Genomic DNA, 72,089 nt, shown 5'->3' with positions numbered 1-72,089 from the left:
ATCGATATTGGGAGAGCCACACCTGGACGTTTTCATCCACTGGCTCAATTCCCATCTACCCCAGAAGGCTTCATACCAGAATCTCATCTCTCACTACCACCTCTTACTGGTCCCTCCCCACTCCACAGCCAAAGGTGCTTCTCCCACAAGAGTCCTCCTCTCAACCTGCTTCCCCACCTCCAGCAGTGCCCTTGATGGTAGGCCCAATGCACAGCCAGAGTCAGTGTCTTAGCTGCAGGTGGGAACAGTTGGTCCTTAGTGCATATGAGACTGGTGGGTGAAGTTGCAGATTCTGGAGTGTCTCAGGGAGAGTAAAGAGCCTCTGAGCAGGCAGCAGAAGCACAGATGGCACTTCTGTCAAAGAAGTCAAAAATGAGAGTTTGAAGAGAGAGACATAGGGAAGAGTAGAGAATTGAGTCACGGGTAAGAAAAGGTGATGAGACAGCAGCTTTACTGGGTGTGGCAGCCAAGGTTAGCAAAGTCTGTTTTAAATGGAAGATCAGAGGAATTCCCACTACCACAAATTTATGGAGTCCAGTTTCCCATGTGTGGGGAAATCACATCGGTCAGCACAACCTGAGTGTAATGTATGAGCCTCACCCTGGGAAAGCCACATTTGTGATCATGGTATCTCCCCTGCTGGCTAAGTATGACTACATTTTCTATGGGTACAGTGCAACCTCCAACATTTGCACTGTACATTCAATGTTACTACCCTCCTCTCGATCCACCCACCACCATTCTTGCAAACCGTTCTCCGTAAAAACATTCAGGCGCCAACTGGAACCCACAGCCTGGCCAACCACAGTGCCTTGAAGCACAGACCCTGACCAGCTGCCACTGCATTGTCTCATCTACATACTTATCAGGCTGCCTCCATGGGCTCAAGCAACTCCACCTCCTTCACTGTTGCTTCCCTCTTGGACACAAGACAGATATGAACATTTCTTGGGAGTATTGAATGCAAAAGAGAAAACATGTGACGTGTCTGGAAGAGTCCATGGGGATTAAATATCATAGCAGTGGTGGAATTATGGGGCTTTACTGTAGTGCTGTCATATTGATATTCTGGTGTTTGTATGCTTACCTTCTGCTTATGGAACTGATACCTGCTTTCATTGGCGGGAGCCAGGAGACTAGAAAAGTCAGATGACATTAGAAAAAGAAAACGAATGTGTTTAAAAAGGACATTTAAAAAGTATATTTAGTACTTGACTGAGGAGTACATGGACCGGACAAAAGGATAGGGGGCAGGGCGAGCTCCTGGCTGCTGTGGGATTCATTGGCTCTTCATGCATTCTTTAGAAAAACCTGAGTCTGGGTCTCAGTCTGGGAGAGGGCCCTCTCAGGAGGCCCCACCTGCCCCTCGAAGACCAAATGACCTTGTTTTCTTCTCCTGGGAGGCCCGTCCAAGGATCTCCCTGGATCAGACCATCAATTAGAATGGGGGTCAGAGCCATGTCATCTTTGCAGGAGCCTGGTGGAGTTTCCCTGGAGAAACTCAAATAGTTTTGAGGTCTCCTTCTCTCCTCCTCATACCTTCTCCTGCTTCTCCCTCTTCTTCCTTCTTTTCTTTTATTTATTGACTTCTGAGGGTCACTGGGTTCCTGACATATAAACTTCCTGGGTTGTTAGGGGATGAAGAGATGTAAAGAAGAGAGGTTCATGGGGAGAGAGGCTGCAAATGGGAATGAAATCTGAGTATGGCGGTGGAAGGCAAGGGCTCTGAGGCCAGACCCTTTGGCAAGTCAGTAATCCTCTCTGGATCTTAAAGTATTCATCTGTGCGGTAGTGATAATGATAAAAACAAATAATGTTAATAATAATAAAAGCATAAGCCAGTGTCCATGAAGCCTGTTTTGACTCATGATGACCCCATGTGAGTCAAAGTAGAATGGTACTCCATAGCATTTTCAATGGCTGATTTTTTCAAAAGCAGACTGCCAGGCCTTTCTTACACAGTACCACCCAGGGACTCTATGATGATGACAGGAATAGAAATACATCCTTCGGGGTTGTTATGAAGGTCAAAGCTGTTAAGGCACAGAAAGCACTTAGAACTTTTCCTGGGAGAGCACCACAGGTATTTTTGTCATGGGTAAATTCTACCTTCAAATGCCACAACTCGCTCTCCCCACAAACAGTCCCTGAAGTGGATGGAGCAGTGTTCAATGGCTCCTATGAGCTCTTCACCTCGATTGGTGTCAGCTGCAAGGACAGGATGCTAAATAGTGTATTGGTGTATTGCACACTTCATTTGCCGTGAAGTGAGTTCCTTCATCAGACACAACGCTGTGTGGAATACCATCATTGCTGATAACACATTTTGAAAGTCCACAGCTGGCAGTTGTGGCCGTAGCTTTGGACTCAGGGAAGACAAATTTATAACCAGCGTAACTGTCTATTTCAGAAGAAAGAAACACTGCCCCTTCCATCACAGAAGTGGTATAAACAACCCTTCACCAGGTTGCTGACTGATCACTCGGAAATGGTGCTGTATCTGGGACTCAATGTTGGTCTCTGCTTCTGGAGGAGTGGGTACTCAGTAGTGACTGTAGCCAAGCTGGCCTTGGTCAGTGAAAGTCCATGTTGCTGAGCCCATGCATAATTTTCATCCCTGCCATCATGGACACTTTGTTTAAGAGCTCTCTGGGCAATGAAAGGATTGACTGGAGAAAAATGCTGACAGGTATCCATAGAACAAGTCATCCTATCCACTGAATATTAAAATCCCCTTCTGCTGAGGCCATTTTTTGGTAAGCATTCACATGGGACATAAATATCTTAATTTTTTTTTTTTTGCCCATTCAGAGAAGTCTGTCCACATACCTCTTCCCCAGACTCCATTGTCATCAGTTTCCAATCATATACTTTCAAATCCTTGACAACCCAACCAAATCATTGTGTACAATTGCATGAATCTTTATACAACTGCACATCTGGTCATTTCTTATTCCAAGCAATAACGACAACCAGGTGCATTACTCAAAGTTCTGCCCACTGGGAGGATTTCCCTTCATCCTTGTCTCTCACCGATGTCCCAGAAAGGGGATGTAGTGTTACAGCTGTCAACTTTCAGGTGGTGTCTGCGTATCACACAAGACCATCTGTAAATCAGGTCCAAGTTTCCTCTCCCTCAGTCAACTGATCATAGGGAACACACCATGAGACATAGGTGCAGCCTGGGAGCAATCCTATACAGGAATGGACATTGAGATGGGCACTACTCACAGAGGGCACTCAATGAATGTTAAGTGTGGAATAGGGGTTAGCTGAGAACCTTTTGTAAGTTTGTAAGCATTTGTCAATCTGAAAGCATGTGTATTGTTTTCTTTAATAATAAGGGGGAGGGGAACCATAAAATGAGTGAGATATTAAAGCTTGAATCTCCAGTGAAAATACACTAGGTTCTGATATTCTGGAGCCCTGGTTGCATGGTGGTTAAGAGCTCAACTGCTAACTAAAAGGTTGGCAGCTCGAATCCACCATCTGCTCCTTGGAAACCAGGGCAGTTCAGTTCTGTCCTATAGGGTGACTATGAGTCGGAATCAACTCGGTGGCAACAAATTTTGTTTTGTTTTGGTTTTGGTCTTCTGACATTCTATGAGCCAGACTGAGCTCTCAGAGGATCCTGATGTGGCCCCATTATCTCTTCCAACCACATCACCTTGCTGACCTACACACAAACCAAAGACCCCCGTCCCATTTTACTTCCCTACCTTGGAAAGTTCAAGTCTCCAATTGCAATAATGAAAGATTCTAGAGGGAAAATATTAAACAACACAGGAAGCATCAAGAGAAGATGGAAGTAATACACAGAGACACTGTATCGAACATTGACATTCAACCATTTCAGGAAGTAGCATATTATCAGAAACCAATGGTACTGAAGAAAGAGGTCCAAGCTACATTGAAGGCATTGGTGAAAAACAAGGCTCCAGGAATTGATGGAATGCCAGTTGAGATGTTTCAACAAACAGATGCGATACTGGAAGCACTCACTGTTTAAGAAATTTGGAAGACAGCTACCTGGTCAACCAACTGGAAGAGATCCATATTTATGCCCATTCCAAAGAAAAGTGATTCAACTGAACGTGGAAATTATTGAACAACATCATTAATATCACAACCAAGTAAAATTTTGCTGAAGATCATTCAAAATCAATTGCAGCAGTACATCCACAGGGAACTGCCAGAAATTCAAGCTGGATTCAGAAGAGGACGTGGAATGAGGGATATCATTGCTGATGTCAGATGGATCTTGGCTCAAAGCAGGGAATACCAGAAAGATGTTTACCTGTGTTTTATTGACTATGCAAAAGCATTCAACTGTGTGGATGATAACAAGTTATGAATAACATTTCAAAGAATGGGAATTCCCAGAACACTTAATTGTGCTCATGAGGAATCTGTACCTAGACCAAGAGGCAGTTGATCGAACAGAACAAGGGAATACTGGGTGGTTTAAACTCAAGAAAGGTGTACATAAAAACTTTATCCAGTCTGTATGCTGAGCAAATAAACTGAAAAGCTGGACAATATGAAGAGAACACGATGTCAGGATTGGAGGAAGATTCATTAACAACCTGGGATAAGCAGATGATGCAACCTTACTTGCTGAAAGTGAAGAGGGCTTGATACTGTTCTTTTACTGATAAAGAACAAAGACTACAGCCTTCAGTATGGATTACACCTGAACATAAAGAAAAGAAAAATTCTCACAACTGGACCAAGAAGCAACATCATGATAAATGGAAAAAGACTGAAGTTGTCGAGGGTTTCATTTTACCTGGATCCACAATCAACATGCACGGAAACAGCAGTCAAGAAATCAAAAGATGAAGTGCATTGGGTCAATCTGCTGCAAAAGACCTCTTTAAAGTGTTAAAAAGGAAAAATGTCACTTTAAGGACTAAGGTGCGCCTGACCCAAACCACGGTGTTTTCAATCATCTAGTATGCATGCAAAAGCTGGGCAATGAATAAGGAAGACTGAAGATAAATTGACACCTTTGAATTATGGTGTTGGCACAGAATATTGAATATACCCTGGACTGCCAGGAGAATAAAGCAATCTGTCGTAGAAAAAGTACAGCCAGAATGCTCCCTAGAAACAAAGACAGCAAGACTTTGTCTCATCTACTTTGGACATGTCCTCAGGAGCGAGACCCTGGAAAAGGACATCCAGCTTGGTAAAGTTGAGGGTTGGAGAGAAAGAGGAAGACCCTCAATGAGATGGATGAACACAGTGGCTGCAACAATGGGCTCAAGCATAACAATGATTCTGAGGATGGTGCAGCCCTGGGCAGTGTTTCATTCTGTTGCATGTAGGGTTGCTATGATTCAGAACCCACGTGACGGCACCTAACAACAGCAACCGCCTTGAAAAGTGGCCACTGGTTTCCAGGTGGTTGAGGAAGGGCCAAGCCTGGCTTTGCCACCATCAGCAGCCAAATGCTGAGCCCTGCCTGTCAGTGATATCACCCTGATCCCAGAGACCCAGAAGGTGGCACCATTCGTATTTGTGCCTGGGGATACTGAGATGGCAGGTACTCAGGCAGGAATTTTCCTGGATTGAAAATAATCCACTTGAGAATAGAAGACTTTGGGTTGGCAGATGAGGCCACACATACTCTTTGATTACTGCTATCCTTAATCCTCCAGCCTAAAAAGAAGTTTCTAGAGAGACAAAAGAGGGTGGGAGAGAAAGTTATTGATCTCTACCCACAGGGAGAGATAAAAGGGTAAGAGCGGAAATAGAAGCAGGGCCTCAAAGCTTCTGAGAACCATGAAAATAAGAAGTTGGACAACTATAGACAAAGAACAAATTTATGTGAAATTTTCAGGGTTCTAGAATCTTTTAAACTTATTACTTGTATTATTTATTTATTCATTTAATCATTTCTCCATCCATTAACTCATACATACATATATCTATCTTATTTCTACATGGTGGGTACTAACAACTGTAAATAATGCAGTAAAAGTTCAAACTTGTATCAGGACCTTAGGGGCCAGAAGTGTTTCAGCATAAGCACTTGTGGTTCATTAGGGAGGTAATACAATACAGAATCCTTACATCACACATCTCTGCAGTGGTGTCTGGGCAATATTCCATAATTAAACGTAGTTATATTTCTACTATGAAATGAATGTATATTTTCACAAAGTAGGCTAACCAAGGAAATCAAACAGCTTCATGTCAGTTCAGGTGAGGGAGACAAGGCCCTTGGATCTGTTCCACACTCCAGTAGGGGTTTTTCTCTGTCCTTCCCTCCAAACATCCTCAAACTTAATCAGGTTTATTTATTTTTTTTAATGTTTTTCATATGCCTTTTACCACTTAGTTTTCCTGATAATGCCTTTATCAGACTTTCATCATTGATGCCTGCATTCTTGCAATCTCCTTCCAACGGCTTTCTCTGATTCTCCCATCTCCATTCTATCAAATGTCTCACCAATCTCATTACCCAAAAGTCCTCAGTAATTTAGGACACTTAGACGGCACTGGGAAGAAGGAAAGGATTAATGATAATGCATATTGATATGAATAGCAAAACATCTTAAACCACCAAACCTGTTTGGTGAAAGAATTGGCAAACAGAAGAACAGATCTTAGAGTTGAAAGCATTGAAAGCAGCAACTGATGCTTTTCATATTGTGCAGTTTCTCCTAAAATGTCTTGTAAGGGAAGCTCACTCACAATCAGCCTAATCATTAGATAGCTCTGGTGGTCAGGAAAGTGCCTGTATTAAGGCCCATACCTGACGTCCTGTACTCCTCACCATCGTTCCCTATTCAGCTCCATGAGTGTCACAGAACACTCCTGTCACAAAACACTCCTTCTTCTCTCAGAAGTCCTTCAGATATTTCATGTTGGATGTTGTCTTAGAGATTTATATCAAGGAAATGGCTCATGGGGTTGTAGAGGCTGAAAAGTCCCAAATCTGTGAGTTAGGTTGGTGGCCTCTCCTGCCTCACTTACCTGCATGGGCTGGTGAACCCAAGATCGGCAGGTCAGGAGCAGACCTCTGGCTCAGAGGCTGTGGAGGCTGATGAATCCCAAGATTAGTGGGTAAGCTGCTGGCTCAGGTACAAAGAACTGGAACTGAGATGAGGAGCCAGCTGCAGGATCTGGAGTGAGTGAAGACCAACAAACTGCCAGAAAGTCTACATATAATGGATGTAGGTCATACCCCCAAAGAAACTCCCTTTCAACTGACTGGCTATTTTTACCAGATTTCATCATGGAGGTGATTACATCATTACATAATTGCCAAACTACATGATAACTGCCAAACCACTGAGTATTACGGCCCAGGCAAGTTGACACACAACCTTAACCATCACAGATGTCATTCCACTATACGTTGCTGTTTTGTTCTCCAGTCTTAAAATTCTCGGTATCTTCAGCTCTCTCCAGTGTCTGACCCCTCATCATTCCAGCCCCGTCTTCAATATGACCTGCAGTCAGTCAAACCCAAACCCCAAACCCATTGCCACTGAGTCAATTCTGACCCACCGCAACCCTATAGGACAGAGTAGAACTGGCCACATCAGGTTTCCAAGGAGTAGCTGGTGGATTCGACCTTCTGACCTTTTGGTTAGCAGCCAAACACTTAATCACTGCATCACCAGGGCTCCATGGGCAGTCACCACCTCCATTAAAGTCTGGGGCCAAAGATATAACAATTCTTCAGGTGTAGGCTCATCCTATTATATGGATATTTTATTTAAAGTATGAAATAAATGTTTAATTGTTTTAAAAAATTAGGAGACTCCAATTCCCTAACTCGATATGTTTTGATGTACAAAAAAAAGGAGTACAAATTATTTTAAAGAAATTTTAGTGGTTGAAACATTAATATATTGGTCCTTTGACAAGGTCATGTGGTGAAGTGCATTTCTTTCCTTGATTATGCCTGCATAAACACACTGGGGAAAGGAAACTGTGCATTTATGACTGCATTCTTTTATCCATCAACCCTTACCTCCTTTAATACAACCAGATATAAAGTGGGCCTTCCTACACCCAGTGTTTACATCCAATATAGTCCAATCCATTTGCCACACTGCATCCTGAGTGAGTCTTCCACAGCCTGTATCTGGATGTACCTGAAGGCTAATCCACTTACTGTCCTTACATTTCTTTAGGGAAATGTCTTAATACATTTATTATCTGTACCCTGGTGCCCTCCATGCTCATCATCCGAATATCTCTTGACATTTCCCAAATCCATCAGCAGTGAATCACTTCACATGTCACGAGCTCTTTCACTCCCAGGCACATGCTTTCATCTGGTGCCAGACAGCAAAAGTGTATCCAAGAATAGAGCAAAGGTGAAGTAAATACTGGGGCAGTGGCCTGCAACCCATCAAGGCAGAGCTGAGAGAATGCAGGGACAAAGCAGAAGAGGTTGGGTAAGGGGGCAACAGCCTTCCAGGATCTGTTTGCTATACGTGGTTAGTTGTATTTATTAAAGCTCTCAACTCTTTAAACCTCCATTTGGTGGTTTAGGCCTTTATAGTTTTCTGAGAAGGGTTATTTGGGGTAGAGGTATGTGTATAAATGTTAATATAACTATATACATATTTATCTGGTATAAATATGGAATATTAAAACTGCCTGTCGTTGTCTCGAGACCCAGATGCAGATTTAGATTCATTTTCTCTTAAGGAAGTCAACCTATTCTGTAACCATACTCTGGAGTGGAGGAAAGCCAAGTGGGACCCTCAGGAAATACTTTTTGTGCTGGCTGCCATTGTCATGGGCACTTACTCAGTTTCAGTGTCAGCCTGTGGAGAAAATTCAGTAAGTAGAAGAGAAAGGAACTTTAAAGAATTTCCTGATCTAAAATCTTACATAAAGTCAGCACTGTCCTATAATCCCACTCCACCCCAGAAGCTGGTGATAATTTTGGTCATCTCTGACGAGAAACAGAGAAATGAGGTTTGTTTTGCCGTGTGAAAGTCAGGTTGGACAGTAATGGCAATCCTTTCCTATGTCTTGAAAGTCAAAGATGGAGCTATTGCCCTTCTCCATCCTCCTCCCCCTTTTCATTTTTCCATCATAGTGAAGCTGCTGAAGCTTCCCGCGCTCTACTGCAATTTCCACCCCCTCGAAGCCCTCCAAACCGTGGTTTCTAACTGTCGTTTGGCCAGACTGCGCAGCAGGCTCTTACTGTAGTTTGAATTTGGTGCTAGAATCCTGCACGTGTGCAAACCAAGATCTTAGTGGATGCACAGGACCTAAAGAGCTGTGGCCCCAAACTTGATCCCAGAGGTGCACTTCGCCTGAGAGGAAGATGTTCCCCAGCACACAGCTGCATCCGAGCCCATTTGAAAAGCAAAAGTTCCTTTCCTTTACAAATGACTCAGCACCTGGATCTCTAAGTATGGACATGGGAGGGATCGGGATATCAGATTTTGGGCACCAACCCTGCCTCCTGGGGGCATAAAAGCTCCAAGCTCCCCTAGGGGTGGCAGCATGTGGCCTTTCAGCTGCTAGGCCCCACATTGCTCCTTGTTTGCACAAACAGTAAATTTCCACTTTCCATTTCCCTTGCAGCTGGTGGTATGGCATCAGTCTTATTTCTATCAGCTAATAGATCAACCGATTTCTCCCTCCTCACTCTTGAGATTCTTTTTGTAAGGCAGTTGTATTTCAACCACTAAAACTCATTTTTATTTGCCTTTTTATTTTGCTGCTCAGTAGGTCATGGAGTGCAAATTCTAGCCCAGGACAAAGAGGGAAAGGCAGTTTGCATAGCGCCATAGTGTTTGGACAGGTTTTCACCTTTGCCTCACGGCAAGCACCAATAAGCAAAGAGTTCTCATTGGTGAAAGACTTTCATATTATTCTCCCTAGGATTTCCTTTAGAAATGAAGTTGAAAAGAAATCTCGGGAAGAATGTGCCCTTTCCTCCTGAAGCTGCATTCTTAGTGAAGTGCTTACCCTGGTGCCTCGAAGTCCAAAGTTCAAGTGTTCCCACCTTGGGGAAGGAATGGACTTGTCTGCTAGCTGGAAACCAAGCTGCAGTGCTCAGTCTTGTTCTTAGACTCAAATTGGAGAAAGGTGTGTGACTGGACTGCGTCACCCTCACCAAGACTAGAAGACCCAGTTTCAGAAGAGGCAGACTTTGAGGTAACTTTAAAAACAAACAAAAAAACATTGCTTAACAAGGTTAACGTTGTTAACCTTTTGGTTAACAGCTGATTGCTTACTCACTGCACTACCAGGGCTCCTGAGTTAGCTGACCCCTAAAATGAGAGGTGTTTGGGCTGAACTCAAAGTAATGGGTTAATCGGCTCAGTCTCTTGAGAGCACAAGAGAAGAGGGCAAAACTGTGGCCATTCTCAAAAAGAATGCTGTTGTGCAAGCTGCCCCTAGCCTTGAAAGACAAGTGGGACTATTTTCATAAAATGCTTGTGGGCAGGCTGGCTCCAGCATTAACTCAAGTACGACTTGTGTTACTGTTTCTCTGAACTCTTATGTATAAAAAGCCCTCTTTAGCTTCTGTACTTCGGAGCACTTCATGCTTTGGCTTTGTGCTCCCAGTTCGAGTTGCACTATTCCTCAATAAAACTAATTTCTTGTCTACTCCTAACAGACTAAGAATTTCATTCTTTGAAACTCCTTAAGGTAACTTTAGATCAGGAAATTTCATTAGATCCCTCCCCTTTTTCTTCCCTCCATGTTCTATTTCCCTGTTCCCCCATCCATTCAGAGGAGAGGATTCATTGCCTTTCTGTAGCCTCAGGACCCTTTGGGTCCCTCCTGGACAGGACAAAGGGGGCAGTTGCCCTTTTCTAGAGGCTGGGAGGGCAGCCAGCTCCTGGGCAACCGCATGCTCACCCGTGAGCCCCTGCGCATAGCACACCTGCAGTCTGATAGGTTCAGAAACTGGAGGAAAAAAAGTGCCTCCTGAAGCTTCTCTGTAGGCTGAACTGGAAGGGTGTGCTGTTCCTGACCTGGAGAGACTAGCTGTGCTGAGAGGTTTCAGACACATCTCTGGGCCTGGAGGACAATCCAGGAAGAGGCTAATTTTGAGGGCATAACCGAAGGAAAGGGACACAAGACAGCCCAACTCAACGATCCCTAGATTTAGGGTCTAGGACTCTAAGGTCTGAGAGGGTGAGGATGGTGAGTTAAATTGATCTCCTGGCCTTTATCAGGAGAGTTGTTTGCTCAAATTCGGAGACGCAAAAGAGAAGGATTGTGTAAACCAATGTCCATACTTCACTGACAAAAAGACACGAATTACTCACTAACTAGATGTGAAATTGGAGGAGAAGTTTGCTGTCAGGAAGAAGTTTTTGCTCTGAGCATTTGAAGGATGGACTTGCCATCAACTAATATGGAAAAACTATAGGTGTAGAAGATTTTAGGGGAGCATCATAGTTCAGTTCGAAGCCTTACTTGAAAAAGATTTCCATCCAGGTATCTCCGCTTCTGCATATGAGTCTTTTTTTTTTTTCTTTCTTTAGATCAAGGGAGAGGGGTCAGTGCTAGGCCCGGTCTTGCCCTAGGCATCTCCCGTCCTACATCCTCCCATAACCTCGGCCTCTGCTATGGATAGGGCCACCATCTCTCCACGTGCTACCGCTGCCCCTGCCACCTAGCAAAGGCGTATCTCTAGAGAGGCCAGTCCTGAGCTGTAGCCCAGACGAACCACTTGCTCCACGACTTGTGGACATGGCAGGCCTTGCTGATGTCCCACTTGTCTGACCGCGCTTGATGCATTGCAAGCTGGCTCAGCCTTTGGAGAAAGCAGGGAGGCAACAGCTTTCAGGATGATACCTAGGTGGGAAGGCTGCACCCAGGAGGGTAAGAGGGCGGGAGCTTTCCAGAATTGCATGCCAAGGAACCTACGGCCTGAGGGTAGAAGAAAGGGACCCATAGCGCAGTTCTCTAGTAGTGTAGTGGATAGTATTCAGCGCTTTCAGCTATGTAACCTGGGTTCAATTTCCGGTTAGGGAGGCGTTTTGTCAAGGGTAAGACAGAGCTCGAGGCATTGCCAAGGCTTGGAGAGATGAGCAGTTGCTCAGAGGCTTGGAGTCCTGAACTGCTGCATCTTGCTCCAGCCACTGGGAACCACCACCACTCCTGATCTCAAAAAACCTAGCCTTTCACTTTCAGAATTTCGAGTGTCCCACTACCACCGCCCTCGAATTCCAAAAATAACTGGGACGATTTGTCAAAAATAAGCACTCAGAACTCCATTATCAGACTGCTATGCAGGTTTTTCCCCCACATGTCTGTCAGTTTGTCCTACTATGGGGCCTTAGGTGTTGCTGCGATGTTGGAAGCTACGGCACCGGTATTCAGACACCAGCAGGGTTACCCATAGAGGACAGGTTTCAGCTGAATTCCAGATTAAGACAGACTAGGAAGAAAGACCCAGCAGTCTACTTCTGAAAAGAATTAGCCAGTGAAAACCTTATGAATAGCAGTGGAACATTGTCTGATATAGTGCTGAAAGATGAGCCCCTCAGGTTTGAAGGCACTCAAAAGACCACTGGGGAAAAGCTGCCTCCTCAAAGTGGAGTTGACCTTAGTAATGTGGATGGAGTCAAGCTTTCAGGGCCTTCATTTGCTGATGTGCATGGTTCAAAATGAGAAGAAACAGCTGCAAACATCCATTAATAATCAGAATATGGAATCTATGAAGTACGAATCTAAGAAAATTGGAAATCTTCAAAAATGAAATGGAATGCATAAACATCAATATTCTACCCGTTAGTGAGCTGAAATGAACTGGTATTGGCCATTTTCAATCAGACAATCATATGGTCTACATTGCCAGGAATGACAACTTGAAGAGGAATGGTGTTGCATTCATAGTCAAAAACACATTTCAAGATCTATTCTGAAGTACAACGCTGGTGGTCACAGGATAATACCCATAGCCTACAAGGAAGACCAGTTAATACGACTATTATTTAAATTTAAGCACCAACCCCTAAGGCCACAGATGAAGAAATCAAAGATTTTTACAAGCTCCTGCAGTCTGAAGTTGATTGAACATGTAATCAGGATGCATTGATAATTACTGGTGATTGGAATTTGAAAGTTGGAAACAAAGTTAAGAAGAATCATTAGTTGGAAAATATGACCTTGGTGATAGAAACGGTGCTGGAGATCACATGATAGACTTTTGCAAGACCAATGACTTCTTCATTGCAAAGACCTTTTTTCACCAACATAAATGGTGACTATACACATGGCCCTCATGAGATAGAATACACAGGAATTGAACTGACTACATCTGTGGGAAGAGACGGTGGAAAAGCTCAATATCATCAGTCAGTACAAGGCCAGGGGCCGACTGTGGAACAGACCGTCAATGGCTCATACGCAAGTTCAAGTAGAAGCTGAAGAAAATTAGAACAAGTCCACGAGAGCCAATGTACAACCTTGAATATATCCCACATGAATTTAGAAACCATCTCAAGAATAGACTTGAGGCGTTGAACGGTAATGACCGAAGACCACACGAGTTGTGGAATGACATCAAGGACATCATACATGAAGAAAGCAAGTGGTCATTAAAAAATTTCAGGAAAGAAAGAAAGAAAAGACCAAAATGGATGTCAGAAGAGACTTTGACACTTGCTCTTGAATGTCGAGTAGCCAAAGCAAAAGGAAGAAATAATGAAGTAAAAGAACTGAACAGAAGATTTCAAAGGGCGGCTCGAGAAGACAAAGTAAAATATTGTAATACGACATGTGTAAAGAGCTGGAGATAGAAAACCAAAAGAGGAAAACAGCTTGGCATTTCTCAACCTGAAAGAACTGAAGAAAAAATTCAAGCCTCGAGTTGCAATAGTGAAGGATTCTATGGGGAAAATGTTAAACGATGCAGGAAGCATCAAAGAAGATGGAAGGAATAAACAGAGTCATTATACCAAAAAGAATTGGTTGATGTCCAACCATTTCAAGAGGGAGCACATAATCAGGAACTGATGCACCGAAGGCACTGGCAAAAAACAAGGCTCCAGCAACTGATGGAATATCAGTTGAAATGTTTCAACAAACAGATGCAGCTCTGAAAGTGCTCACTCGGCCATGCCAAGAAATTTGGAAGACAGCTACCTGGCCAACCAACTGGAAGAGATCCATATTTATGCCTATTCCCAAGAAAGGTGATCCAGCTGAATGCGGAAATTACCAAACAATATCATTAATACCACAATCAAGTAAAATTTTGCTAAACAGTATTCAAAAGCAGTTGCAGCAGCATATGAACAGGGTACTGCCAGAAATTCAGGTTGAATTCAGAAGAGGACGTGGAACCAGGGATATCATTGCTGGTGTCAGATGGATCCTGGCTGAAAGCAGAGAATACCAGGAAGATGTTTACCTGTGTTTTATTGACTATGCAAAGGCATTCGACCATGTGGATCATAACAAATTATGGATAACATTGCGAAGAATGGGAATTCCAGAACACTTAATTGTGCTCATGAGGAGCCTGTACATAGATCAAGAGGCAGTTGTTTGAACAGAACAAGGGGATACTGCATGGTTTAAAGCCAGGAAAGATGTGTGTCCAGGTTGTATCCTTTCATCATACCTATTCAATCTGCATGCTGAGCAAATAATCCGAGAAGCTGGATTGTATGAAGAAAAATGGGTCCCAGGATTGGAGGAAGACTAATTAACAACCTGCGTTATGCACTTGACACAGCTTTGTTTGCTTAAAGTGAAGAGTACTTGAAGTACTTACTGATGAAAATCAAAGACCACAACCTTCAGTGTGGGTTACACCTCAACATAAAGAAAAAAAAAAAAAAACCCTCACAACCGGACTAGTAAGCAACAGCATGATAAATGGAAAACAGATTGAAGCTGTCAAGGATTTTATTTTACATGGCTCCCCAGTCAACACCCATGGAAGCAGCAGTCAAGAAATCAAAAATGATGCATGGTGTTGGGCAAATCTGCTGCAAAGGACATCTTTAAAGTGTTGAAAAGCAAAGATGGCTCCTTGAAGACTAAGGTGCGCCTGACCAAGCCATGGTATTTTCAATCACATCATATGCATGTGAAAGCTGGACAATGAATAAGGAAGACCAAGGAAGGATTGATGCCTTTGAATTGTGGTGTTGGCAAAGAATATTGACTATACCATGGACTGCCAAAGGAATGAATAAATCTGTCTTGGAAGAGGAACTACCAGAATGCTCATTAGAAGCAAGGATGGTGAGACTATGTGTTACATAATTTGGACATGTTAACAGGAGGAATCAGTCCCTGGAGAAGAACATCATGCTTGGAAAAGTACAGGGTGAGCAAAAAAGAGGAAGACCCTCAAGGAGATTCATTGACACAGTAGTTGCAACAAAGGGCTCAAGCATAACAATAATTATGAGCCGGGTGCAGGACCAGGCAGTGTTTTATTCTGTAGTATACAGGGTCTCTATGAGTCAGAACCAACTCGAAGGTACCTGACAACAACAACATGCAGGTTTTATAGTCAATTTGCAAATTGGGCAGCACAAATCAGAATAAATCAGTTCTCTGATTAATCAAGATTTCCAAAGTGCTTATGTGCAATTTTATCGGGAACTCTGAACAAAAAATTTTTGATTGGTTGACGATTATGTTAGAACACATAGATCTTATGCGAGTAGTATGTGCTCAAACACTATCAAAGCTTAATTAGAAACCTTGCCAAGACAATGACAAGATTAGTGAAGAAACATTTTCATTAATCTATTGTTTTCAGAAATACTAAGTTTCAACTGTTTCATTGATCCTGCCCACATAAGATACAATTATGCGAAAAAGATAAGCTACTTCTAAAGGTTAGTTAATAGTTTAAAGCATAGCTATAAGCATTAAAGTTTTTTTGTTTGTTTTTTATACTATGTAGGTTTTCAACAACGTTTAACAAAATGACTTCATAGTGTTGTATGTAAGAGAACTCTTTGTCTTCCTAAAGCAAAACCTGTAATTTTATTTTACAGATTCATGGAACTCAGAAAAACACTGTACTTATTATTAGTTTTATTATAGCAAAAAGGATTCATAAGGCGAGGTCTGTAAGTAAATATAGTATTCATTTTTCATTTTCCTTTCTTTTACCTTTCCTCCTCTCTCCCCCTTTCCACACTGGCCAAGATCTCCATCATAAATGTGAAGTGGTCAGAGTAAACATAGCTGTCTGATTCCTGCTGATTCCTGACTGATGGGGGGGAAGGTCAGTATTTTATCAACAAGTATAATGTTTGCTGTAGGTTTTTTTTGGAGGGGGGGAGCTATCTTTTATGAGATTATACTTTTGTCTTCTATTCCTATTTTGCTAAGGGTTTTTTTTTTTTTAAGTCACCAAGTTGGTGGTAATTTTTACAGTAGCCAGTGTGCTGTTAGTTGCCATTGAGTCAGTTCTGACTCATAGTGACCCCACGTGGGCAGAGTAGAACTAACTGCTCCATAGGGTTTTCAAGGCTGTGACCTTTTGAAAGCAGATTGTAAGACCCGTCTTTCGGGATGGCTCTTGGTGGCGCAGTGGCTAAGCACTCGCCTGCTAACCAAAAGATCTGCTCCGACCTGCCAGCTGCTGAGGTTCCGTAAAGATTTATAGCCTCGGAAACCCTATGGGGCAGTTCTATTCTGTCCTATAGGGTCGCTATGAGTCAGAATCAACTCCATGGCAGTGGGTTTTTGCATTGGCCTAAAACGTCAACCTCTCAGGTAGCAGTCCAGCCCTTATCCGTTTCTGGCCTGCAGGGACTTTAAGGTTGTTTTTTTGTTTGTTCGAAGATGAATTTTTTTTTTCAAACAGTGGAAGGTGGTGGAGGCCACACAGAGGGAAGAAGGGTGAAGGATGGGAAAGCATTGTATTCCTGGTTACCAAGTACTCTGTCTCCTGCTGGGAGCTTGGTGAAGTTGCCTTCCTGTACTCCTGTCTTTGGTTCTTGGTGGCTGAGGGGTTCAAGATGGTGAGTTCATGCTATGTTAGCTGGTTGGTAATCTCCACTCCGTAGCTGTCCTCATTCCTTGTTTTAGTTATTATTATTTGCCTTCTTTAAGTTGTTAATGCGATGAAATGAATTAGTTCATTTTCTAATGAAAACTGTTTTCCTAGAATGAAACCAACGTCAGCATGATTCCAACTCAGTGACACTATAGGACAGAGTATAACTTTCCCATAGAGTTTCCAAGGAGTGCCTGGTGGATTAGAACTGCCAACCTTTTGGTTAGCAGCTGTAGCTCTTAACCACTATGCCACCAGGGTTTAAATATATACGAATATATATATATATGTACATATACATATATACATACATGTATACATATACGTATAAAACCCATACCAAAACCACATACATGTATATATATATACACATAACCCATTGCTGTCAAGTCGATTTGATACATATAAACCTATTGCCATCAAGTAGATTCTGACTCATAGAGGCCCTATAGGACAGAGTAGAACTGCCCCACAGGATTTCCAAGGCTGTAAATCTTTATGGAAGCGGACTGCCACATCTTTCTCCTTCGGAGAATCTGGTGGGTTCAAACCGCTGGCCTTTCGGTTGACAGCCAAACGCTTAACCATTGTGCCACCAAGACATATATATATACACATACTAATGGATGTTCACAGCTGTTTCTTGTTATTTTGAGTCATGTCACATCTGCAAATGTAGGTCCCAAAAGCTCAATTCCATCCACGTCATTAAGGTTGACTCTATTTTGAGGAGGCAGCTCTTCCCCAGTCATATTTTGAGTGCCTTCCAACCTGAAGGCCTCACCTTCTGGCACTATATCTGACAAAGTTCCACTGCTATTCATAAGGTTTTCACTGGCCCGTTTTTTCAGAAGTAGACCACCAAGTCTTTCTGCCTAGTTTGTCTTTGTCTGGAAGCTCTGCTGAAACCTATCTGTCATGGGTGACCGTGTTGGTATTTGAAATACTGGTGGTACAGCTTCCAGCATCACAGCAACACGCAAACCACCACAGTACCGACAAACTGACAGACGTGTGGGGATATATATGGACATATGTATGTAAATGTTTTAAATTCAGTTTAGTAAAATATTTTAAATGATTTCTGCATCTATATTCGTCAATGAGGTAGGTTTGTATCTTCTGTTTTTCCTATGGCCTTTTTCAGGTGTTTAGTTTCAATCTAATCCATAAAGTACATTTGAGAAATATACCATATTTTAATTTTTTTAGAGTTAGTTTGCAATGGGAGTAATTTCTTCTAGAGAACCATTTGGTCCTTTTTTGCAAGATCATGAATTCTGATTTATTTAATGTTTGTAGGACTTCTATTTTTAATTTTTTTCAAAATTTTTCTGGGAATTTGTTCATTTTATCTAATTAAAAAAATTATTGCCACATATCTGTTCATGATATTCATTATCTGTTTATATCTACAAATACAGTGGTAATGACTTCTGTTTTATTCCCCGTGTTCCTTATTTGTTCCGTCTTTCTTTTTTCTATCTCCCATTTACCCTAGTTTTGTCAATTTTAGTAGTGTTTATAAAGAACCAACTACTTAATATTTTCTTCTGTATATTTATTTCCAATTTTTATATTTAAGTTGTGCTCCTATCTGCTTTTATTGTTGTTGTTCTTTTTGTAACTTTTTAGATGGAGACTTAGCTCACCAATAATCAGCACTGATTTTCTAATATTCAGGTTTAAAGCTGTGTGTTGTCCTCTGAGGACTGGTTTAGGTACAGATGCCACTTTGATGACTAAGGTGTAACTGACCCAAGCCATGGCTTTTGAAATTACCTCATATGCATGGGAAAGCTGAACAGTGAAAAAGGAAGATAGGAGAAAAATTAATGCATTTGAATTGTGTTCTTGCAGAAGAATATTGAATATACCATGAACTGCCAAGAGAACAAACAAATCAGTCTTAAATGCAGCCAGAATGCTCCTTGGAAGTGAGAATGGCCAGACTTTGGCTCGCTTACTTTGGACAAGTCATCACTAGAAAAGGACATCATGGTTGGTAACGCAGAGGGTCAGTGAAAACAAGGAAAACCCTCAATGAGATGGACTGACACACTAGCCACAATAATGGACTCAAACACAGCAACAACCAGGAAGATAGCACAGGATCGGGCAACGTTTCCTTCTGTTGTACATACGGTCACCACGAGTCAGAACTGACTTCACAGCAACTGACGATAACAAATGCAACATATGCAGGATTCTCCTTTTTATTCTGTTCAGAATGTTTCCTAATTTCCATTTTCATCTCTGCCTTGATGCAAGGTTTAATAGAAGTGCCTCTAAAATTCCAAATATATGGGAATTCCTTCTTATTTTTTGTAAGTGAATTCTAGATGTTACTTGATTCTCCTGAAGTGTTATTTGTGGGTACCTCTCCAGCCCTAGGATGAAAATATTCTCCTTTGTGGTAGGCCCTGGGAAGTCCTAGTTTAGAACAACTCTTTAAGGTCTTCTGCTCCTGGCTGCTAGAACCACCACATGGCCAGACATGCCTGTGCAATAGATAATCCTGCGTAGTAGGAAGAAGGTGTGAAAACCCTGGGTAAATGAAATAAATCTTGAAATACATTGGCCAGGAACTGAACCCAGGTGTCTTGCATGGGAGGTGAGAATTCTACCATTGAGCCACCAATGCTTCACCTTGTTTTTGTAGCAGGAAGGTAGCAAGAAAGAAGTACTTGAACCACTGAAAAAGTTCCAAAATACACTTCACATGGTGTTGTCTTTAGAAGACAGTGCTAACAAACGAACAGATACCAAAAGCTAAGGCTTGAAAGGAGACTTACATCAGGCAACAGTATAAAGTGATGGTATTCAAATTAAAATATCAAATTGAGCTGTTTTGTCAGCTTAAACTACACCTCCGAAAAAGGCTTTTTTCAACTGAGTAACAGACCCCCATAGAAAAACATCAATAATTCATCCAGGACCCTTGTTTGTGTCCCTGAATCTTCAACTGTCAGCCACAAACTTACTTTAGAAGGTCTGAGAAGGTAACCTAACTTGTTAGGTTAAAAAAAACAAAACAAAACAAAAACCAACCCATTGCCGTCGAGTCGATTCTGACTCATAGCGACCCTCTAGGACAGAGTAGAACTGCCTAACAGAGTTTCCAAGGAGTGTCTGGTGGATTCAAAGTGTTTACCTCTTGGTTAGCAGCTGTAGCACTTAACCACTACGCCCCCAGGGTTTCCACTTGTATTTTTTAGGTAGGTAAAATTTTAATCTAGAGAAAAAATAAGAATGAGAAGAAGAAAAGGGCTTGACTCAAAATAGAGACAATGAAGAAACAAATTTTGGTCTACCAAGTTAATCCTTTGTAACTGTTTTTGTGCAAGAATAATGATCACTCTTGTAATCATTACGATAACAGTGTGTGTCTGTTTTTTAAGGTATTTGAGCATTTGAATGGAAATGTCACTATTATAAAAAAAATAATTAACATTAATTTGGCAATCAATGGTTAATTGGAAGAATTCAATTTTCTGAATTAATATACATTGATGTATTAGTTATATAAGGAGTAGACATTTTAAATAAATATTGATGGCTGAAATATTAATGTATTGATCCTTTGATAAAAGTGAAATATAGAGATACTTCTTTCCACCCCATTTCCCTGGGGAAATTAAACTGAAGAAAGGAGCCTGGAGAACTCTCCGACATGTTGAAACTAGAGGTCATTATGACTTTTTGAAAAACAGGAGCTGCAGACATGTAATCATGCTTTTCTTTCTGAGAACCCAAGCTAGGTCAAAGCCAAGTCATAAACTTGAGCTCAACAAGGAAATCAACTGCCATGTTGACCTTGCAGAGCTTTAGCTCTATCTGCCTTTTGCCAACACACAAGACACAGACCAGCTCTGCCAACACTCCTTTACCACCTACATCAACCAGATATACATTCCTTCCCACATCTCCTTTTCTTAATTACAACTTGCAGTTCCAACTCACAACTCCCAATTTACAAGTCAATGCCTCACATGCATCTCAGAGTCACAGATGCAAAAACTCAGTGCTCCAGTGAGCTCCCTATCAGCATCACACACCACTCTCTGCCTGAAACCTAAGACCTAACTAAGCACAACGTCTCCCAAAGAGGAGTGCACTGTCCTGAGTGTTTCAATCTATTGATAAAATAATACTTTAAACCCGTTCCTACCCCTGCCTAGTACACTGACTCTTACTACCCCTAATCTTTTACCTAAACTGGATCTTGCTATCTTCTTTGGATAAACTTTTATTCTCTTTTGGGTAAATACTTTTGCAACAATTTATTTCCACTTGAATTAATAAATATTTCTTAAATTTATTGGCACTCCATAAGCTAAATTTCACTTTATTACTGCACTCTTCCATACATCAATTCTTACCTTCTTTAATAAAACCAGGTAAAAAGCTGGCTTCCTACAGCCAGTCTAGCCTACTCATTTCGTTTCCATTCTTTATCCTGAGTGACCCTTCCACAGCCTAAATCTGGACATACTTGCATCCTAAACCCACCTAGTGTTCTCATATTTCTTTAATTTAATAAAATGTCTTAATACCTTCTGATCTGTACCCTGCTTCCCTTCATGCTCATCATATGAATATCTCCTGCCAATTCTCAAATCCAGCAACAGTGAAGTATTTGACATGTCAGGAACTCTCTCACTTCCAGACACTTGCTTCCTTCTACAGGGAATTGTCTCTCACCATCCCCTCTACCTTCTTTTGATTCATTCTCATCCTTAGGTGTCAGCTCAGAAATCATTTCCTTTGGAAAGATAGAGTTAAATGCCTGCTGATGAGTCCATTTATACTGTGGCATCAATCATGCTCTGATGTAATCACGCTTTACTTGTCTTCATCTTCCAAAATATTGATGATTCCCAGGAAGCCAAAGGTGTATATGTACACAATATATTCTCAGGAGCTAGCAAAGTCTCTAGCATAGTTCGATCTGTATTTGTTAATTACTATGGATTGAATTCTGTTGCCCCAAAATGTGAGTCAAGCTGGTTAGGCCATGATTCCCAGTATTATGTGGTTGTCCTCCATTTTGTGATCTGATGTAATTATCCCACGTGTTGTAAGTCCTAACCTTTATGATGTTAAAGACTGGGACTCTGGTGGCACAGTGGTTAAGAGCTACAGCTGCTAACCAAAAGCTTGGCAGTTCAAATCCACCAGCCATCCCTTGGAAGCCATATGGGGCAGTTCTACTCTGTCTGTAAGGTTGTTGTGAGTTAGAATCCACTCCACAGCAACAGGTTTGATGTTAATGAGGCAAGATTAGAGGCAATTATTTTAACGAGGCAGGATACAATCTAGAGGATTAGGTTTTATCTTGAGTCAATCTCTTTTGATACATAAAAGAGAGAAGAAGGCAGAGTGAGGAGAACCACATACCACCAAGAAAGAGGAGCCAAGAGTAGAGCTCATCCTTTGGACCTGGGATCCGTATGCTGAGAAACTCCTAGACCCAACGGAAGATTGACAACAAGAACCTTCCCCCAGAGCCGACAGAAAGAGAAAGCCTTCCATTAGAGCTGGCTCCCTGAGTTCGAATGTCTAGCCTCCTAGACTGTGAGAGAATAAATTTCTGTTTGTTAAAACTATCTACTTGTAGTATTTGTGTTACATCAGCACTAGATAACTAAGATATGAATGAATGAAAGAATCTTTCTATCTTTCCCCTGTCTCTGTGTCTCTCTCTCTCTTTCACACACACACGCATACAGATAGATACACAAGAAAAGGAATTTAGCAAGAAGGGTAGGGCCATGATTAGTCTACAAAGTAGAAAAATTGCAGCAGACCAACTGGGAACAACTTGAGCAATAATAAGATTTTGCTCGTATATAAGGTAGTAAATGAGTTCTAAATGGATCTTTGGATTTGAGAATAAGAGGTGGATTTATGGGATATGTATGGAAAGGAGAGGAGAAGAGTAGAAATGAAATTCAGACCCTGCTGAGTTGAAGTATCTTTTCATAATTAACAATGTATTCTTTATCTCTCATTCACCACCTGTTGAAACTACAGCGTCAATCCAGTTCGAATCAGTTCAGTCATGGCTGACAAAGTGAAATAGGAAGAGAACCAAATTTTTAAAACTTGGGTGATCCATAACCATAAGGAGAACGGGAAAAATTATGGGTCAAAGCTCTGGAATGGGATACCCGGGAATAGCATAGTGAGCCCTTTCAGGAGCCTGAAGCATGAGCTTGGATTATGCTAGAATTGAGGGGAGCCACACACATTCAAAGCAGCGCGACTGGCCACCAGAATCCCACTCAGAATCCCACAGGCATGAGATTTGGTTGCTATGCGTAATGAACGTCTCCCTTGTTCTCCAAGGTGGAGATGAAGTTTCTGGCAGGGCTCCCACCAGTAATCTTTCCCATTTCTGTTACAATTCTGGGTCACCCAAATTTAAAAAATTCAGATCTCTTCTGGTGTCACCTTCTCAGACATGACGGAACCAGGAAGACGTGGTTCAAAGTCCTGGTTGAAACCGTGAGGGTTCATATATCAAATGTAAAAGCCAGTGGAGGTTTCTGGGTCAAGTTCAATGAGCAGAGGGACCTAGTTGGAAGCTACACCATTTTATATTGGGTTTCTCTTCTTAAGGCAGAGCTTAGCTCTTCCTGAAAGATTCAAGAATCCTATGATTCGATCAGTTGGAATCAACTCCAAGAGGGATGTGTTACACTATCAGGGCTTTGAACCTACAGACAGGTCTGTGGAGAAGAAATTTTAGCACTTTTAGATTGAGAACATTCACTGGACACTGTCACCTTCTCAAGTCTACAGAATGAATCCATACTCCATGTCTTTCTCTGACAGCTAATTGTTTCTTCATAGCTTATGAGTTACTGCATCCCAAGGTTGTGTTAAGGTCCAGGGATCAAAGCTCTGGATCTGAAATTCAGAAAAGTGTTCAAATTTCAGTGGGACAAGAACCAGAAAATAGGTGAAGGATTTGGCTTAGACAATCCAACATTCATCAGGGAAATTCTTTTTTTTCGGGGGATGGGAATTTTCATATGATGAAGGTGGCAATGTGGAACCTTTCCACCTATCTGACTTGAGACAGTGATACCAGGCTACTTGGCTTTGCAGAAGACAAAAATTTCTCTAGGGAGTTACATCCTTGCACAGGAAAGACAGCTGCATTTTAGACTAATGCTTTAGTTGTACTTGAACACACTCCCTACCTCATGAGAAATCCCACATCAAAGTTCCCACAAGCTACAGACCTCAAAATTGGATCTGGTGGAAGTTGGTGGGGTTGTGTCCAGCAGTATGACTTGTATTTGGTGAAGGCTTTCAGCTTGTGGCCAGACATAATAGCATGCAGAAGTGGCAAGAATCAGAGGAATCACAAGATCTCTCTGTGGAGAAAAAGGAGAAGAACACTGAGAGTAAACCATTTAAGAGAACTGAGCAAACAAGGGAAGGATATAAGAACAGAATGACAACTGTTAGATGATTCTGTAGGGGATGGTTTTAGGCACATAAGAATTATTAAGGACACTGACAGTAGCACAACCAAAACACTTAAGAAGTTATGGGGTGCCTGACCTGGCAAGAAAAGTAGTGTACACGGGTCTCAGGCCTGTTGCTCGCCCTCCAGAAAAGTCCAGAAAGAGGCTAATTTTGAGAGACAGAGCTAAAGAGAAGGGGCAAAGGCAGCCCAACCCCACCATCTGAGATTAAGAGCTTGGAACCCTAAGGTCTGAGCGAACTGAGGGTCCAAAGTTAAATCGATCTCCTGCCTTTATCAGGAAAGTCTTGTTTAATTCAGAGATCACGAAGAGGAAGGATTGTGTAGACCAATGTCCACACTTCACAGACAAGAAAACACAAATTTGTCACCAACTAGACATGGAGTCAGAGGGAAAGATCTGGTCAAGAAGAACTCTAAGTTTATGGGTTGATCATTGTAGGATGGAGTTTCCATCAATTAATACAGGAAAACTGCAGTTTCAGAAGATTTTAGGGAAAACATCCACAGTTCAGTTCAGGGCCCCAAGGCCTTGTTTCAAAGAGACTTCCATCCAGTTACCTCTGTTTCTGAATACCTAGTCCTTAAAAAATAAAAAGATCCAGGCAGGCGTGAGTGCTAGGCCTCTTCTCATCCAGGCACCTTCCCTCCCACTTTCTTCTCCAACCGTGTCCACTGCCTTGAATCAGGCCAGCATCTCTCCACATGCTGCAGCCTCCCAAAGGTGTGTCTCTAGGTCAAGGCTGAGCTGAAGCCAGGAGGAGCCAACTTGCTGTGAGTCTTGTGAACCTGGTGGGCCTCTTCAGCATACCACCGGCCTAACAGAGCTCTCAGTGTGTCAGATGCAGGCTCACCTTTTGGAGAAAGCCGAGAGGAAATGGCTTTCCAGCCAGTCTTTGGAAGGAGAAGGTGACACCTGGAAGGGTAGGGAGGCTGGGTCTTCCCAGAGCTATGTACAAAGAGATCGCAAGGTCGGAGGGTGAAAGCAAAGGATGTACTGCACAGTTCTTTGGTAATCAAGTGGCTAGAATAAGATGCTTTCACCTCTGTGGCCTGGTTCCGATTCCCAGTTAGGGAAACATTTTGTAAGTGCCCTGATACACCGCAAACACTTGATGGAGAAGAGTCTGCCCCTAGAGTCCCAAAACTCTGCCGGAGCCCAGCCTCAGAGTCCAAGACATCATCTAGGCTTGGAGAGGTGAGGAGCAATGAGCAGTTGTTCAGAGGCTGGGACCCCTGAAGGAGCTGCATCCTGTAATGGGCTACTGGGAATCGCCAGCACTCCTGCTCTTCTCATACCAGAAAACTAACCTCTCACTTTCAAAATCTTCATCTCAAGAGAACAAATTAGAATATAGGGAGAGTTCCAATCAGCCTTTTCAAAAAAAAATTTCAAACACAAAAAAGTTGAAAGAATATTGTTGTTGTTAGGTACCTTCCAGTCAGTTCCAACTCCTGGCTACGCTATGTAAACAGAACGAAAACCACCCTATCTTCTGTCATCCTCTCAATTATTGTTACGCTTGAGACTAGTGTTGCAGCCAATATGTCAATCCATCCTGTTGAAGGTCTTCCTCTTTTTCGCCAACTCTCCACTTTACCAAGCATCATGTTCTTCTCCAGGGACTAGTCCCTCCTAATAACTAGTCCAAAGTACCTGAGTATAAGTCTTGGCATCCTTGCTTCTTAGGATCGTTCTGGCTGTACTTTTTCCAAGACAAATTTTTTTGTTCTTCTGGCAGTCCATAGTATATTCAATATTCTTTACTAACACCATAATTCAAAGGCATCAATTCTTTATTCGTTGTTCAGCTTTTGCATGCACACAAGGTGATTGAAAACACCATGGATTGGGTCAGGCACACCTTAGTCCTTAAAGTGACTTCTTTGCTACTTAACACTTTAAAGAGGTCTTTTGCGGGAGATTTGCCCAATGCAATGTATCGTTTGATTTCTTAACTGCTGCTTCCATGGGTGTTGATTGTGAATCCAAGTAAAATGAAATCCTTGACAACTTCAACCTTTTCTCCATTTATCATGATGTTGCTTATTGGTACAGTTATGAGGATTTCAGTTTTCTTTATGTTGAGGTGCAATGCATACTGAAGGCTATAGTCTTTGTTCTTCATCAAAGAGTGTTTCAGGTACTCTTCACTTTCAGCAAGCAAGGTCGTGTCATCTGCATAATGCAGATTGTTAATAAGCCTTCCTCCAATACTGATGCTGACTTCTTCATATACTCCAACTTCTCAAATTATTTGCTCAGCGTACAGATTGAATAAATATGATGAAAAAAAAAAAACCCTGACACACACCTTTCCTGATTTTAAACCACGCAGTATTCCCTTGCTCTGTTTGAATGACTGCCTCTTGGTCTATGTACATGTTCCTCATGAGCGCAATTAAGTGTTATGGAATTCTTATTTTTACAATGTTGTCCATAACTTGTTATGATCCACACAGTCAAAAGCCTTTGCACAGTCAATAAAACACAGGTAAACATCTTTGTTTTGTATTCTCTGCTTTCAGCCAAGATTCGTCTGACACCAGCAATGATATCCCTTGTTCCACATCCTCTTCTGAATCTGGGTTGAATTTGTAGCAGTTTCTTGTCCACGTACTGCTGCGACTGCTTTTGAGTGATCTCCAGAAAAATTTTACTTGTGTGTGATTTTAATGACATTTTTGATAATTTCTGCATTCTATTAGATCCCCATTCTTTGGAATGGGCACAAATATGGATCTCTTCCAGTTGGTTGGCCAGGAAACTCTCTTCCACATTTCCTGGCATAGACGAGTGAGCATCTGCAGTGCTGCATCCATTTGTTGAAACATCTCATTTGGTATTCCATCAATTCCTGAAGCCTTGTTTTTTGCCAATGCCTTCAGTGCAGCTTGGGCTTCTTCCTTTAGTACCATCAATTCTTGATCATATGCTACCTCCTGAAATGGCTGAACATCAACCAATTCTTTTTGGTACAGTGACTCTATGTATTCCTTCCATCTTCTTTTGATGCTTTCTGAGTTGTTAATGTTTTCCCCACACAATTCTTCAATATTGCAACTTGAGGCTTCAATTTTCTCTTCATTTCTTTCAGCTTGGGAAATGCTGAGAGTATTCTTTCTCCCCTTCTAGTTTTCTAACTCTAGGTCTTTGCTCCTTTCATAATAATACTTTACTTTGTCTTACTGAAAGAATAGTAACTTTGTATATTCTTCACATGCATTTATCAATGAACATTTTCCCACATTTGCTTTGTTACTCTCCATATATATATGTATTTGCTACACCATTTGAGAGTAACTTGCAGACATTTCAACATGGTTTGGTTACTCTTTTCTTTTGGCAGTATCCCCCAAAACAAGCACTTGAGGACTTTTCCATTTTGTCCTCTCGATGAGGTCCCTCTTACATCTTCAGCAACTAAACACCCATTCCATTCAGAATGTAGAGAAGCTTAGAGCAGAGCTCTATTTAGCTTTTCCTGACACACAATGGGTAGGTGGGCATATGATTAGTCTGTCTATCCTCAACACAGGCTGTCCTCTTGACTCCTCCTAGTTGCTTTGGTGGGCAGAAAGGTCCTGGGGTCAGCTCCTGACTTGCAGGGAGCACTCTCTGTGCCTTAGACCTGTGCAAGAGCCCCAGGGCACTTTCAATTGGTGTTTTATTCTGGAATTGGGAAGCCTGACTGAGATGTGGGATCCTGAACCCAGGATGTGAAAATCCTGGTTCCCCACTTTCAGGAGAAAGAAATGGCCTCTGAGCAAGGGCCTATGGGCCACCAAGCTCTCATTTGACACATTGTCCCACAACCCCTTCAAGATACCAGTTGCATGTTCAGAGGTCCCCAGGGGCCATTCACTTCGGACTTATTGGCTAAAATTCTGGGGTTCCTATTACCCCCTCAGGGTACCAGCCACAGGCTTGATGGCCCCAGGGCAATTCTTTTCTGTTTTTAAATTTTAAAAATATTTTCTTGTGTTTTTGGTGAAAGTTTACACAGCAGGTTAGGTTCTCATTTAACAATTTCTACACAAAAACAAAAATCTTCACAACTGGACCTATTAGTGTCTTAGTTATCTAGTGCTTCTATAACATAAATACCACAAGTGGATGGCTTTAGCAAAGAGAAATTTATTCTTTCAGAGTCAGGTAGGCTACAAGTCCAAATTCAGGGCATTGGCTCCAGGGGAAGGCCCTCTCTTGTCAGCTCTGTTCCCGTCATCAATCTTCCCCTGGTTGAGGAGCTTCTCACCTCAGGGACCCCGTGTCCAAAGGACGTGCACTCCTGCTTTTCATTTTTGGTGGTATAAGGTCCCCCGTGTCTCTCTGCTTGATTCTCTCTTTTATATCTCAGAAGAGATTGGCTCAAGACACTACATAATCTTATAGATCTCATCAATATAACTGTCACTAACTAATCCATCTCATTACATCACAGTGATAGGATTTACAACACATAGGGAAATCACATCAGAAGATAAAGTGGTAGACAATCATACAATAAGGGGAATCACGACCTAGTCAAGTTGACAGATATTTTGGGGGGACACAATTCAATCTATGACAGAGACTTAGCTCATTAATGATCAGCACTAAAATTCTAATATTCACGTTTAAAGCTGTGTGTTGTCCTCTAAGGACAGGTTTAGCTGTGCATTGTGCAGTACATGCCGAATTTTCATTTTTATTTAGTTCAGAATATGTTCTAATTTCCATTTTCATCTCTGCTTTGAAACAAGGATTAGTAGAAGTGCCTCTATAATTCCAAATAGATGGAATTTTCTTCTCATTTTTTTTTTATGAGTGAATCTAGATGCTAATTGATTCTCTTGACATCTTATTTGTGAGTACCTTACTGAAAGTGAAGAGGACTTAAAGCACTGCTGATGAAGATCAAAGACTACAGCCTTCAGTAGGATTACATCTCTACATAATGAAAACAAAAATTCTCACAACTGGATCAATAAGCAACAACCTATTCATTGGAAATACCTAAAAAATAATTGAAAACCCTTACTGAACACTGATGTCACCTCTTACATACATCACCTTATTTAAAGCTCAGGACAACTCAACAACAAACAACCAACCTGTTGCCATCAAATCAATTCCAATTTATAGCAACCCTATAGGACAGAGTACAACTGCCCCGCAGAGTTTCCAAGGAGGACCTGGTTGATTTGAACTGCCGAGCTTTTGGTTAGCAGCCCCACTATGCCAAAGATATGTGCAACTTACAGCACAGGAAGGAAGGTTCCCTGTCCCACTCAAGAAACCACCAGGATAGAATGAGGAGAAGGAGGCAGTGGCATGTCTGAAACAACAGGTTAAACTGAGTAGAGAGAGGGAATTGCCATTTGCTGAGCAACCCTGCAATCCAAGGATTCAGGCCTCCTTCCTAGAAGATTCTGAAAAGGCCTTCTCACTATAAGGTGGCTCCAGAGGTCAGACTGACCCAGGACCTTGCTGCCCACCAAAGCAACTAGGAGGAGTCAAGAGGACAGCCTGTGCTGAGGATAGACAGACTAATCACTTGCCCACCTAGCCATTGTGGTGTCAGGAAAAGCTAAATAAAGCTCTGCTCGAAGCTTCTCTACATTCTGAATGGAATGGGTGTTTAGTTGCTGAAGATGTAAGAGGGCCCTCACTGAGAGGACAAAGGGGAAAGATCCTCAAGTGGCTGGTTTTGAGGGATGCTGCCAAAGAAAAGAGTAACCAAACCATGTTGAAATGTCTGCAAGTTACTCTCAAATGGTGTAGCAAATACATGTATATGGAGAGTGACAAAGCAAATGTGGGAAAATGTTCATTGATAAATGTACATGAAGAATATATGAAGTTACTATTCTTTCAGTAAGACAAAGACATAGTGAAAGGAGCAAGACCTAGGGTTAGAAAACTAAAAGGGGAGAGAACACTCTCAACATTTCCCAAGCTGAAAGAAATAAAGAGGAAATTGAAGCTTAGAGTTGCAATATTGAAGGATTGTACAGGGAAAATATTAAATGACGCAGGAAGCATCAAAAGAAGATGAAAAGAATACACACAGTCACTGAAACAAAAGAATTGGTTGACATTTCAAACATTTCAGGAGGTAGCATATGATCAAGACCTGATGGTACTGAAGGAAGAAGTTCAAACTGCACTTAAGGCATTGGTGTAAAACAAGGCTCCAGGAACTGATGGAATACCAGTTAAAATATTTCAACAAACAGATGCAGTGCTGGGGGGGCTGAGTCATCTATGCCAAGAAATTTGGAAGGCTTCACTTGGTCAACTGACTGGAAGAGATCCATACCTGTGCCCATTCCAAAGAACGGTAATCCAACTGAACGCAGAAATCACCAAAGAATATCATTAATATCACACACAAGTAAAATTTTGTTGACAATCATTCAAAAGTGGTTTCAGCGTACATCCACAGGGAACTGACAGAAATTCAAGCTGTGTTCAGAAGAGGACATGAAATGAGGGATATCATTGCTTATGTCAGATGCCTCTTAACTGAAAACACAGAATACCAGAAAGATGTTTACCTGTGTTTTATTGTCTATACAAAGGCATTCAACTGTGTGAAACATAACAAATTATGGATAATATTAAGAAGAATTGGAATTCTTGAACACATAATTGTGGTCTTGTGGAACCTGTACATAGACTAGAGGCAGTCATTGGAACACAATGCCCATGGAAGCAGCAGTCAAGAAATCAAAAGACTCATTGCATTGGGCAAATCTCCTGCAAAAGAGTTAAAAAGCCAAGAAGTCACTTTAAGGACTAAGGTGTGCCTGATCCAAGCCATGGTGTTTTCAATCACCCTGTATGCGTGGAAGCTGAACAATGAGTAAAGAAGACTGAAGAAGAATAATTGCCTTTGAATGGTGGTACTGGTGAACAATATTGAATATATCGTGGACTGCCAGAAGAATGAATCAATCTCTCTTTGAAGAAGTATAGCCTGAATGTCCCTTAGAAGCAAGGATGGCAAGACTTTCTCTCACCCACATTGGACATGTTATCAGGCGGGACCAGTCCCTGGAGAAGGACATCATGCTTGGTAAAGAGGTGAAGTAGAGGGTTAGTGAAAAAGAGGAAGCCCCTCAACGAGATGGATTGACACAATGGCTGCAACAATGGGCTCATGCTGTCCTGCCTAGAGTTGCTGTGAATAGTAACATAATAACAAAAAGATAAGGGAGCAGACCCCATTTCCTAGGTGGGGCTACAAGCAGAAGCCCGGAAAGCTACACCTGAACAACAGGCCTTTGTGTTCCCACGCGGACACCGACGATGGCACAAACAAGGAGCGCGTGGCCCCCTTCCCACTTTGCCTGCTCCCCACCACGGGCCCTACCCCAAAGAAACCCACGACTGACTCCCCACGGCAGTACTCCGCCCCACACCGCCACTCCACGCTGCCCTTTCTGAGGCCCAGTGAGCATCCAGAGCCGCCTCTTCGCTGCAGGTGGGAGCAGAGAGTCCCCAGGAAGCAGGAGGCAGGCGGGCTTCTCCCGCTGAGGGTCGGGCGTGGCTCAGGGCTGGAAAGGCTACCACCGCTGGGAGAAGTGCAGGTGAGCCAGCCGACCCACATGCCTATGTCAGAGAGTGGAAGTGAAGGGTTCCCAAGGCAGGAGTGGAAGGTGCTGCAGTTAAGAGCCAAAGGGGTATGGAAGGAGAGAGGTAGGGGGAAAAGGAAAGAAAGAGAAGACAAACAGACTGAAATACAATGTCGGCGGTTCCAGTCTGGCAATGGAAAAACTTTGCAGGTCATGCAGATATCCAGCAGGAAGATGGACGGGCTTAAAGAAAAACAGGTAGAGAAGGAACTTAGAAAAGACCTACAAGAGTAGCAATCCCAACATTGCTCTGTGGTGAAACGCAGAATGTCAGGGAAAGCGAGAACACAGTACCCGCTACCACAAATCATACAGCCAAGTTTCCCACGAGTGAGGAAATCGCAAGAGTCAGCACGTCCGCAGTGCAACGGATGAGCACCGCCTGGGAAAGCTTCCTTCGTGATCATGGCGTCTCCTCTGACAAGTACGCATGGCTGGAGCTCCTGCCGGAACAATGCACCCTCCTATCTCTTCACTGCACACTCATGGTCGCCATTCTCCCCTGTCCGCCGGCAGCCACTCTTGCAATCCACTCCTGGAAAAACCATTCAAGCCACAGACCCCAACAGGAACCCACAGCATAGCCAACCACACGGCCTTGAAGCAAAGAATCCCGACCAGCCACCACTGCCCCATCTCTTCTCCATACTTCTCACGCTGCCTCTGCAGGCTCAGGCCGCTCAGCCTCCCTGGCTCGCTCTCCTCCTGGGTTACAGTGGACACAAGACAGATATGAACCCATCTTGGGAGTGCTGAATGCAAAAGAGAAAATGCATGCAGTGCCTGGAAGAGACTACGGGGGATAATGATCACAGCAGTGGTAGAGTTGTGAGGCCTTGCTCTGATACCATGGTTTTGATACTCCCTTTTTTTTTTTTTCTTTTTACATATACTTTCTGCTTCCGGCACTGGTAATAGTTTTCTGTTCACACATGCTTCACATGCTGCCTTTCTTGGGTCACTAAATATCACTTTCCACGAACGACCTCATCTAAATACAGGACAGGTCTCTATGACCTCACCTCCCTCCCATCATAGCATTTATCACATCCAGTCACCTCTTCCAAAAGCCTAGCCATCAATTTACCTGCAAACATAGTCCAGAATGCTAAGCTGACCCACGTACCTGGAGAGTACATACAAACTCCATGACTTGGCTTGTCCTCTCACTCAGCTATTCAGAGCTCAGCAGTATGTGAACCCCTGGAGCAACAGCAGCAACTTGGGTGTAGTCCAACAGCGATTTGAATCTCTGCAAGGCTGTGTAAACCTGGGTAAGAGGCTTAGTGGGTGTCTAAAGCCACTTCTACCCATGTCAATATGAACATGAAGCAAGACCAGTGTGACCGGAGAAGAGCCTCACCATTACTCTTGCCCAAGTTCTCCCCACCCCTCGCCCCACTGACAAGGAGCATTTGGACTTGGTGTAGAGGCTCTTCTACTTCTGGTCCTTGGAGCACCCAGACCTCCTGGGATAAAAGAAGACTTGCTTCATGTGGAGATGGGAGAAGGATTCTGACCCTGAACTGACCCAGGGTCATTCACCCCAGAATCCTAGCAACTAGATCACCAGGGAACTACTCTACCTCCTTGCCCATAACTCAAGAAATGAGTTGCCTCATTCACAACTAACCTAGAGACACCTTTGCACAGAAAAAACGTGGTGAGATGTTGCAGAGAACCAGGGCAGTGGATGAGCTTACCAGCTGGAGGCAGGATAGATGGTGCCCAGGATAAGAGGAGGCTGAACACCAAGACCCAGGTATCTCCAACCTAATAAAAGAACTCATACAGATGGATGAATGGAGATAGCCTGGATGGAAAACACTTTCAAGCAAGACCCGGGGTTCTGGGCTAGATGTTCCTGCTAAAACCTGCCACACCCGCAGTTTTCCCATCTTACTTGATGACAACTCCATTCTTTTATATACTGAGGCGAGAAACTTAAGAGTTCTCTTTGACTCCAGAGTTTTCCTTCGACCCCAAATCCAATTAGTCAGGAATTCATGTTTTCTAGTCACTCAGGTATGAGCACTGAGTTTCTCAAACTCAGCACTATCGATATTTTGCATCTGATAATTCTTTCTTGTGGGGGGAAAGGGGCTCTCCTGTGTATTGCAGGATGTTTAGCAACATCCTTGGCCACTGCTAACTAAATGACAGTAGAAACCCCCCCCCGCCCCAGTCATGAAGACCAAAATTCTCCCACATCAGAAAGTATTACCTGCAATGAAACCACCAACATGGTAGCTGTGATATAATATCTGGGAAATACACAAGCTTTGCTGAAGAGAGTTGATGAGAACGGTGTGGACAAACCACATGCCCGCAGGCATTCCTTTTCCAGATTCTCCTCTTCCAAATCTCCAGAGCTAAGGGTTGCTATGGACTGCTCCCAATGCTCTTTAACCACGAGCATCAAAAATGATTCCCTGAAGATTTGCCTGGTGGAATGTACAACAAACAGGAGTGTGAAAACTTATTTTCTTGTAAATGGTGCTCTGCGCTTATGACTCATCTGTGTTCTTAATTCTACCAAGACCAGCAGAGCATAGGGCCCACCACCACAGGAAGTCTGTAGCCCCTGTGCACAACTTCCCTCCTCCAGAAATTGGTCCCTCTTCTCTGGGCTCCAAAGGCCTCGCCCACCAAATGGGCAGGCAATCCAGGATGCTAAATGGAAGAAACAAATATTCCATGCAGACTTCCCAGTCTCAGGTTCACAAAACCAGGGGGGAATGGATACTTAGGAATTGAGGAGGTGTGTCAGGGGATCACTTTCTCTTTTTTCTGTCTGTGCCTCTCCTTAAAACCTCAGATACTATGTCACTAAACCCCATTGCACAGGAATGCTGTGGATCACCACAAACAACCACAGATCCAAGATCTTGATTTTACTATGTCCTGTCAGAAAATACAACCACAGGAAAACCACAGGTCAGTGACTTTGGTCAACCCAAATAGATCTACTAATCATTGTCCCACAGAAACTGCTCCTGAACATAAAAAATAGCATCAGTTTACAAGCCATCCCAAAATAGGTGGCCACTGCATGCATTCAGGGAGATATATATAAACTTTAGGGGTCCAAAGAATCATGAGCCTAATGGGAGGTAATCAACTAGCATGAGATATTTCAATGACTTTGACAAGATGGAAAGAGACCCTGTGGAGCTAGAATGAAATTCTTTAGTGAAAAGCATAAAACATGTATATGGAGATGAAAAAGCAAAGTAACTCACACACTATAGAGGAGGGTAGGATTAGGATTAGGAGGTAGGAATGTGAAACTTGACTTAAGTTTAATGAAAAGCCAGCATGCTTCCCTGCTGAGGGAAAAGAAGCCAAAGTAACATTGGGATGCAGCAAGAAGAATATTAGTCAAGGCAAAAATCTTATAATGTGTTCACAAACTGCTGAGGATTTTGTTCTTATACTATTAAAATGGTGGTGGTGGTGGAGGGGGGCAGGGGACTGGAGAAAAGCCGAACAAGAACACCAGGGTAGTCTTTAAGTTTTCTGTTAAGCTTTTCATGAGAAAGAAAAAGTGACTTCGTGACATTCTTCAAGAAAATGAAAGAATTTGGAGGAGATATGGACTCCTTGATGTTTTCTATGTGCTTGCAAAAATAAACAATGGAAAACATATTTAAATTTTAGAAAGAGACAGGGCTCTTGTGTCAGCAATAGGGTACACATATACCAAGATTGATGATGAGGGTGGTCCCCACCTTCAGATGAGACCAGGCAGCCTTGTGTATCAGCATGACCCAGGCAACTGGAAGGCAGGGTCACCTAAGATTCCATGACACCCCCTGCCTTCCAATTCTGTTATTGCAACTCCAAACAGTTACCGGATGCTCTGGGTCCTCCTTCTGGCACTCCACTCAGAGCCTGACCTAGAGGCAGTGACTTAGGCTCTGAGCTCTGGACTTCGCTCCTTGTTTTGGTGATTCAGGACTGTCAAGTGTTATGGGATGCTGACAATGTTTATCCCAAAAGTAAGTTATAAATCACATCTGCATCCTTTAAAAAAAAAAAAATCCTTTAGACCGGTTTAAATAACTTTTTTCACTTAAAAAAAGAAAGGAAACTTCATTGGGATATGATTTTATACTGCAAAATTTACCCATTTTAGCCGTACAATTCAATGATTTTTAGTAAATTCATCAAGATATGCAGCCATCAGCATAATCTATTAACTTGTCTTTATTTTTGTCTGGTTTTCTTCTCCCCAGCTCTGGCTCCACTCCTTCCACCATAAGCTTCGACATGGAATTAGCTCTCACCACTTGCTCTAGGCAAAGCACAGACAGGAATATCCTGGAAATCAACCAGGAGTTGCTCTCCCAGCTAGCACAAAGCAAACAGCAGGTCAGAGACCTCAAAGAGAAATTCCTTATATCTGAAGCTACTGCCTACACCCTGGCCAACCAGCTGCAGAAATACAGGAAGTCCTACATGGTCAAGGCCACCAAAATGATGAATGATTGTCTGTCTGCTCTCGGAGAAACTAAACACTCTCCAAAAGCTAAAGGTATTCTCTCTCCTTCATCAAAATAAATTTTATCCTGACCAGACTCCTAGAGAGGTAGAAGTGGATAGTTTATCCTTAATTTGCAAAGCGGAGGCATAAAGGGGTAAAGCAACTTTCCCAAGTTTGCAGTGAGAGTGTAGGGAGGAACAGAGGCTAAAATCCTAGTTCAGCCAGAAAACTGCCTTTTCTTGCTCAGGAACCTGTTTCAGAGTGTACAAACATGTAACATCACCGTTGTCCTAAATATTTCAGGATTCAATTCAAACTTTTACTGAAAAAGCATTTTGTCAGCTGCACTGGGACCTGCCTCAAAGGAGCTTAACTCTGTGTCTTCCCAAGCTAGCCTCTGGAAGCTAGAGATGGGAACATCAACAGGAAACAGAGGGAAGTACAAGCTAGCCTCAGGAAGCTAGAGATGGGAACATCAACAGGAAACAGAGGGAAGTCCAGATGTTTGCAGCAAGATTCTTTTCCCCTATAAGTTCAAGGAAGTCAGTCCTCATACTCTGGTGATGGTATCTCCAGGAAACTCAGAGATTTTATGACACTCTCTCTCTCTGAATATGAACCTTGCAGACTGCAAGCAAGTCCAGGTGGACCTCCAGCATCTGGGCTATGAGACACATGGCCAAAATGAGAACAAGGCCAAGTGGAAGAAACCACCAGTCCCAGGAGGCTGGTGTAGAGACTGGCCCCTCCCTCCCCACAGTTAGCTTTCACATCTGAAAACCCACTGGGAAATCTGTTAATAATGAGAGAGGGACAGAGATATACTGACTAAAGGGAACATGGGAACAAGAGGGTCAGGGATATTAGAGAAAGATTCTTGCTGACATTAAAATGTTGGCTTTTGAATATATACGATTATTTTTCAACAAATCATTGGAGGATAAAATTTGTTAATCAACTAACTGTCATAGACAAAAAGTAAAAATAAAGACTACTTATTAAAGAAGTGAAAAGATAAGCTTTGGGGGATGGGAGGTTAAGGTTTTTATTTTTTGTTTTCCTTCACATTATTCATTATAATCCCAATAAAAACGCAGGACAAAATTTTTGAAGCTAGAGAAGATATCACCTAAGATCTTAGGATAGAGGTAATGCAGTGCAGTGATTAAGAGCATGTACCTCAAGGAAAACTTCCTGGGCTCAAATCCAAGTTATCATCTCTATGCCTCAGTTTCTTCATTTGTAACGGTAATAAGAGTAGTACCTACCTCTTCAGGTAGCAGGCATGATTATATGAGTCAATTCTTGAAAATCTGCTAGAACAAAGCCTGGCACACGGGAAACACTCCTTTCTACTAGTTCTAACTTAATACCTCTTAGCATTCGAAGGTAAGTCTTTCAGGCATTTTTTTTCCGTTGCATTTTTACACAGCTTTATCCAGGTAAACTTTTAAATCTTTGAATATTACAGTATTATTGAAACAATCAGCAGAGGAGAACCATCAGTCCTATAGTCCTTAGGGCCTTCCCAAGCTTACAGGAAATAGCTACTTCATGCCCCAGGTGAGTGTTTTACCGAAGAGGCCACAAGGCTTGGTAAAGGGGCCCATGTATCAGAGTCAGAATTTAGGGGATATGAATTCTGATTCTGCCAAATACCAGTTGAATCATCTTGAACAATTACTTTACCTGTCTCTGACCTTTAAAAAAAACAATTGTCTTCAAGTCGATTCTAACTCATAGCAAGCCCAGGTGACAGAGTAGAACTGCCCCATAGGGTTTCCTAGGCTATAATCTTTATAGAAACAGATTGCCACATCTTTCTTTCGTGGAGCGGTTGGGAGATTTGGAATGGCCAGCTTTTTGGTTAGGAATTGAATTCAACCATTGTGCCACCAGGGTTCCTTGAGCTTCTCTTTAATTGCCTCTAAAATGGGGGGGATTAAATGCCTTGCAGCTCGGAGACTGAGACATAAAGTTATGGAAACCCAGCAAGAGCCTGGAACTGGGGTTATTTTTGTCCTTGGGATTAGCCTTGGGGTTATGAATATTATGAGTGATTGTCAGTGTCAGGTCCAGCTTTCCACTGGGGCAGGTGTGTCTGTCTGTTCTCAGAGTGTGAAGAATACAAGGGCCTCATTGAATCCGTGCTCAGAGAGGAGCTCCAGTTTGAGGAGGAGAGACCAGTTGCAAGGATTGGGTAAGGAGGGATCTGTGCAGGGCAGGCTATGGCAAAGTTTGAATTTCTGCCTGAAGTGGGGCAACCCGTACTGGTAGGATGAAGAGCAAATTTGTGCAAAGAGGAGGACAGAAATGTACAAGAAGGCATAAAACTAGACAACCAGAGGGCTATAGGAATTGGATGCTAGTCCAGTGGCCAGAAGAATTTAGGTCTCTGGGGTTCTCCCTTAAATAATATATAAATGAAATGAGACAGATGCCTGAGTTGGAATACTAGCAATGTTAACTTCTAGCTTTGTAATGTTGGGCAAATTTACCTAACTTTCCTGTGTCTCAGTTACCTTGGCTACCTCATCTGTAAAATGAAGATACCAGCGCTACCTACCTCAGAGGGTTATGAATGTTAAATAAATGATTACAGTGTAAAGGGGTTAGAACAATATCCAGCACATATGAACTTCTCAAAACAATATTTGCGAGGGAGGCGGGGCCAAGATGGCGGACTAGGTGGATGCTACCACGGATCCCTCTTGCAACAAAGACTCGGAAAAACAAGTGAATCGATCACGTACATAGCAATCTACAAACTCTGAACAACAAACACAGACTTAGAGAGGGAAAACGAACAAATACGGGCAGACAGCGACCGTTTTCAGAACTAGGAGCCAGCGAACCAGGCAGGTGAGCTTTGGAGCCCGATCTCGGGCAGAGCCCAGGGGGGCAGACGGCACAGACAAGGGGCCCAGCCCTACTCCCCCCGAACACATGCCGGGAGGGAGTCTAGCTGGTTGGCACGGCGTAGCAGCGCAGCCGGAGGGAGAAGCACCCGGGAGGCAGTGACTGATCTTGGAGCGGGGAGAGTAGCATCCCAGACGGGGAGCCGTCCCGCCGGGAGTTTGGCAGGAAGCGGGTGTGGCGCGAGGGGGGGGATTAGCTATATTTCCCTAAAGTGACCCTGGGGCGGGTCCCACACGTTCGTGTGGGGGACACCCACCCAGTTCACGCGTGAGGCGCGGCGCACTGGAGGGAGAAGTCCCTGGGAGGAAGTGACTGATCTTGGAGTGGGGAGAGCAGCGTCCCAGCCGGGGAGCTGTCCCGCTGGGATTTTGGCGAAAACGGGCAGGGTGTGAGTGCGGGGATCAGTTATGTTCCCCTGAATTGACCGAGGAGGCGGGCCCACCTGGTCGTGCGGGTGACGCCCACCCAGTTCGCGCGAGTGGTGCGGCTCACTGGAGGGAGAAGTCCCTGGAAGGAAGTGACAGGTCTCAGAGCGGGAAAAGCAGCGTCCCAGCCGGGGAGCCGTCCCGCTGGGATTTGGGCGCGCGCGGGTGGAGCGTGAGCACGGGGTCCAATTATATTCCCCTGAATAGACCCAGGGGGGCGGGCCCACCCATTCGTGAGGGAGACGTCCACCCAGTTGGTGCGAGCGGTGCGGCGCACTGAGGGAGAAGTCCCCGGGAGGAAGTGACTGGTCTCGGAGAGGGGAGAGTAGTGTCCCAGCCGGGGAGCCGTCCTGCCGGGATTTTGGCAGATGGGGGCGGAGCATGAACGCGGGGATCAGCTCTGTATTCTGTGGTGCTACACTCCTAGCTCTCTGATCCCTCCCCCACCCTCCCCAGGCGGCTCCATTAACATCCGAATACCCTGAGCCAGAGGGAGAATTCAGATAGGGATCTGACTGCATTTTTTTTTAGCTGATTACCTGGAAAATCTAGTTTCCCAGTGATGGCTCGGAGACAGCAGTCCATATCAAACCACATAAAGAAACAGACCATGACAGCTTCTCCAACCCCCCAAACAAAAGAATCAAAATCTTTCCCAAATGAAGATACAATCCTGGAATTATCAGATACAGAATATAAAAAACTAATTTACAGAATGCTTAAAGATATCACAAATGAAATTAGGATAAATGCAGAAAAAGCCAAGGAACACACTGATAAAACTGTTGAAGAACTCAAAAAGATTATTCAAGAACATAGTGGAGAAATTAATAGGTTGCAAGAATCCATAGAGAGACAACATGTAGAAATCCAAAAGATTAACAATAAAATTACAGAATTAGACAATGCAATAGAAAGTCAGAGGAGCAGACTCGAGCAATTAGAATGTAGACTGGGACTTCTGGAGGACCCGGGAATCAACACCAACATAGCTGGGAAAAAAAATCAGATAAAAGAATAAAAAAAAAATGAAGAAACCCTAAGAATCATGTGGGACTCTATCAAGAAGGATAACTTGCGAGTGATTGGAGTCCCAGAACAGGGAGGGGGGACAGAAAACACAGAGAAAATAGTTGAAGAACTCCTGACACAAAACTTCCCTGACATCATGAAAGACGAAAGGATATCTATCCAAGATGCTCATCGAACCCCATTTAAGATTGATCCAAAAAGAAAAACACCAAGACATATTATCATCAAACTTGCCAAAACCAAAGACAAACAGAAAATTTTAAAAGCAGCCAGGGAGAAAAGAAAGGTTTCCTTCAAGGGAGAATCAATAAGAATAAGTTCAGACTACTCAGCAGAAACCATGCAGGCAAGAAGGGAATGGGACGACGTGTACAGAGCACTGAACGAGAAAAACTGCCAACCAAGGATCATATATCCAGCAAAACTCTCTCTGAAATATGAAGGAGAAATTAAGATATTTACAGATAAACACAAGTTTAGAGAATTTGCAAAAACTAAACCAAGACTGCAAGAAATGCTAAGGGAGATTGTTTGGCCTGATGACCAATAATATCAGGTACCAGCACAATACAAGGTCACAAAACAGAACATCCTGATATCAACGCAACTCAAATAGGGAAAGCACAAAAACAAACAAATTAAGATTAATTCTAATAAATAAACAAAATAATACACATAATTGGAAATCAATAGATAAACGCTCACAATAATCAAAAAGAGGGACTAAATATAGGAGGCATTGAACTGCCAGATGGAGAGTGATACAAGGCGATATAGAACGATACAAGTTAGGTTTTTACTTAGAAAAATAGAGGTAAATAATAAGGTAACCACAAAAAGGAATATCAATTCCATAACTCAAGAAAAAAGCCAAGAAAAACGTAACGACTCAACAAACATAAAGTTAACCATTATGAAAAGGAGGATCTCACAAGCTACTAAGAAAAACGTCTCAGCACAAAAAAGCATGTGGAAAAATGAAATGGCCAACAACACACATGAAAAGGCATCAAAATGACAGCACTAAAAACTTATTTATCTATAATTACGCTGAAGGTAAATGGACTAAATGCTCCAATAAAGAGACAGTCACGGATTGGATAAAGAAACACGATCCATCTATATGCTGCCTACAAGAGACACACCTTAGACTTAGAGACACAAACAAACTAAAACTCAAAGGATGGAAAAAAATATATCAAGCAAATAATAAGCAAAAAAGAAGAGGAGTAGCAATATTAATTTCTGACAAAATAGACTTTAGATTTAAATCCGCCACAAAGGATAAAGAAGGACACTATATAATGATAAAAGGGACAATTGATCAGGAAGAGATAACCATATTAAATATTTATGCACCCAATGACAGGGCTGCAAGATACATAAAGCAAATTTTAACAGAATTGAAAAGTGAGATAGACACCTCCACATTTATAGTAGGAGAATTCAACACACCACTTTCGGAGAAGGACAGGACATCCAGTAAGAAGCTCAATAGAGACACGGAAGACCTCCTTACAACAATCAACCAACTTGACCTCATTGACTTATACAGAACTCTCCACCCAACTGCTGCAAAATATACTTTTTTTTCTAGCGCACATGGAACATTCTCTAGAATAGACCACATATTAGGTCATAAAACAAATCTTTGCAGAATCCAAAACATCGAAATATTACAAAGCATCTTCTCGGACCACAAGGCAATGAAGCTAGAAATCAATAACAGAAAAACTAGGGAAAAGAAATCAAATACTTGGAAACTGAACAATACCCTCCTGAAAAAAGACTGGGTTATAGAAGACATCAAGGACGGAATAAGGAAATTCTTAGAAAGCAACGAGAATGAAAATACTTCCTATCAAAACCTCTGGGACACAGCAAAAGCAGTGCTCAGAGGCCAATTTATATCGATAAATGCACACATACAAAAAGAAGAAAGAGCCCAAAGCAGAGAACTGTCCCGACAACTTGAACAAATAGAAAGTGAGCAACAAAAGAACCCATCAGCCACCAGAAGAAAACAAATAATAAAAATTAGAGCTGAACTAAATGAATTAGAGAACAGAAAAACAATTGAAAGAATTAACAAAGTCAAAAGCTGGTTCTTTGAAAAAATTAACAAAATTGATAAACCATTGGCTAGACTGACTAAAGAAAAACAAGAAAGGAAACAAATAACCCGAATAAGAAACGAGAAGGACCACATGACAACAGAGCCAAATGAAATTAAAAGAATCATTTCAGATTACTACGTAAAATTGTACTCTTACAAATTTGAAAACCTAGAAGAAATGGATAAATTCTTGGAAAAATACTACCTACCTAAACTAACACATTCAGAAGTAGAACAACTAAATAGACCCATAACAAAAAAAGAGATTGAAACGGTAATCAAAAAACTTCCAACAAAAAAAAGTCCTGGCCCAGACGGCTTCACTGCAGAGTTCTACCAAACCTTCAGAGAAGACTTAACACCATTACTACTGAAGGTATTTCAAAGCATAGAAAAAGACGGAATACTACCCAACTCATTCCATGAAGCTACCATCTCCCTGATACCAAAACCAGGTAAAGACATTACAAAAAAAGAAAATTATAGACCTATATCCCTCATGAACATAGATGCAAAAATCCTCAACAAAATTCTAGCCAATAGAATCCAACAGCACATCATAAAAATAATTCACCCTGATCAAGTGGGATTTATACCAGGTATGCAAGGCTGGTTTAATATCAGAAAAACCATTAATGTAATCCATCACATAAATAAAACAAAAGATAAAAACCACATGATCTTATCAATAGATGCAGAAAAGGCATTTAACAAAGTTCAACACCCATTTATGATAAAAACTCTTACCAAAATAGGAATTGAAGGAAAATTCCTCAACATAATAAAGGGCATCTATGCGGAGCCAACAGCCAATATCACTCTAAATGGAGAGAACCTGAAAGCATTTCCCTTGAGAACGGGAACCAGACAAGGATGCCCTTTATCACCACTCTTATTCAACATCGTACTTGAAGTCCTAGCCAGGGCAATTAGGCTAGACAAAGAAATAAAGGGTATCCAGATTGGCAAGGAGGAAGTAAAGCTATCACTATTTGCAGATGACATGATCATATACATGGAAAACCCTAAGGAATCCTCCAGAAAACTACTGAAACTAATAGAAGAGTTTGGAAGAGTCTCAGGTTATAAAATAAACTTACAAAAATCACTTGGATTCCTCTACATCAACAAAAAGAACACCGAAGAGGAAATAACCAAATCAATACCATTCACAGTAGCCCCCAAGAAGATAAAATACTTAGGAATAAATCTTACCAAGGATGTAAAAGACCTATACAAAGAAAACTATAAAACTCTGCTACAAGAAATTCAAAAGGACATACTTAAGTGGAAAAACATACCCCGTTCATGGATAGGAAGACTTAACATAGTAAAAATGTCTATTCTACCAAAAGCCATCTATACATATAACGTACTTCCAATCCAAATACCAATGTCATGTTTTAAGGGGATAGAGAAACAAATCACTAATTTCATATGGAAGGGAAAGAACCCCCGGATAAGCAAAGCATTACTGAAAAAGAAGGAGAAAGTGGGAGGCCTCACTCTACCTGATTTCAGAACCTATTATACAGCTACAGTAGTCAAAACAGCCTGGTACTGGTACAACAACAGGCACATAGACCAATGGAACAGAATTGAGAACCCAGATATAAATCCATCCACGTATGAGCAACTGATATTTGACAAAGGACCAGTGTCAGTAAATTGGGGAAAAGATAGTGTTTTTAACAAATGGTGCTGGCATGACTGGATATCCATTTGCAAAAGAATGAAACAGGACCCATACCTCACACCATGCACAAAAACTAACTCCAAGTGGATCAAAGACCTAAACATAAAGACTAAAACGATAAAGATCATGGAAGAAAAAATAGGGACAACCCTAGGAGCCCTAATACAGGGCATAAACAGAATACAAAACATTACCAAAAATGATGAGGAGAAACCAGATAACCGGGAGCTCCTAAAAATCAAACACCTATGCTCATCTAAAGACTTCACCAAAAGAGTAAAAAGACCACCTACAGACTGGGAAAGAATATTCAGCTATGACATCTCAGACCAACGCCTGATCTCTAAAATCTACATGATTCTGTCAAAACTCAACCACAAAAAGACAAACAACCCAATCAAGAAGTGGGCAAAGGATATGAACGCACATTTCACTAAAGAAGATATTCAGGCAGCCAACAGATACATGAGAAAATGCTCCCGATCATTAGCCATTAGAGAAATGCAAATTAAAACTACGATGAGATTCCATCTCACACCAACTAGACTGGCATTAATCCAAAAAACACAAAATAATAAATGTTGGAGAGGCTGCGGAGAGTTTGGAACTCTCATACACTGCTGGTGGGATTGTAAAATGGTAGAACCACTTTGGAAATCCATCTGGCGTTATCTTAAACAGTTAGAAATAGAACTACCATACAACCCAGAAATCCCACTCCTCGGAATATACCCTAGAGATACAAGAGCCTTCACACAAACAGATACATGCACACCCATGTTTATTGCAGCTCTGTTTACAATAGCAAAAAGCTGGAAGCAACCAAGATGTCCGTCAACGGATGAATGGGTAAATAAATTGTGGTATATTCACACAATGGAATACTACGCATCGATAAAGAACAGTGATGAATCTCTGAAACATTTCATAACATGGAGGAATCTGGAAGGCATTATGCTGAACGAAAAGAGTCAGAGACAAAAAGACAATTATTGTATAAGACCACTATTATAAGATCTTGAGAAATAGAAAAAATGGAGAAGAACACATACTTTTGTGGTTACCAAGGGGGGAGGGAGGGAGGGAGGGAGAGGGCTTTTTATTGATCAATCAGTAGATAAGAACTGCTTTGGGTGAAGGGAAAGACAACACTCAATACAAGGAAGGTCAGCCTAATTGGACTGGACTAAAAGCAAAGAGGTTTCCGGGATAAAATGAAAGCTTCAAAGGTCAGCGGAGCAGGGGCTGGGGTCTGGGGAACTTGGTTTGAGGGGACTTCTAAGTCAATGGGCAAAATAATTCTATTATGAAAACATTCTGCATCCCACTTTGAATTGTGGTGCCTGGGGTCCTAAATGCCAACAAGCGGCCATCTAAGATATATCAATTGGTCTCAACCCACCTGGAGCAAAGGCAAAGGAAGAACACCAAGGTCACACGACAATTAAGAACCCAAGAGACCGAAAGGGCCACATGAACCAGAGACCTACATTATCCTGAGACCAGAAGAACTAGTTGGTGCCCGGCCACAATCGATGTCTGCCCTGTCAGGGAGCACAACAGACAACTCCTGAGGGAGCAGGAGACCAATGGGATACAGACCCCAAATTCTCATGAAAAGACCATACCTAATGGTATGACTGCGACTAGAGGAATCCCAGAGACAATGCTCCCCAGAACTTCTGATGGCACAGGACAAGAACCATCCCCGAAGACAACTCATCAGGCATGAAAAGGACTGGTCAGTGGGGGGGAGAGAGATGCTGATGAAGAGTGAGCTAATTAAATCAGGTGGACACTGGACAGTGTGTTGGCAACTCTTGACTGGAGGGGGGATGGGAAGATAGAGAGAGAGGGAAGATGGCAAAATTGGCATGAAACGAGAGACTGAAAGGGCTGACTCAATAGGGGGAGAGCAAGTGGGAGAAGGGAGTAAGATGTATGTAAACCTACATGTGACAGACTGATTGGAATGGTAAATGTTCACTTGAAGCTTAATAAAAATTAATTAAAAAAAACAATATTTGCTATAATTATTATGCTTTCTCTTATTTTTTTGTCAGAATGGTGGTTGTCATTAATAGACTAACATTTTCTGCTACAAAAGATAATTTTCAAGTTTTCCTGATAAAAAGGTTTCTCCTCCCCAACTTTGATTTTTTTCTAAGTATTATAGTATATAGGGCATTAACTGATAGGACCATGGGGTAGACAGATAATTGAGAAAATATTGCCCGGAAAATTATTTATTAATTTGCTGAGGACCAGCATTTCCTATGCTCAGAAAGTTTCAGACATAAGGTAGACTGTGGCATTCAAAACTTTTTTATTAATGCAGTGTTGAAATGAGATCTCAAAGGCTCAAATGTGTAAGACACACTAAAACACAGTTACTTGATAAAAGGGGCCTGTGATGGTTAAGATTTGGGTCAACTTGGCTGGGCTATGATTCTGAGTTTTTGGCACTTGTGTGATGTTGTGGCCACTTCCCTGTTGAGATTTGATATGTGATCACCCCCATTATGGGATCTGATGTAGCCAGTCAGTTGAAGGGGACTTTCCTTGGGCATGTGGCCTGCATTGAGTGTAAGCAAACGTTCTGGCAGGGGTCAGGGGCTTTTGCTCATTCTAAATCCTGCAGCTGGCTCCTGTTTTCCTGAACTCTAGTTCTTGGGACTTGAGCTAGCAGCTTACCTGTGGTCTTGCCTGCCGATCTTGGGACTCATTGATCTTCACAGCCTGTGAGCAAGAGCCCTGCTCTCCAACATGCTGATCTTGTGTTTCCCAGCCCCTGTGGCTATGTGAATCAGGAGAAGCCTCTATTCTGACTCATGGTCTTGGGATATTACAGCCTCTACAACCATGTGAGCCATTTCCTTGATATAAATCTCTCTCTCTCTCTGTATATTTATATGCTTCACTGATTTTGCTTCTTTAGAGAACCCAGTGTATGACAGCGCCATAAGTGTGGAGCCCTCACTTCTCCCTAGTCTGTCTTTACTTCCTCTGGAACTCAGAGAATAGAATTTTAAAGATGATCTATAGACGACCTCTTCATAGTCCAAAAGTGGGAAGATTCAGGTATCAGAAAGGGTAGATGAGTATAAACGTCTAGTCCAGCTTTAGGAGTACCCAGTTCTAACTATGAACTGAATGCTTACTTATGTGTTTATATTCCACGGGGTGCCGTGAGTTCCTTAACACATGGCACTGTCTTTAATCTCACAGAGCACCCATTCAAGATAGAGACCTGTGATGGTTAAAGTTATGCACCAGTTAGGCTGGGCCATGATTCTCAGTGGTATGGCAGTTATCTAATGATGTAGTTTAGCAGTTATGTAATGATGTAATTTGGCAGTTATGTAAGAACTTATATATACTCTATTTTGTGATATAATGTAATCATCTAGACGATGGAATATGATGTGATAAGCCAATCAGTTGTTAGTGGAGTTTCCTCGGGGATGTAGCCTACACCCAGTATATATGGATATTCTGGTAAAGTTCACTGGCTTTTGCTCACTCTGAATTGTGCATCCAGGTTGTCATCATCTGACATCTGGTACTTGAGCCATCAGTCTGCTGTAATCCCTGTTGATCTCAGGATTCATCAGCTCCCACAGCCTGTGAGCCAGAAGCCTGCCGTCTTACCTGCCCCTCTTGGATTTGTCAGCATCTGGGGTCTGTGAGCCAGCTGACTGCTGTTTGATCTGCCAATCTTGGGCTCGTCACCCCTCGCAGCTGCATGATTCAGGAGAAGCCTCCAGTCTGACACCTGACCCATAGACTTGGGACTTGCCAGCTATTACGACTTCGTGAGCCATTTCCTTCAGATAAATCTATTTATCTCCTTCTCTTTATACACACACACACACACACACACACACACACACACACACTTCACTGGTTTTGCTTCTCTAGAGAACCCAGCCTAAGACTTTTGGTACTAGAGTGATTCCGGAGAAACAAAATTGTAAGGATGAGTTTTCTAAATTGGTTCTCAAGTCTTATTAGTCTTAAAAATATTGATGGTTTTCCTTCCAGTAGTAAAGAGGGCACTGTTAATCCATGGAGTGAGGTGGCAACAGAAATATGCAAAATATCACCACCAATAGATTATGTCTTGGTGAGAGGCAAGGCTCTAGGCGATCATGTTTCATACTTTTCTACGATTTCGTCAGAATGAGAAGTATAAGGAGGCTGATTGGTTAGTTCTACTTTAGCAAGACAAAGTGGTGAAAGGAAGAGATGAGCACAGAGCTTCAAAATCACTGCTCAAGCACCACATAAATGACCTCAACTTTGTCACACAGGCTCTGAAAGAAAACCTTATTTCTTGTAGCAAGAGAGCTGATATTGCTGAAAAACTAAACCTACAGTCTTACTGTAAGAGTGGCTGAATTACAATGCCAATTGAATTTCCAACCTCAAATGGTGCCTGAAGTTAAAGTGGGGGCATTGGTTGGGAATAAATTGGATTCTGAAACTTGAGATGGTGACATGTGGGCAGATAATCAGGAAGTTGGGGACAATGAGCCCTTAAATTCCATTGAATCACTCAACAGAACCAGCCTTTGCACTCCCATCTGAAGAGACTATTTCATCTTTGTCTGCAAAACCACCCTTCCCAGTAAAACCATTACCCCCTCCACTCCCATCTGATGAGATTAGCTCAGCTGTGTCTGAAGAGCATTTTTCTGAGATATCAACCAGAACAGCATCTGGGTCATTGCCTGTGGCATCATCTGAGGCAGATGCCTTACAAAACTTTGCTGAATATTCTCAGAACATATCCACAACACCCATTTTATTGCTTCTAGATTAGACTTAAGTCCCAGCAAGCCACAAAAGGTGAAGTACAAAGTGTGACCCAGGAGGAGGTATGAAACACAAGAAAAGAACGTCCCAAACTGAATTAAGACACCTAACTACAGTGGGGCTGCTTGGACCCTGTGGTGGTAGGGGCTAAGTGCTGGCACCCGATTGACAAAGACAAGGTGGGCTTGGTTACTGTAATGAACAGTGGTGCCAAAACATTAATTAGCCCTAGTCTGACTTGCATGGACTTATGGTATTGGCTGCTTAGTCATGGTGTCCCTACCAATGAAATAGATGGGAAATCTACTAAATATTTACTTCATCTGTATAAGCAGAGGATTTCTAGGTCAAGTGAGCTGCAGTCTAACTTGAATCACCAGAATAGAGAGTCACAGTCCCTCAATCAATTCCCAGACTTGAACCAGTTTATAGATCTACAATCCCTTGAATATAGCAGAGGCTTGGCCTCCTTGAAGAAGGACAGCACTACACTGCCAAAAATTTATACAGTTAATCTTTCTCCCAGCCTTCCGAAAAGTGTTCTATGACCTTTTATGAGAGTGACTGTTCATTGTGAAAAAGGAAATAATCAGACTTGTGAGGGATTACTGGATACTGGCTCTAAAATTACACTAATTTCAAGAGACACAAAACTTCACTGTGGTCCACGAGTCAGAGTAGGGCCATCTGGATACCAGATCATTATTTGAGACTTAGCTCAGGTTCATCACACAGTGTGTCCAGTGGTTCCCCGAACCCATCCTGTAGTGATTTCCCCGGTTCCAGAATGCATAATGGAATGGATTTACTCAGCAACTGGTAGAGCCCCGACATTGGATCTCTGAAAACTGGAGTAAGTACCATTATGATAGGAAAAGCCAAGTGGAAGCCATTAGAACTGCCCCTACCTAAGAAAATAGTAAACAAAAAGCAATACCACATTTCTGGAGGGTGATTGGAGAGACCACTGCCACCATCAAGGATTTGAAGACTGCAGGGGTGATGATTCCCATGACATCCCAACTCATCTCGCCTACTTGGCCTATGCAAAAAACAGATGAATCTTGGACAATGACAGTGGATTATCATAAACTTCATCAGGTGGTGACTCCAATTGCAGCTGCTGTTCCAGATGTGGTTTCAGTACTTGAGCAAGTTAATACATCTCTTGTTACCTGGTACATAGCTATTGATCCGGCCAATGCCTTTTTCTTAATTACGGTTTTGATGGAACACCAGAAGAAATTTGCCTTCCGCTGGCAAGGCCAGAAATACACCTTCGCTTTCCTACCTTATAGGTATATCAACTCTCCAGCCCTATGTCATAAATTAGTCTGTAGGAAACTTGATTGCTTTTCTCTTTCACAAGACATCACACTGGTCCATTACACTGATGACATTATGCCGAATGGATGTATTAAGGAAGAAGTGTCAGTGATTCTGAATTTATTGGTAAAACTTTTGCATGCTGGAGGATGGGAAATTAATCCCACAAAATTTCAGGCTGCCCTCAAGCTACTCTGCCTCTTGGGCCATATAATCTGGCTGCTAAAATGTAGCTTGAAGTGTCAGTAGCAGATAGAAATGCTGTTTGGAGTCTTTGGCAGGCCTGTATTGGTGAATCACAGTGCAGACCCTTAGGATTTTGGAGCAAACCCCTGCCATCCTCTGCAGACAATACTTTCATTTTGAGGAACAGCTTTTGGCTTGTTACTGGGCCTTAGTAGAGACTGCTTAACAATGAGCCACCAAGTCACCATGCAGCAGGAGTTGACCATCATGAGCTGGATGTTGTCTGACCCACAGAGCCATAAACTCAGACATAACATGACATCATTAAATGAAAATGGTGTATACAAATCGGCCTTGAGCAGGATCTGAAGGTACAAGTAAGCTGCATGAGGAAATGGTCCTAATGTCTATTGTCTCCACCTGTATCACATTACCTGCCTCTCCCAGGCTGCACCTATAGCCTCAGGGACAGTTCCTTGTGATCAGTTGAGTGAGGAAGAGAAAACTTATGCGTGGTTTATAGATGGTGTCTTAGTCATCTGGTGCTGCTATAACAGAAATGCTACAAGTAGACAGATTTAACAAAGAGAAGTTAATTTCCTCACAAAAAAGTAGGCTAAAAGTCCAAATTCAGGGCATGAGCTCCAGAGAAAGGCTTTCTTTCTCTGTCGGCCTTTTCATCAATCTTCCCCCAGGCTAGGAGCCTCACTGCACAGGGAGCCCATGTCCAAAGGACACAGTCTGCTCCTGGCACTGCTTTCCTTGTGGTATGAGGTCCCCCTGTCCCTCTGGTTGCTTCTCTCTTTTAATCTCAAGAGATTGCCTCAAGACACAATCCAGTCTTGTAGATGGAGTCCTGCCTCCTTAACACAACTTCCACCCATTCTCCCTCATTAACATCACAAAGGCAGGATTTACAACATATAGGAAAATCACACAATACTGGGAATCATGGCCCAGCCAAATTGATACATACATTTTTGGGGGGATATAATTCAATCCATGACAGATGGTTCTGCATCAAGTGCAAGCACCCCTCGAAAGTGGACAGCCTCAGCAATGCAGCCATTTCTGGGACTTCCCTGAAGGACTCTGGTGAAGGGAAATCTTCCCGACAGGCAGAACTTTCAACAGTGTACCTCCTTATTCACTTCGCCTTGAAGGAAAAATGCCTAGGTGTGCCATTGTATACTGATTCATGGGGCTGTGGCCGATGGTTGGCTGGATGGTCAGGGACTCGGGAGGGACATGACTGGGAAATTGGAGACAAGGAGGTATGGAGAAGAGGTATGTGGATAGATCTCTCTGATTGGACCAAAGGAATGAAGAGTCTTATGTGTCTTATGTGAATGGTCACCAAGGATGACCTCTGCAGAGGAGGATTTTAATAATCAAGAGAATAAAAAAAAAAAAAAAAAATCAAGAGAATAGGATGACTTATTCTGTGGAAACCAGTCATCTTCTTTTCCCAGCCACTCCCATCATTGTCCAATGGGCTCATGAAAAAAGTGGTCATGGTGGCATTGATGGAGGTCTGTATTGCTCAGTAACATGGCCTTCTACTCATCAAGGCTGACTTGGCTACAGCCAATGCTGAATGCCAAATATACCAGCAATAGAGATCAACTTTGAGGCTCCGATATGGCACCATTCCTCGAGGTGATCAGCCAGCAACCTGGTGGCAGGTTAATTACATCAGACTACTTCCATCATAGAAAGCACAGAGTTTTGTTCTTATTGGGATAGATGCTTACTCTGGATACAGATTATGCTTCCCTGCACACGTAACTAAGATCAGTGGACTCATAACATGCCTTATCCACTGTCATGAAATCCCATAGAGCAACACCTTGGATCAAGGGACTTACTTCACAGCAAATGAAGTATAGCAATGGGCCCATGCTCATGGAATTCACTGGTCTTACCATGTTCCTTATTATCCTGAAGCAGCCGGCTTGATGGAACAATGGAATGGCCTTCTAAACACACAATTATGGTGCCACCTAGCTGGCACAACATTGTAGGATTGAAGCAATGTTCTCCAGGAGGCTATATATGTTCTAAACCAGCATCCAATACATGGTGCTGTTTCTCCCATAGGCAGGATTCACAGCTCCAGGAATCAAGGGGTGGAGAAGGGATTGGCACCATTCACTGTTACCTCTATTGACCCACTTGCAAAATTTTTGCTCCCTGTCCCCATGACCCTATGCTCTGCAGGTCTAGACATCTTAGTTCCAAAGGGAGGAATGGTCCCACACGAAGAAACACCAAAGATCCCACTCAACTGGAATTTAAGAACACCACCTGGCCATTTGGCCTACTTATTCCTTTGGATCAACGGACAACCAAGGGATTTACCACATTGGCTGGTGTGGTTGACCCTGAGAACGAAGGAGAAATTGGATTGATGTTGCATAATGGAGGTAAAGAAGAGTATTTCTGCAATACAGGAGATCCCTTAAAGCGTCTCTTAGTATTATTAAAGTCACTGAAAAATACAGCAACCCAATTCCAACATGACTACTAATAGTCCAGACCCTTCAGGAATGAAGGTTTAGGTCACCTCAGCAGGCAAAGAACAATGACCAGCTGAGGTGCTTGGTGAGTGGAAAGGGAATATGGAATGGGTGGAGGAAGAAGGTAGTTCTAAATACCAGCTGTGACCATGTGCCAAGTTGCAGAAAAGAAGCCTGTAACTGTTACGGGTATGTCTTCCTTGTGTGTCTGCATCAAATATTTTTGTTTTTTTCACTGATAAAATATAAGATGTACACAGGGCTAGTGTGTTTTTGGTTGTAGGCATGTTAGATGTATCATGTTAGGCACAAGTATGACTTTGTAATTTTCTTTATTTAGCGATCTTATATTGTTTCGGGAGATGTGTACAGGTGCCAATTTGACAAGAGGTGGGCTGTGATGGTTAAGGTTGTGTGTCAGCTTGCTGAAGTGATGAACTGAAGGGGCATCGTTTGAAAGCAAAGTTAGTAAAACAAATATACCCAAGGCTCTTTCCTCATTCCTTCTGCCACAGCAAAGTCAAACACCTTGTGTAGGAATTAAACTTGGAGAGTTCTTAGGGGTATTTGAAGAGATGTCTCTGATGAAACTGTCATAGCCTATCATTCACTGTGCTCACTCTTATATTTTCCTCTTCTTTTCCATCTTAGGAAATACGATTCCCTAATTCAGGCTCAGGCTCAAGAACTGATCCATTTATGTCAGAAAATATAAGAAGGGATTGGTGGATGTAACCTTTTCACACAGTATGTGAAAAATACAATCAAGTCTTTTAAGGACTTCATCAGGAATGCTAACATTTCCAACTACCAGAGACAGAGATTTTGTGATCAACTGGCCCAAGGAAGCCAGCTGGCAGAGTGCCTCATGAGCAAACTCACTATGGGTAAGTTGACCACAGGCTCTGAAGACCCTTAGCTCCTACCAAGGTCCTAATCTTACATAAGATTCTATGCCTCCACAACTCTATGAGTGACTTTTTAACCAGATGCCCTGCTTTTCGTCTCACACTCTAGGGGCCATGACTATATCAAGATGGGCAAGGCATGAGTACAGCGAGGAAACACATAGAACTGGAGGTGACGTTATTATAACTGGCTCCTTCATCACAGGCTTTTGGTGTTGGAGGCAGCAGCCATCCCATCTTCTTTGCTTGTTTGTTTTTTATCAGTGCTGTCTTTACTAAGGAGCCTTGGTTGCACAGTGGTTAAGAGCTCGGCAGCTAACCAGTAGGTCAGCAGTTCGAACCCACCAGCTGCTCCTTGGAAACCCTATGGGCAGTTGTACTCTGTCCTATAGGGTTGCTATGAGTTGGAATCAACTCAACAGCAATGGGCTCGGCTTGGGCTTGGTCTTTAGTAGCTTTCTTCAAGGGATTTGTCCTTCCTGGATTTCTATTTCCTCATTTGTAAATCTGTGAATGCTGTAGACATCAAATGAAGTAATGATCCTGGGTGTTTCTGAAAAAAGAATAAAGTCCCTCACTGTTTTGGGGTTAGTTGAAACACTGGGTATAGTAGAACCTGCTGATGGTAAAGTTGATTTATACTGGAACAGTTTTTATAGAGAAAATTACCCCTGAGAACACCTGAGTAAGCAGAACAGGGGCAGACATGGAGGCACCCTTGTAGTCCTCTGACTTTGGAGGACAGGTGGAACCTGGTTGTTTGTTCTCTCCTCAGAGACTGGAGTAGGTTCCGTGTAAAAATAGTAGTGGGACACACAACCATGGTCTAGCAACCAGCTCTGTGGTGGAAATGAAGACTGGAGAAGTTCAGACAGCAGCTGGGGAACAAAAAATATTTTAATTTTTTGCCTGGCTCAGGTGGCAGACATGGCAATGATTCATTACATCAGGAACACTCTACGAGGGGGGCTCAGGAAGGCATGCCAGGCCACTTCTCTAAACACCAACCTGAGGGCTCCTGGAATACTTCTCAGAGCACCCAGACCACACGTGTAGAGTATTTATGTCTCTGCACAGACACACCCCTGTGTTTTTAATTTAGATTCCAGGTCAGTAGTCTTTGATGAACTGTGAAGACCAGAAAGGTGATATAAACCTGAAAAAGGGCAAAAGCCCCAGATTTCAAACTGATAAAAAATAAAAGTGATAAAATACTGAAAGTATAGGTCATGTTGATCCTTTGCAAAGTTTGAATTTGTTGTATTCAAAGTATAACATCCCAGTTGCATTATGGTGTGTAACTCTTATTACTGAGAAACAAACAAACAAAAAAGCAAGGATATCTTGATTGGTAAAAGTGTTTATAAGCTCGTAAAGTATCCTGGAACTGCCTTTATTCCCCCAGACTTAATATTTACTGGGTTCCTGCTTTGTGGAATATCCACCTCGTTATCCCTCCCTGCACAGCAGCCACCTTGGATCCCTTTCTCACTCTCATGCTTACGATTTCCTCTTGCTTTCAAGGACCCTTCTGAGGAGGACTACACTAAAACTACTGGAACTACTTTGCCTGATGGCTCAGGGACCTGAAATTACCTGGGTGTTTATGTCAGTCCCACAGCAATCAGTTGCTCTCTGCCTGAAAAGCACTTAACACTGACTGACAGATGCTGGAGTATGAATTCCATCTACCTGACTTGAGGAGACCTTTGTCGTGAACTGGCTTTGGGAAAACAGAATCTAAAGGCCAGCTTTGTAAAGATTCAGATGGATAAATAGAAGGAAAACAAGAGCTATCAGTACAATGTTTATCTTGGAAGTCCAAATGAGACAGTGATTTACCTGAGACTGTGAGAAGGAAGAATAAAATCTTTAAGTCCAACGGGAAAGAAGCCTATGGTGGAAGAGAGGTGGAGAAGCAAAGATAATGGTGGGAATTTGGGCGATACTAGGAAGAACCTGGTCAGCTTTGAACTAACGCAAATTCTTTGACTCCACACCTAAAGATTCTGATTTAAATGGTGTGGAGTTGGATTTGGGCATCATTATTCTCGGCAGTGGGTGTGGTATTCTTAAAAACCTCCCTGGGTGATTCTAATATGCAGATAGAGATGAGAGAGATGATTGGTCTAGTAGGGTCTCAGGTCACTAGCGTTGGAGTATTCCAATGGTGTGGCTACTTCATAGAAAAGGCTGAACATCAACTGTTGATGAAATTTGCATTCCTTTCTCAACAGTCTTGTTTTTATATAACATCGAAAAAAGAGAAGAGAAAAAAGTAGAGGATACATTAGAAATATAACTGTCTATGTAGAATAGAGTCACTCCACCTTTTTTTGATCACAAGATGCAGTAAGAAATATATAATTCTTTGTGACCCAGCATATGTTAAAAAATTTTTGTGGTCACTACATGTAATGGATCCTAGTATTGTCCTTTCTGATTCTTTAAATAAAACCTGTAATTAGTCACAACATTGATTTTACAACCTACTCATGGTTCAGAATTGCAATTTGAAAAACTTGCTTTTTACCAACATTTTTTATTAAACAAAACCCCCAAAAAGAGCTTTTAGGACTTACTTACCTAAAGAGACTATGTTGTTGACTGCCGTCAAGTCAATTCTGACTCAGAGAACCCTGTAGGACCGAGTAGATGAGCCCCACAGGGTTTCCAAGGAGTGGCTGGTAGAATCAAACTGCTAACCCTTTTGATTAGCAGCCTGAACTCTTAACTACTTTGCTCCCAGGGCTCCAAAGAGACTATAACAGGAAAAAAAACAAAACCTAAACGTTCAGGGAACATATTACATATTTACATTTCCCATTCTCTACAATGGCGTAAAAGGAAATCTATAGGTGCAAGCAGTTAAGCACTCAGTTTATAACCTGAAGGTTGGCGGTTCCAAACTTACCCAGTCGCTCCACAGGAGAAAGACCTGACCATTTGCTTCTGAAAAGATTACAGCCGAGAAACCTTTGTGGGGCAGTTCTACTCTGTCACATGGAGTCACTAGGAGTTGAAATCCACTCAACGGCAACTAAAAACAAAAACACAATGGCATAAAGTACTTAAAAAACAAACAAAAACAGTTCAGTGGTTTTTTTTTTTTTTAAACAAATGAACATAGAACTACCACATGACCTATGACCCGTCAGTCCCAATTCTAGGTATATACCCAGAAGAAGTGAAAGCACGAAAGTAAACAGAAACTTGCACACCAATGTTGACTGCAGCACTTTCACAACAGCCAAAATGTTGAAACAACTGAAATGTCCATCAACATGAATGGATAGACAAAAAGGAATATTACTCAGCCATAAAGAGAAATGAAGTCATGATGCATGCCACAACATGGATGAACCTTGAAAACATTATGATGAGTGAAATAAGTCAGTTGCAAAAGGACCAATACCATATGATCTCACTTAAACAAAGTAAGGAAATACGTGTTGTTGTTGTTAGGTGCTGTCAAGTCAGTTCTTAATCATAGTGACCCTATGTCCAACATAACGAAACACTGCCTGCTCCTGTGCTATCCTCACAATCATTGTTATGTTCAAGCCCACTGTTGTGGCCACTGTGTCAGTCCATCTCATTGAGGATCTTGCTCTTTTTTGCTGACCCTCTATTTACAAAGCGTGATATTTTTCTCCAGGGGCTGGTCCCTCCTGATAACATGTCCAAAGTACATGAGGTGAAGTTTTGCCATCCTTGCTTCTAAGAAGCATTCTGGCAGTACTTATTCCAAGACAGATTTGTTCGTTCTGTGATCAATTATTCTTCGTCAACACCATAATTCAAAGGCATCAATTCTACAGTCTTCCTTATTCATTGTCCAGCTTTTACATGCATATGAGGCAATTGAAAATACCATGGCTTATTCAAACACGCTTTAGTCCTCAAAATGACTTCTTTGCTTTTTAAGGCTTTAAAGAGGTCTTCTGTAGCAGATAAGTCCTTTGATTGCTTGACTGCTGCTTCCATGGACATTGATTGTGGAAATGAATAATAAAATGAAATTCTTGACAACTTCAATCTTTTCTCTGTTTATCATGATGTTGCTTATTAGTCCAGTTATGAGAATTTTCTTTTCTTTATGTTCAGATGTAATCTATACTGAAGGCTGTAGTCTTTGATCCTGATCAGTAAGTGCTTCAAGTCCTCTTCACTTTCAGCAAGCAAGGCTGTGTCATCTGCATATGGCAGGTTGCTAATGAGTCTTCCTCTAATCCTGATGCGGCATTCTTCTTTGTACAGTCCAGCTTCTCGGTGTATTTACTCAGCATACAGGTTGAATATGTATGGTGAAAGGATACAACCCTGATGCACACCTTTCCTGATTTTAAACCACACAGTATCCCCTTGTTCTGTTCACGTGACTGCCCCTTGGTCTAGGTACGGAATTTGCATGAGCACAACTGCATGTTCTGGAATTCCCAGCCTTCGCAATATTATCCATAACTTGTTATGATCCACACAGTCAAATGCCTTTGTGTAGTCAATAAAACACAGGTAAACATCTTTCTGCTATTCTCTGCTTTCAGCCAAGATCCTCTGATATCAGCAATGGAATCCTTCATTCCACTGACAGACGGTCAGATGAGTGGGAAGGAAGTATATAGAAATCAAAAGTTATTAGTTACCAGGGGTAGAAGGGAGCAGGAAATGGGGAGTTTTTGCTTAGGAGACACTGAGTTTACGTTAATGGTGATGGAATAATTTGGAAAAGGATAGTAAGAGTGGTTGCAAAATCTGAAAAATGTAATCAATGTCAATAATATATATGTAGAAATTATGGGATTGGCATATGTTTAGTTGTGTATATTATCACCACAGTTTTAAAAAAAATTTTTTCCCTTAAAAACTCATTTGAAATGAATCAGATTACAGAGACCACCTAAAAACAATAAGTTAATAGTTTTTCACTTGAAAATTCTGTTAGTTTATCTATTGAACATATTCCTAGAAATTCCCCTAAGATACAACCTGATGTGGAAGTCACTTTAGAGAATATCGGCCTCCATGGGGTAAAACAGATTGGTTCAAGATTAAAGCTTCACTCTTTATCTGCTAATTCCCATTTTTCTCTCTCTGATGATTTCTTTTTTTCCCTGATCTCTTTAGAAGAATGCTTGCAAGCCCTTTCTGTAAAGCCTTTTTCCTTTCCCTACCAAGATGACCCAATAGCCTCTGGTGCTCATTGACTTTATCCAGATTGGAGCCTTTCTTCTCCCTTTCTCCAAACTCTGAGATGCAGATGAAAAGGCCAGAGTCCTGGGTTCTGGTCCCAGTTTCTCATTTGTACGTCATCTAGGTTTAGCTGGTCCTTAGTCTCTTGCCACACCTGTCTCCTCATCTGCAAAAGGTAGAACTATACTTGAATGGTCCCTGCTCCTTTACACATTTTGGGACTCTTCCCTTGGCACCACCCCACCGATTTATAAGGACTAGGACATGAATTTAGGAGGGAGATTTTCCTGAATATATTCTCTCCTATAATCAGCTGTTTCTGAAAGTTCATGCTTGAGAGCTACCCACATCTTTTCCTGGGAGGTGTGAGAGGTCTTCATTTTCCTCCGGAAGAGTACAATAGAGAGTAAACTGACAGCTGAGGAAGGATCTAACCAACCCATATGCAGCATCTTTGAGTAGGGCTATCACCAGCACCAGGGAATGGGATCTAAGTATATTTCAGAGCACATTTCCTCTAACCTGCTGTCGTCACTAACTCCTTCCAAACTGGAGCTCATCCACTTAACTGCACTCAGTGTACACCTGGCCTCCATCACCACTTCTCACTCTAGCCTCATTTAGCAGGGGATGATAGAAGATTCTCATCTGGATTTCTTCCTTTCTGTTTCAGGTGACAACGAATGCTGAAACTATGAAAAGATCTTGTCTAATTTCAACAGTGCATAGTCAAAAACTTCAGCTAAGTTCCCAAATTGATGACCAAAACTAACACAACAAAACAAGTGAAAGTCCAAACCTGAAAGCAAGATGAAAATTGAAAGTCACAGCCACTTAGGATTTTTACTCCAAACAGCTGGTTTCAAGGCAGAAACCACAAACCCTCAGCCTCCTAATGCGATAACTGCCCGAAGGGCACTGTTGACTACATTCACAGATAATCTTGAAAGAACCAGATCCTTTTCCCTCCCCAGTCCCAGCCTGTGGATGGCAGGAGTTAGCAGCAGCTGGAAGAAAATCTCAGGGACTTGGGAATAATAATATCACTGCGGACTATTCATCAGCTTTTTGGCACATGTCCATTTCCTTTGAAAGTTGAGGGTTTTAAAATCTCTGAAAATAAACTTTATTTTATACATGCTCTGTTGCCTAAAATTTTCTTTGTAGATATCAAAATTATAAAGTTTTCTTTTCCAAGCTAATCTAAGAAATTCCATCATTAATACATCCACTACATTTATACCTCAGAGTGATAACAACCCAGTTTAGATGCACCACTTCCTTCCAAAGTTCAATGTTACTAAGCACCTGGTTTTACTTAGAAAAACAATATTGGGTCTCACACCCAGGAACAGAGCTAACACCATCTGTCCTTGTGGCGAGGTGCCTGTAATCAAGGCAGCAGACTCACACGTGTCTAAGCCTGGGTTCTCAAAGAAACAGCGATAGACTGTGCACCAAAGAAGGATCCTCAGAGCTTGCTGTTCACACGTGATGAAGAAAAACCTTCCTGTACAGTTCCAGGAGATATTCCATCCTAGAGGTCTCTGTTGAGGTCTCCCAGATGAAACTAGGAGGTTGCAAATAATTTTACTCTCCTGTTTGTTGTTGTTTTTTTTTTTTGTTTGTTTTTCCCTGGAAATAAATTTCTCATAACCGTTGATTTGTCTTTTGAAATCAAGTATAAAAGCAGGATATCTTTTTCAGAAACTTTGAAACATGCAAAGTAGCCTCAAACTTACCAGACTTCCAGTCTACAATAGGCTGATTCAAGGAAGAAGGACGAAGTAGACACTTCTCCCAAATGCTGGGTGGCAGGAAGGGATCCCTTCAGATGAGTTTGTACAGCAGATTAGTGATCTTTTTTTATTGTAGCAGTGAGTGGTAGCGGGGACGGTCACATCGTCCAGCAAGAAGGAGACCCATAGGGAGTCAATTTTAGTCCAGGATTCTGCCAGCTCTTCACAGCCTGCCATATTTTACAATCATCCTGTCCCCACCCCCAGCAACTATGGGAAAATTTTGAAACCTACAGAAAAATTTGAAAGAATTATACAATGATCACCTCACACTGTTTTACTAAGTTCAGCAATTGATATTCATTTGCTCTTTCTGTCTGTACACACGCCCACACAAACATACGTATTTCTTTAGTAAATTCAGACAAAAAGAAAACTCCTAAATACCTCAGCATGTATATCTTGAGATTAAGAACATTATTCTATATCACCGTAACACAATTCAATTATCAAACTTAAGAATATCAATATTAATTCACTTTGGGAATACCTAACATACTGTGCAGATACAAATTTCATCCATTGTTTTGTATAGATAGATAGATAGACAGATTGATACAAATATATCAGGAGAGTGAGAGTAAGGGTGCTAGGGCCAGAAGGCCAGAGCAAGGGCAGGTTGAGAGTTGTGGTGCTGTTGTTGTTTGTCCAACCTCCAATCAAGGCTCCTAAATGGCACTTGATTGTTACATCTCTTTATTCCTAATTACATTGAACTGTCTCCCTACTCCCTTCCTACTCCTTTGTTGTGGTTTTTGAAGAGGGCAGACCCATTGTCTTCCCCTACATTCTGATCAAGCTGAACTCTTTGGGTGAGAACACTACATATGTAATGCCCTGTGCTTTGTACAGCACCCTGTCAGGAAGGAAAGAGGGGTCAGTGTGTTCATCACTGTTACTGATTCTTAGTGTAAGGATGTGTCTGTCCTCTCCACTGGAAAGAGACATTTTTCACTTTGTAATTTTTAGATAGTTTGTGGGATGAAACTTAGAGAGCGTGTAAATACACTGTGTCCACTTGTGAATCCTTAAAAGTTTTAATGTTTGTTGATGATCCCTGCCTGCATCAATTGTTGTATTAGTGCTTGCAACATGGAGACTTCTATGTCTATCTACAATTTTTAACCAAACATGTTGTGAGGTGCCATCAAGTGGATTTTGACTCATAGTGACCTCACTTGACAGGGTAGAACTGCCCCATGAGGTTTCCTAGGCTCTAATCTTTACAGGAGCAGATCACCAGGTCTTTCTCCCTGTACAGACCAGCTTCTTTCCTGGGCAAAAGTTAATAGCCGTCTGGGCTAGAAAGCGACCTTGGAGGTCCCTCAAGTAGTTTTTGCAAAGAACTAGGGAAAAAGTAACAACTCATCAAGGCCAAGAAAAATACCTCTACAGCTGTTTTTTCCAAAGAACCAAGGCAAAAGCCCATATAAAGGAACTCATTGCACCACAGATGTGTAAAAAATTTGTTGTGCTGGCAAAGGTATTAAGGAAATGACTCATTGAGTTGGAAAAATAAATTGAAATGCAAATACACATTTATACAACTATTGAACTCAGATGAAAAAAACATTCAAACATACACCTTCCACTTTTGGCAAACATGGACTAACCAAAACCAAACCCGTTGCGGTCGAGTAGATTACGACTGACGGTAAACCTATACAACAGACTAGAAATGCCCCATAGCGTTTTTACCGAATGCTGTGATCTTTATGGAAGCTGATTTCCACATCTTTCTCCCTCTGCCACATCTTTGTCCCGCAGACCGCCTGGTAGGTTCAAACTTCGGACTTGGGGTTAGCAGGTGAGCGCTCTTAACCACTGCAACAACGGGGCTCCTGAACAAAAAAAGACGAATTTTACGAAACACCGGTTTTCAAAACACTGGAAATCAGGCAACAGGGGCGAACAACCCTTCAAAACCAGGAAACAAGGTGAGCCCTAAGATTGCCCCAGCATAGTGCCTCTTCTGCAGTTGCTCTTCCAGACTATACCCTATAGAAATACTTGCACAAGTCGCCAAAGATATGTGTACAAGAATGATGGAAGTGTTCAATAAATAATAGTACACATAAACACTGGGAAAAGGTCGTTTAATGATGATTTTATTCTTTCAAGCATTTCCGGATTCCCAGGCGTACTCCTAATTTGTTTTCTGGGAGGACATGAGAGAACAGGAGGGTAAAGGAGCGCTCCACTTCCCGGGGTGGTCTCGAACAACCTTTCCGTTAACTACGGAACGCACTAATGGGCTGCACCACAGAGCCTTCAGTAGCCAGCGTTCCTGGTCTCAGTAAACGGGGATTTCTTACTAACCCCGATGCCACCCGCTTTCTTTGGCACAACTGCGCTGGCCCCACAGCCTCGAAAAACCAGAGGGGTTGGGGCGACAAATCGCGTTCTTCTTCACATTTGAAACCTGTGCTTTCGGTGAGTCCCGAGCTAGAAGGGGCACCGAATGGACTTCGCCCTCCCTACTCCTCTCCCGCCTCAGAAGTCAACGACCCCCAGAGACCCCCTAGTCTGCGACCCCCGTCCATCCCGGGCGGGGCCCACGACTAGCTGAGCCCCGTGGGCTTCGGGAAGTCCCTTCGCCTCTTCTGCTCCGCCCGCCCGCGCCGCTGGGCGCCCCCGGCTCGACTTGGTTGGCGTCGGTGGGGCGGGAGCTGGGAAAATAAGGGGGCAAAGGGGAACAGTGAAGGGGAGCGAAGGAAAACAGGGAGGCGTGGGTGAGGACTAGACCTCCGGGGGACCCTGTGCGGGGACTCAGTTGGGATCCTGGGAGTAGAGAACGGTTTTTCTGAAGTAGCAGAATGGGGAGGCAGGCGAGGGAGGGAACCGAGAGAAGGCTTGAAAGAGAGAAAAGCGAACTATCTCTAGCTATTCAACAGCAAAGCGAGGAAATATTGTGAATGTTTTCACTTCAAACATATTCAAGGAAACGCACCATTTTTGCAAGTTTATGGCCTGCGGTGATCGGATAGTGAGTGGTTGGTACTCTTCGTGGTGGCCGCAGTAACCTCGGCAGTGTCAGGCGTCTGTCTTGGCACGAACTGACTCCTCCTGAGGTTTGCCTTTAGTTCTTGCACAGGCCGCACCCCTTATTTGAGGCCATAGAGCGGCAGGACTCAGCTGCGAGTCAGGAGAAGCGAAAGAAACCCAATAGTGCACAAGCCTGGGGTCTGGTGAACCAGAAACCATAGATGTTCCCCACGAGTGAGAAGAAGGTGAAATGCTGCCTCTCACTGAGTCTAATGACATGTGGTCATAACCATTTTTCTGACTGAGATATTTCAGCTATCAGTATGACTTTTTTAGACTAAAGAATGAATTATTAGTGAGTTGAAAATATAGTCCAAGCCCCTTGCCATGCTCTACACAGTCTTACTCCATCCTCTGTCCCCCATGTCTATGCCAACAGTTAACTCTTCGAATGTAACTCCCATAGTGCCAAATGTAAAAATCTTAACTGGGCGGCTTATTAAATGGTAAATATAACCATCACACAGATCAAGTTATAGGAAATTTCCATCATCCCAGCAAGGTCTGTAGAACCCTTTTCCAATGCATCCCCGCCCGCCCACGTTTAGTTGTTCACTCTTATGATTTCTGTCACCAGAGATTAGTGTTTTGGAGTTCACGTTAATGAACGTATATCTTGTAGTACCTGGCTTTTTTTTTTTTTTTTTTTTCCCCAGTCAAGCAGAGTCGTGTTTTTGGGAATACATTCATCCACATTTTTGCCTGCCTGCTTCACTAGTTAATTTCTACAACATTAATGCAGGTTATTCCAAAGTGTGAATACACCAGTATTGGTGGGCAATTGGGTTATTTCTAGTGTTTGCTTGTGACCAAGGCTGCTACGAATATTTTTGGATGAGTCTTTTGAGGACGTGTGCATCCATTTTCCTTGAGGAGGTAGGATTCCTGCGAGTGGCTCTGATGATACAGTGGTCAAGACTCTGCATTATGGTCTCAGCACCTTCGGTTCAAATCCCATTCACGCCATGTAGTTGAAACTTCCTTCTGCAGCCCAGTCCTTCAAAAGTTATTGTGCTTTTGCTGGAGGCAGCTTCTCAGGAGCGCAGTCAAAGAATTGGTGAATGATAGTTTCCACCAGCCATACGGAGAGAGCTTCAGGAAAAAGTGAAAATCTGCGGAAGCAGTAACCAAGGCTGCAAGGACAGTTTCCTCCACCTTCACGGGAGCAGCCCAGAGGACCCTTCTAGGGGATGACCCCAGAGCTACAACCTTTTAGAGGCTGGGGATCTGAATGCTTTTGAAGTAGCGAAAATGCATTTTCTTTAGTGTTTTAATAGTAGAGAGAGTATATTTTCTCATTTGTTTTAGTATAGCTGTACAAACTGTGATTAATCTCTAGTCCTTGGAAAATGGTGCAGGCTGTGTTCAAAATATAGCTGAGCAGCCTGCTCCACTCTTAAACACAACAAACACCCTAATACCTTACAACATGTTTTCCCCTATTCAAAATAGGTGATTAAGAGCTTGACATGACTAATGTCATAATGATGCTCTAAGTAATCTCTAAACATTTAATTGTACCAGCTATACTGGTCTCTTCCAAAGGGGTGCAGAGCTATCTCAGCCCCTGTGGCTTTGGTCTCTTTTCTTCTTTGTTCTCTTGAGAAATGGCCTTCAGCCTGCAAACCAACAAAAGGCTTTCTTTCTTGCTCCCTGTCTCAGCCACAGTGGACTTGGCAAAACAGCTTCACTAGCCCAGAGATTCTTATGAGAGTTTTTCAGCCTGTTAGAAATATACTGATTAAAGTCCAGATGCCTGACATGTTCATCTTTAGTTTAATAAAGAGTTTTTGTAGTTGTTTTGTGATGTATAAAACCATCTGTGGACTAGTGCTCAAAACATTAGGTAACCCTAATCTTTCCCATATAAAACCTTCCCATCAACCCTTTAGAGCAGACAGAATTTGGGAGGAGTTTAATTCCCTCTCTCTCTTGAATACCGGTATTCAATAAAGCCTTCTTACTGCTTACCTCCTCCTGTCTCTGTATTGGCTTTGCCGCAGGCCGCTCAACCTGCAATTTGCCCTAACACTTTGGGGAGAGGAGCCAAGGATCCCCCGAGCAAGTATTCATGAGGCCCTGAATCCGACCTGCGTTTAAATCTCGGTGGGACCTTTATTCGCAAAGAATATGTTCTTTTAGTCAGTCCACACAAAATTTTCGTATATAAAAACAAAATAGTGCTCCCAAATTTATACGACCTGCTTCCCATAACGCGTCGCCCTCTTCCCTCTGCTCCCTCCCCCGTCATGAGTTAGGGGAGAAAAGGGTTTGGGACCGCGAAGAGGGAGCTTGGGCTGCAGCTCCAAAGTCCCAGGAGCAAGTTTCCCCTCTCTTCCTGTTCCCCGCGGTTGTTCGCGGCCCTCATCCCCTTCCTTTCGCGCTCTTCCGGAGCCAGAGTTCTCGAAACCGGGTTCTCAGAGTGACCAGGTCCAGAAGGAATTTTCGGAAATATCAGGGTTTCAGAACTCTTGACTCCCACATACAGTGAGTCCGCCGGACCCTGCGCAAGCTCTGGCTTTGAGCCTTGAGTTTTTCAGTGGGAAAAGGTGAGACTGTGTCCTTGAATTTGTAAAGTCAGGGATTACTTTCACACGAGTAATTATGACTCTAGCTCCGAAGACAATGATAATTATGTAGAAAGCGAAAAACAGCAGTGCCCGACTAGCTCAGTCGGTAGAGCATGAGACTCTTAATCTCAGGGTCGTGGGTTCGAGCCCCACGTTGGGCGGGCGCCTTTTATGCCCCCTTCCATTGTCACAGAATCTTTTCTAGCTGCTTACCAAGAGAATAAAAAAAAAGAGAGAGAAGAAAAACCCATTGCCACCGAGCGAATTCTGACTTATGGCGACCCGTATAGGACAGAGTAGAACTGCCCCATAGAGTTTCCAAGGAACTTTGGTGGATTTCAACTGCCGACCTTTTGATAAGCAGCCGAGAGGTCTTACCCACTTTGCAACCGAAGCTCCACCAGCAGAATTAGGACCTTCTACATTGTCAGTTCGCATTCCAATCGCCACTAGTTATCAATGCATCTTGATAGCATGTTCGATCAATTTCAGACTGCAGCAGCTGATAAAAATCTTCTATTTCTTCATCTTTGGCCCCAGTGGTTGGTGCGTAAATTTGAATAATAGTCATATTAGCTGGTCTTCCTTGTAAGCGTATGGATATTATCCTATCTCTGACAGTGTTGTACTTCAGGATAGATCTTGAAATGTTCTTTTTGATGATGAATGCAACACCATTCCTCTTCAAGTTGTCATTCCCGGAATCGTAGACTGTATAATTGTCCGTTTCAAAATGCCCAATACCAGTCCATTTCAGCTCACTAATGCCTAGGATATTGATGTTTATGCGTTCCATTTCATTTTTGACAATTTCCAATTTTCCTAGATTCGTACTTCGTATATTCCAGGTTCCGATTATCAATGGATGTTTGCAGCTGTTTCTTCTCATTTGAAGTCGTGCCACATCAGCAAATGAAGATCCCGGAAGCTTTACGCCATCCACGTCATTAAGGTCGGCTCTACTTTGAGGAGACAGCTCTTCCCCAGTCATCTTTTGAGTGTCTTCCAACCTGGGGGGCTCATCTTCCAGCACTATATCAGACAATGTTCCGCTGCTATTCATAAGGTTTTCACTGGCTAATGCTTTTCAGAAGTAGACTGCCGGGTCCTTCTTCCTAGTCTGTCTTAGGCTGGAAGCTCAGCTGAAACCTGTCCCCCGTGGGTGACCCTGCTGGTATCTGAATACCAGTGGCATAGCTTCCAGCATCACAGCAACACGCAAGTCCCCACAGTAGACACACACACACAGAAAACATGATGTCAATGAGTGATCTGAGAGGTAATCTCAACAGAGCTGTGAAAACCATCCAAAGAAACCAAAGGAAACTCTAGGGCTGCCCAAAGGGCTCATAAACAAAGTGGCCTAGCAGCTGGGATAGAAATTATTCATGAGCTCAGTAACATCTGCTTCCACTTACCAAGGCTAATCTGGCTACAGCCATTACTCAGTGCCCAAAACCAACAGTGGGAAACAACTCAGCGTCCCTGATATGACACCAGTCCCCAGTGGAGGTGGGGCTATCAGCCAGCCACATGATGGCAGGTTGAGGACATAGGACCCATGATGGTTAATGTCATGTGTCCACTTGATTAGGTTATGATTCTCAGTGGTTTGGCAGAAGTTGGACATCCTGCTTTTTCATAATGCAATATAGTATACTCACTTCCATGATGTGATCTCACGTGATCAGCCAATCAGTTGTAAGAGGAGTTTTCTGAGGGGTGTGGTGTGTATCCACTACATATGGACTTTCCAGCAAAACTTATCCACCTCCCCCCAAATTGGCTGATAACAGGAGGTGGTCTTTCTAGCTTGGCCAGCCCCCATCTGAGTCACTTTGTTAGCATAAACCTTCAGGTGTGGTCTGGAGGCCTATAGGAAACATTCCAACTCATAGTGACCCTATAGGATAGAGTTTCCAAGGAACACCTGGTAGATTCAAACTGCAGACCTTGTTGGTTAGCAGCCATAGCACTTAACCACGATGCCACCAGGGTTTCCTAGGAAACAAAGGAATCTGAATTACTTAGCGAATTCCAAGGGTTTACAGTTATCTCAAGGCACCCTGGTGGGACAGTGGTTAAGTGCTGGGCTGCTAACCCAAAGGTCAGTGGTTTCAATCCACCAGCCATTCCACTGGAGAAAGTTGTGTCGATCTGCTTCCATAAGGACTTAAATCCTCAGAAACTCTCTTGGGCAGGTCTACCCTGTACTATATAAAAGTAGGTAGGAGTCAGAGTCGACTTGACAACAATGGTTGTTTTTGTTTTTGGTTTAGAGTTATCTCTCAGAAACCAAGGACAAAGATCAAATGCCTTGGATGAAATTAAATTCTTTACCCTACAGTTCATTTCAGAAAACATCTAAAAAACAGTGAATGATATACTGAGAAGTTGCAATGTAACAGACATGGCCAAGCTCTTAGAAAACCGACTGTGGCTGTATAAGTGTCAGACCTCTGTCTTGGAGCCTCAAGAGCATGTGGTCAATTTTAAGTCACAGCAGATGAGGTTAGTCTGGTTTGTCTAAGTGTGTAAATGGGTCAACACGGTTAATTGTTTTATTGTAAATCTGACAAATAGATGCTTGTTGTAAGAAAAACTTACCAAAAAAAGAAGTGTATAAAGAAGAAAATGAAAGTTATCCTGCCTCCCTCCTGAACCCACTCCCGGATAAACCTTTGCTGACACACCTTTACATATCGTACATAAGAAACTGTGGTGGCTTTGGAGTGTAATGGGAGCTGTTTGCCCAAGGGACACGTGAATCCCAAGTCCTGCCCTGACAATCATCTGCCCTCCCTGGGCAATGAGAAATGGGTGAAGGCAGAGAAAAGGAAATACCACTATTGTCTGCAGAAATTTCACCTTGGCACAGGAAACTCCGGCAAATGAGGCAGAGTTTGTGGTTTATGGTGGAGACTTAAAGAGCTGTGCTATTGCCCTAAACCCAAAGTGAATTTTACCTCAGTTCCTGAGATGTGAATGAATTTTTTTTTTTTTTTTTGCCATCGGGTCTAGCCAAAAGTGACCCTATATTACAGAGTAGAACTGCCCCCATAGGGTTTCCAAGGAGCGGCTGGTGAATTCAAACTTCAAACCTTTTGATTTACCAGTGAAACTCTTAAACACTGGGCCACCAGGGCTCTGAATGAAATGACACAAGTCAATAAAAGGAGAGGGGCAGAGAGAAAGCAAGACCCGTGAGTCCACTCACACAGGTCAACCGTATCCAAGCCCCGTCTGAGAGAGGACTGCCTTGAGGTTAGTCCGCGGAAACTATGGATGCTGAATGAGTATTTACACACCTGTACTGAGATGAGTCGGAATCAACTTGATGGCAACGAGTTTTCTGTTTTTGGTTTTTCTTGAGATAATTATATATAGGAGCTGGAATCAACTCGACAGCAGTGGGATTGTGTTTGCTTTTTCACTGAGATACTCATGAGTCAAAATCCACTGCATAGCAGTGGAAATGAGGTCTGGTATTGGGATGCAGTCATCAGCTTCTGAGGGGGTTCCGTGGTGTTATGCTGAGCATGCTGAACTCTGACTACAGAGATCCAAGTTGAAATCTCAGTGAGACCTTAGTGTTTAATTAGAGGAGTTCTTTTTAAAAAAAGACTCTTTAAATAGTGAATGAAACTTGTTACCCCCCTTTCCGTGTCCCCCTCCTGATGGTCATTTAGGAGCAAGAAAGGTTTCTGACTAGAAGCGAAGAAGCAGGAGGGGAGCCCCTGGCTCTGCAGACTGTGAGTTGCTCCAGATCCCCCTTCTGCTTCCCGTGGCCTTTTGGGCCTCGCAGTCCTGTCCCTTCATCCTCTTCTCTCCTCCTCAGAAATTGAGATTCCAGAAACCCTCAGAAAATAGCTGAGGAAGGAGGAGAGACAGGAAAGAACAGAGCAGAGAATAGGAAAGAAAAAGGGAGAAAGTAGGGAATGAAAGGCAGAGGTACTGTGTGTTCACAGCAGTGGTTTCAGTTGCTGGGTGTGGGCCACCGCCCCTTCTCACTCAGGAGCGCTCCCATCCCTTCCTGTCCCACCGGAAAACCGGGTTCCACTGATAAAGCTCCAAGCAGCTTGCCTGGCATTTGTTCTTGCAAAGTTTCCTTTCACAGTGTGCAGGGGTGAGGTGGATTAAGTTGGCTGACAAGCTAGTGGAAGCCAAGTGAAGCACCTTATTGGCTCCCTACGTGTTGACTAGCAGTTGGTGCCCCCACCAACTCAAATGTACTCCATTTTGCCCCTTGCAGAATGTCTGCAGGGCCTGGAGTGGAAAATCAAGGTGTTACAATCTTTCTTTAGAGATAAAGAGAGAGCCAGACAATTGGTTATATGGGTTGAAAGTTGTTATCTGTGGAGAACAGGAAATGTAGAAAGGGATCAGGGGACTACTGTTTTTCATAACAAACTTTTGGGCATATATGTCTTTGCTAAAAATATACACTAAATAAAAAAGGTCAGCAAAAACAGGAAGATCCTCAAAAAGATGGAGTAACACAGTGGCTGCAACAATAAAAACAATAGGTACAAGCATAACAGCGATTGTGAGGATGACACAGAACCGGGCAGTAGTGTTTCATTCTGTTGTAAGTAAGGTCGCTATGAGTAAGACAGACTCAGCAGCACCGAAAAAAGGCAACAACAAAAAGAAAAATAATTTCATTGTCATGTAGAATGCTTTCAATGTTCGTCATTTGTATTGGAATTGAAATTTTGATGTAGTCATATGCATCAGTCTTTAAAGGTTTTGGGGTTTGTGTCATCTGTAGAAATCTCTTCCCCCTGTAGGATTATAAAACTTTTATTAGTGGCAATTTTGAAGCAAACATCCAATCATTATTCCTCTTTTAATGAGCTGAACAGATGGGCTAATAAACTCCCAGATCCTCCCAGATATGACTAATTCCACAGCTGATGCCCTGAAGCACCAGCCACTGAGAGGGC

General features: G+C 42.5%; 1 long non-coding RNA gene and 3 other non-coding genes across 5 annotated transcripts; 2 read left to right on the top strand and 2 right to left on the bottom strand.

Annotated features, from left to right (window-relative positions):
• Positions 1 to 491: 491 nt before the first annotated feature.
• Positions 492 to 651, bottom strand: LOC126074210 (U1 spliceosomal RNA). The gene has a single exon (XR_007517008.1). It is a non-coding gene; the product is annotated as a U1 spliceosomal RNA (small nuclear RNA).
• A 31,724-nt stretch (positions 652 to 32,375) lies between these two features.
• On the bottom strand, positions 32,376 to 32,537 carry LOC126074205 (U1 spliceosomal RNA). The gene has a single exon (XR_007517005.1). It is a non-coding gene; the product is annotated as a U1 spliceosomal RNA (small nuclear RNA).
• A 14,306-nt stretch (positions 32,538 to 46,843) lies between these two features.
• On the top strand, positions 46,844 to 56,814 carry LOC126071571 (uncharacterized). Of its 2 annotated transcripts, XR_007516353.1 has the most exons (4): positions 46,844 to 48,594; positions 53,330 to 53,535; positions 54,280 to 54,515; positions 56,061 to 56,814. It is a non-coding gene; the product is annotated as an uncharacterized LOC126071571 (long non-coding RNA). The 2 variants fall into 2 exon arrangements; XR_007516352.1 differs by lacking the exon at positions 46,844 to 48,594 and having other exon boundaries at positions 52,734 to 53,535.
• A 10,417-nt stretch (positions 56,815 to 67,231) lies between these two features.
• TRNAK-CUU (transfer RNA lysine (anticodon CUU)) lies at positions 67,232 to 67,304 on the top strand. The gene has a single exon. It is a non-coding gene; the product is annotated as a tRNA-Lys (tRNA).
• The last annotated feature ends 4,785 nt before the right edge of the window (positions 67,305 to 72,089 follow it).

This window comes from Elephas maximus, chromosome 3 (genome assembly GCF_024166365.1).
Source record: "Elephas maximus indicus isolate mEleMax1 chromosome 3, mEleMax1 primary haplotype, whole genome shotgun sequence".
Classification (NCBI taxonomy): Eukaryota; Metazoa; Chordata; class Mammalia; order Proboscidea; family Elephantidae; genus Elephas; species Elephas maximus.
This window is presented reverse-complemented; position numbering and strand designations above follow the sequence as displayed.